At 47.2% G+C, this 72,089-nt stretch overlaps 1 protein-coding gene across 1 annotated transcript; it reads left to right on the forward strand.

Annotated features, from left to right (window-relative positions):
- The first annotated feature begins 5,102 nt into the window (after positions 1 to 5,102).
- On the forward strand, positions 5,103 to 12,143 carry LOC132827264 (glutathione S-transferase theta-1-like). Its single transcript, XM_060843886.1, has 4 exons — positions 5,103 to 5,311; positions 6,945 to 7,095; positions 8,472 to 8,648; positions 11,907 to 12,143. Exons 1-4 carry the CDS (start codon positions 5,103 to 5,105, stop codon positions 12,141 to 12,143), a joined length of 774 nt encoding a protein of 257 aa, XP_060699869.1.
- Positions 12,144 to 72,089: the final 59,946 nt, after the last annotated feature.

A 72,089-nucleotide genomic window follows, 5' to 3' on the forward strand; every position in this document is an offset into this window, starting at 1 on the left:
ATCTCCCGTTATTCCCCAGCGTGGAACTGGGATGAACCCCTTCCTTCCCAGCGTGGAACTGGGAAGGTCGCATCTCCCGTTATTCCCCAGCGTGGAACTGGGATGAACCCCTTCCCTCCCAGCGTGGATCTGGGAAAGTCGCATCCCCCGTTATTCCCCAGCGTGTGACTGGGATGAACCCCTTCCTTCCCAGCGTGGAACTGGGAACGTCGCATCTCCCGTTATTCCCCAGCATGGAACTGGGATGAACCCCTTCCTTCCCAGCGTGGATCTGGGAAAGTCGCATCCCCCATTATTCCCCAGCGTGTGTCTGGGATGAACCCCTTCCTTCCCAGCGTGGAACTGGGAATGTCATATCCCCGGTTTGTCCCCAGCGTGTGTCTGGGATGAGCCCCTTCCTTCCCAACTTGGAAATGGGAAGGTTGCATCCCCCGTTATTCCCCAGCGTGTGACTGGGATGAACCCCTTCCTTCCCAGCATGGAACTGGGAACGTCGCATCCCCCGTTATTCCCCAGTGTGTGACTGGGATGAACCCCTTCCTTCTTAACGTGGAACTGGGAAGGTCGCTTCCCCCGTTATTCCCCAGCGTGTGACTGGGCTGAATCCCTTCCTTCTTAGCGTGAAACTGGGAAGGTCGCATCCCCCGTTATTCCCCAGCATGTGACTGGGATGAACCCCTTCCTTCCCAGTGTGAAAATGGGAACGTCGCATCCCCCGTTACTCCCCAGCCTGTGTCTGGGATGAATCCCTTCCTTCCCAGCGTATAAATGGGAAGGTCGCATTCCCCATTTTTCCCCAGCGTGTGACTGGGATGAACCCCTTCCTTCCCAGCCTGGAACTGGGAATGTTGCATCCCCTGTTATTCCCCAACGTGTGTCTGGGATAAACCCCTTCCTTCCCAGCCTGGAACTGGGAAGGTCGCATCCCCCGTTATTCCCCAGCATGTGACTGGAATGAACCCCTTCCTTCCCAGTGTGGAACTGGGAACGTCGCATCCCCCATTATTCCCCAGCGTGTGCCTGGGATGAACCCCTTCCTCCCCAGCGTGGAACTGGGAACGTCACATCCCCTGTTATTCCCCAGCGTGTGACTGGGATGAATCCCTTCCTTCCCAGCTTGGAACTGGGAATGTCGCAACCTCGTTATTCCCCAGCATGTGTCTGGGATTAACCCCTTCCTTCCCAGCTTGGAACTGGGAACGTCGCATCCCCCGTTATTCCCCAGCGTGTGACTGGGATGAATCCCTTCCTTTCCAACCTGGAACTGGGAAGGTCGCATCTCCCATTATTCCCCCGCGTGTGACTGGGATGATTCCCTTCCTTCCCAGCGTATAAATGGGAAGATCGCATCCCCATTATTCCCCAGTATGTGACTGGGATGACCCCCTTCCTTCCCAGCCTGGAACTGGGAAGGTCGTATCCCCCGTTATTCCCCAGCGTGTGACTGGGATGAACACCTTCCTTCCCAGCGTGAAACTAGGAACGTCGCATCCCCCATTATTCCCCAGCGTGTGACTGGGATGAACCCCTTCCTTCCCAGCGTGGAACTGGGAATGTCACATCCTCCATTATTCCCCAGCATGTGACTGGGATGAACCCCTTCCTTCCCAGCGTGGAACTGGGAATGTCACATCTTCCATTATTCCCCAGCGTGTGACTGGGATGAACCCCTTCCCTTCCCAGCATGGAACTGGGAATGTCGCATCTCCCATTATTCCCCAGCGTGGAACTGGGATGAACCCCTTCCTTTCCAGCGTGGAACTGGGAATGTCGCATCCTCCATTATTCCCCAGCATGTGACTGGGATGAACCCCTTCCTTCCCAGCGTGAAAATGGGAATGTCGCATCCCCCGGTATTCCCCAGCGTGTGACTGAGATGAACCCCTTCCTTCCCAGCCTGGAAATGGGAATGTCGCATCCCCCGTTATTCCCTAGCGTGTGACTGGGATGACCCCCTTCCTTCCCAACGTGGAACTGGGAAGGTCGCATCTCCCGTTATTCCCCAGCGTGTGACTGGGATGACCCCCTTCCTTCCCAGCGTTGAACTGGGAAGGTCGCATCCCCCGTTATTCCCCAGCATGTGTCTGGGTTGAACCCCTTCCTTCCAGCATTGTTTTGGGTGTGTCCTCTCATTCCCCAGTGTGCTACTTGGAATGTCCCCTTCATTCTAGCCATGTGATTGGGAATGTCGTCCCAAATTGCCCGTCTGTGAGTAAGTCCCCTCCATTCTCCAGCGGGTAACTGGAAATGCTCCCATTTTTGCATTTGTGTCTGGGAATGTTCCCTCGTGTTCCGGCCTGTGACTGGAAAATGTCCATCTCAATCCCCAACGTGTGACTGGGAATAACCCCCCCATTCCCAGTGTTTGTCTGGGAATGTTGCCCTCAATTCCCAGTGTGGGACTGGGAGTGTCTGCTTCATTCCCCAGTGTGTTAGTGGGATATCCCCGGCATTCCCGGTGTGTGACTGGGAAAGTGCCCTTCAATGTCCAGTGTATTATGGGAATGTTCCTGGGATTCCCACCTGTGTGACTGGGATGATCCGCCTGAATCCAAGGCCAGTGAAGGCCGGAGGGCGGCAGGTTGACAGCACCCAGGAGCATTCTGGGAGAATTCGGCTCAGTCTCCACGAGCGAGCAGTAGATCGCTGAAGTACACAATGTCACGCCATGGGCTTTGGGGATAAAGGCAGCAAGCTGAATCCCAGGTAAGATGGTCTTCTATTCCTGTTTGTAAAGGGGCAGAGGTGGCTTTGAGGGCAGTGCTGTCTGCTCCTGCCAACTGTGGGAGATGAGGGAGCAGTCTCGTGTCCCTGATGACTATGTCTCCAGGAAGTGTGACCAGTTGCAGTTCCTCATAGACCACGTTGCTTGGTTGGAGCAGCAGTTGGACACACTGAGGAGCTTCCAGGGGACAGAGAGTGTGATGGACACTAGTTACAGGGAGGTGCTCCCTCAGGTAGATTGGTGACCACCAGGAAGGCAGTGCTGGAGTCCCTGTGACTATTCCTCTCTCTCTCTCTCTAACATGTACACCGGTTTGGGGATTGTCAGGAGGATAACCTCGTGGGGGGTATAACAGCAGCAGCCCAGGCCTGTGGCATCACAACTGGCTCTGCTGTAGAGCAGGGTCGGGTAAGATCCAATACAGTGGCAGTGGTAGGAGACTCACTGGTTCGGGGCACAGACAGGCATCTCTCTGGCTGGGTTCAGGGGTCCAGGGGGGTGTGCTGCCTTCCTGCTGCCAGGCTTGGAGCGGTTACACCAAATTCTTCAAGGTCAGAGGTCATTGTGCACATTGGTACCAACGCCATGAACAGAAAGAGGGGAGAGATCCTGCAGAGTGAATGCAGGGAGTTAGGAAAGAGGCTAGAACCAGTACCTCGAGGGTAGGGATCTCTGGGTTGCTCCCAGTGCCATGTGCTAGTGAAGCAAGGAATAGAAAGACAGGGCAGATGGATGTGTGGCTAAGGAGGTGGTGCAGTGGTCAGGGTTTCAGGGTCTTGGATCATTGGGACCTGGTCTGGGGCAACGGTGACCTGTACCAGAGGGATGGTTGTCCCTAAACTGGAGGGGAACCAATATCCTCACCGGGAGGTTTGCTGGTGGGACTCGGGCGGGTTTTACCGAGAGTGGGAGGGGCATGGGAACCAAAGCAGCAGATCAGCAAGGGGAGGGATTGAGGGGAAGGTAGCCGATCGGCCCAGTAACTCAGACCTGAAGGCCAGGCAGGAAGAGATCCTCGTGGGCTGATGTGGGTTTATTTCAGTTGAAGGAGGGTTCTCGGGAAGGCAGGTGAGCTTCGAGCCTGGATCAGTACATGGGGGTGATGATGTTGTGGCTGTCACAGAGACGGGGTTAGGACAGGGACAGCGGATATAGGGAAAGGAAAGGTTTGTTGGGATATGGGCCTGGAGCAGGCCGGGGGCTGGCTGGGGCTTACACAGGCTTGGGGTCCACCTGGGGTGGGTGGGGCCAATCTGGGGTGGGTGTGGCTAACCAGGGTGAGTGGGCCTAACCTGGGGGTGGGCGGGTCTCGGTGTGTGTGGGCGGTGCTAACCTGGGGGTGGGCAGGTCTCGGTGTGTGTGGGCGGTGCTAACCTGGGGGTGGGCGGGTCTCGGTGTGTGTGGGCAGTGCAGTGCTGAGCTGGTGCTGTGTGGGTTAGTCCCGGGTGGACAGGGTGAATGGACTGGGCTCCCTCGGTCAGAGTGAGAGCAGGCTGTGTTCCACATTCCCCACTGGCATGGCCCTCCAGCTTTACACTGACCTGGCCTCTCAGCCCTGTCACACTCACACTCACTCACAGGGACGGTGGGGGAGGGAGAAAGCACACACTCACACTCACACTCACTCACAGGGACAGTGGGGGAGGGAGAAAGCACACACTCACACTCACTCACAGGGACAGTGGGGGAGGGAGAAAGCACACACTCACACTCACACTCACTCACAGGGACAGTGGGGGAGGGAGAAAGCACACACTCACACTCACACTCACTCACAGGGACAGTGGGGGAGGGAGAGAGCACACACTCACACTCACAGGGACAGTGGGGGAGGGAGAGAGCACACACTCACACTCACACTCACTCACAGGGACAGTGGGGGAGGGAGAGAGACACACTCACACTCACACTCAGGGACAGTGGGGGAGGGAGAGAGCACACACTCACACTCACATTCACAGGGATAGTGGGGGAGGAAGCGAACAGAGAGAGGGACTGAGAAACAGAGAGAGAGAGAGAGAGGGAGGGCTGATCCACAGAGACAGAGAGATGGAGAGAGAGAGAGATGATGTGGAGGAGACGGTGTTGGACTGGGGTGGACAAAGTGAAAAATCACACAACACCAGGTTAGAGTCCAACAGGAAGCTGGTGTTTCCAGCGAAACCTGTTGGGCTATAACCTGAAGTGTGATTTTTAACAGAGAGAGAGTGAAACCAGGCAGCGAGAGAAATCAGAGAGAGACAGAAAGAGAGAGAGGGAGGGGGAGAGTGGGGGTTGGGGAGATGATCCAGGGAGGCAGTGTGTGTGAAACCAGAGTGATGGAAAACACAGTGAAAACCCGGAGTGAGAAATCGGAGAGAGATGATCCAGACAGTAAATGCAGAGAGAGAGAGTGACAGCAGGAGGGAGGGAACCTCAGGAAGGGGGTTCGGGCTGGGCAGGCAGTGGGAGCTGGGGATTTCAGCGGGCAGCTGACTCATGGGTCTCTCTCTGTGCAGGAGAACAACATTCGGAGGAGTTTCGGAAAGTGAATCCTCTGGGAAAGGTGCCGGTGATAAAGGATGGAGAGTTCACCCTGTGCGAGAGGTAAGGTAGTTAGTGTTGGCTTGACCCTGAGGGGGTCAGGATGCCTGGAGATGGGGAGTGATGTGTGTTCTTGCTGCTGACTCTGGTTAGGAACACACTGACTTCCCCTGGGGACAGTGAAAGCTGCTCCCAAACACTTGGACATGTCCCACTTTTCCCGAATCAAACGGACTCCGCAGCAACAACATTCCCTGGATGGTCCCTGTGCAATATCGGGCAGCAGGACTTGCATTTCTGTAGCACCTATCATTTCCCACAGTCCTACACTCCCACATCTCACTTCCTGAAGCATCATACACAGCCATTTATTAGGAAATACAGCACATCAAATACTCCTCTGTTCCTTCCACTGAGCTGGAAACACAGGTACGGTTTCAGACACAGCAGCTCCAACAGTGTGGGGCTCTCTCACTCCGGACCCTCTGACAGTGCGGCACTCCCTCAGTCCGGACCCTCTGATAGTGTGGCACTCCCTCAGCACTGACCCTCTGACAGTGTGGGGCTCCCTCAGCACTGACCCTCCAACAGTGCCCACTCCCTCAGCACTGACCCTCTGACAGTGTGGGGCTCCCTCAGCACTGACCCTCCAACAGTGCCCACTCCCTCAGCACTGACCCTCTGACAGTGCGGCACTCCCTCAGCACTGACCCTCTGACAGTGCGGCACTCCCTCAGCACTGACCCTCCGACAGTGTGGCACACCCTCAGCACTGACCCTCTGACAGTACGGCACTCCCTCAGCACTGACCCTCTGACAGTGCGGCACTCCCTCAGCACTGACCCTCCGACAGTGTGGCACACCCTCAGCACTGACCCTCTGACAGTGCGGCACTCCCTCAGCACTGACCCTCCGACAGTGTGGCACACCCTCAGCACTGACCCTCTGACAGTACGGCACTCCCTCAGCACTGACCCTCTGACAGTGCGGCACTCCCTCAGCACTGACCGACTGTGATTATTCCAATTCCATGAATTGTGCTGTGGAGCCGGGATTGGTGCTGCTTCATGCAGAGAGTGAGGTGGCGAGGGGAGAGAGTGTATTGGGAGAGAGAGAGAGACGGGGGGGGAGAGAGAGGGGGATAAAGGAGAGAGGGGGGCAAGGGAGAGAGGGGCAAGGGAGAGAGAGAGAAATGTGATTGGTAAGGCGAGGGTTATGAGGTGAAACTGTTGCATGTTGTTAAATCTGCACCGATGATTAAAATCTCCCCGTTAAAGACTCCAGCCTGGAAGGTGTATTTTCACAGCCCCTGGAGCTGTTTCCCTGTCATCAGGACAATTCCATTAACAAAGTGCTCCCACCAAAAGGACAAGTCTGACCTTCCTCAAACCAGTTTTGTTGGTTGATTGATTTGACAAAGAATCCTTTGGCACAATATGTCCCAAAATACCAGATGGGATCTTTCCCAAATTCCTGAGTGTGGTGGAAGACAGATTCGAGAACAATGACATCAGGATGTGACTGGGAGGCAGGGACGGGGTACAAACTGTGTGTGTGTGACCTGAGAGAAGCTGAACACAGGGACTCCGAGATCCTGGGAAATACATTGGGGATTTCAGCCCCAGGGAGTTAGTGTGAAGGACCAGAGGTGATGTTGGTGAAGGATGACTGTCTCCCTTCCTTCTGTCTCTCACAGTCTGGCGATTCTCAAATACCTGGCATGTAAATACAAGACCCCTGACCACTGGTACCCAGCGGAGCTCCAGAGGCATGCCCGAGTGGATGAGTATCTGGCCTGGCAGCACACAGCTCTGAGACCATTAGCTGGGAAAATCTTCATGATGAAGGTGAGAGATTCCCAATCTCTGAGTGCTGGGGCAGTGTCCCTTCACTGGGTTGTGTGTGTGACTGAGGGTTAGTATCCCTCGTCAGCCCTGGGATAATCCTTGGTGAGTGGTGAGTGATGACTGAGGTTCATCGGGTTGAGTAGTAAGAGATTACTCACACACCTTTGACTGAAGCATCACAATAACCGGTGCCACAGCTCTCTCTCACTCTCTCGTTTTCTCTTGGTCACTTTCCCACTCTCTCACTCTCTGCACCAAGAACGGTTCGAATATCTCATTGCTCCCAGAGCCCGGGGCGGTCTCCCTGGAGAAAATGTGCCTTGTTTCTTGTTGCTCAGGAGAAATGACAAAACCTGCTGGGAGTTGGTTCTGTTTACAAAGATCTTCAGTTACAGGAATAGTGCGACCACTCATTAACAGCAAAACATCCACACGCTCACACAAACACACTCGCACACACACACACACATGCTCTCACACGCTCACATACACACACTCGCTCACACACGCACACTTGCTCACACTCACACACATGCACACTCACACGCAAACACACACAGATGCTCACACAAACATACATTCACACGCATACATGATCACACACAAACACACATTCACATGCACACACACGCACAAACACACATTCACATGCACACATGCACACACACACGCTCACACACAAACACACTCTGTCTCTCTCTCTCTCTCTCTCTTTCTCACACACAACCTTCTCTCTCACACTCTCTCTCACTCTCTCTCTTTCTCACACACAATCTTCTCTCTCACACTCTCTCTCACTCTCTCATACAATCTCTCTCACACATAGACTCTCCCTCTCACATTCTCTCTCTCTCTCTCTCACACACACACACACACTCTCTTTCACACACATACACCATTCTCTCTATCTCTCTCTCTCTCACACACACACACACACACACACACTCTCTCTCACACACATACACCATTCTCTCTATCTCTCTCTCTCTCTCACACACACACACACTCTCTCTCTCTCTCTCTCTCTCTCACACATACTCCGTTCTCTCTGTCACACACACACACAATCTTCACAGCCCAGGGCCCTGTGAATGAGGCCTCCCCTGCTGTGCCTGTACTGGAGCAGGACTGGGTGCTGGCTGAGGGGGTGTCAGCAACAGGAGAACTCAGTTACAGGAATAGTGCTACCGTTCATGAACAGCAAAACATCCACACACACAAACGCACAAACACAGCCTGTGTGAATGAACAGTCAGTCATTGGCAGGCTGTGGCGCTGACTAGGCCCTCGGCCTACTCGTCAGGCCTGGTCTGAAGTGACAGTCTCCGATTCTGGGCCGTGATTTCTGATTTTCTGTCTGGTTCTTGGGTTTGCAGGGTTTATTCCCAGCCATGATGGGGGCACCATGTCCTGAAGACAAGATGACAGAGGCCCAGGATGAACTGGCCCAAGCCCTGAAGAGTTTCCAAGAGAAGTTCCTTCAGGAGAGGCCGTACATTGCTGGCTCGGAGATCTCCCTGGCTGACCTGGTGGCCATTGTTGATCTCACGCAGGTGAGTGTCCCTGACAGAGTTGGGGGGGTGGGGGGGAGGTAGTGACAAATATTCTGGCATGAGGAGGAGCAGGGAGGCCTTTTCACCCGTTTGTGCGAGCCCTTCAATGGGAGCTGTTTGATCCCTGGATCCTTCTCGGCTCTCCAGCGATCCAGTCGTTCTGAAATGGTTACAATCTCGAGCTCAATGACCCCCCCTTCCCCCCACTCCCACTTTGTGGTGAAGTGTCCATGTTATCCAGGTATCTCCTACTATCCCAAACTACAGCGTTCCCATGAAATGGAGTAAAGTGAAGTAGCATTATTTTATCAGGGAAAACTCTCACCTTTTCTGGTAAAAGCGAAATTCCTCTTTGGATTTGTTTCGGTGAGCAAAACCAGGTCCAAATGTGGGTCTTTGATTCAAGCAAAGTGACACAGAGTGAACGTTTGAAAAGTGGGCGATACCTGTACAACGCATCAGCACAAAGTGGGATTGGGGGGGGGGGGGGAGGGGGTGGTCACTGAGCTCGAGATTGTAACCATTTCAGAACGACTGGATCACTGGAGAGCCGAGAAGGATCCAGGGATCAAACAGCTCCCATTGAAGGGCCTCCTTGGGATCATTAGATATCGGAGCAGGAATGGGCCATTCAGCCCATCGTATCTGCTCCACCATTCAATGGGATCATGGGTAATCGGATAATCCTACCATTGCCAACTTTTCTGAGTTGCCCCATCACCATCGATTCCCATATTGATTAAAATCTGTCTCTCCCATCCCTGAATATACTCCGTGGCCCAGTCTCAGCAGCAGTCTACAGGAAAGCACTTCACAGATTCACTCCCCTCTGAGTGAAGACATTCCTCTTCATCTCTGTCTTCAATGGACAACTCCAAATTCTGAGGAGAAACTGAGGCCTGCAGATGCTGGAGATCCGAGTCGAGAGGGTGGTGCTGGAAAAGCACAGCAGGTCAGGCAGCATCCGAGGAGCAGGAGAGTCGAGGTTTCAGGCAAAACTCCTTCATCAGGAAGGCTTCCTGATTCCTGAAGAAGGGCTTATGCCCAAAACGTTGATTCTCCTGTTCCTCGAATGCTGATTCCTGATTCCTGCTGTGCTTTTCCAGCACCCCACTGTCAACCCCAAACTCTGAGATGATACCTTCTGGTCCTAGGCTCGGCCACAAGGGGAAACAATATTTCACAAACCAGCATGGCCCTGGGTATAAAATACCACCCTCCAGGAATGGTGCTCCTTGATATGATCACCACAGGAGATCTATGTTTGTTCCCCATTCCCCATTCCCATGGACAGGGTTTGGAAGATTAAACAAGGGAAATGTACCCTCCGGTGGGATAAAGGGGGATGGGGGGCATTTCCAGGATTGCAAGCTGTAACTAATGGAGTGCTGCAGGGACCAGTTCCAGGGCACCAGTTATTTAGAGTACAGACTCAATGATGAAAAAAACTGAATACCCTGCAGCCAAGTGAGTGGCCGGTGACTCAGTGGTGAGCACTGCTATCCCACAGCGCCAGGGACCCGGGTTCGATTCCAACCTCAGGCAACTGTCTGTGTGGAGTTTGCACATTCTCCCTGTGTCTGCGTGGGTTTCCTCCGGGTGCTCCGGTTTCCTCCCACAGTCCTAAGATGTGCAGCTCAGGTGAATTGGCCGTGTTAAAGTGTCCATTGCATCCAGTGATATCCAGGCTGGGTGGGTTACTGAGGGAGTCGGGGAATATGGGCAGTGGGAGATCAATATCAGCAGTTGGTGGGTCACGTGACCATGAGGTGGAGCACTGCGCACACATTCAAACTGACTTCAGACCTGAAACGTTCACTCGGATCTTTCTCCACAGATGCTGCCAGACTTGCTGAGCTTTTCCTGCAGTTTCTGGTTTAGTTTCTGACTTACAGCATCCACAATTCTTTCAGTTTTGATTCAAACTGTGTGTCTGTGTGTGAGTGTGTCTGTGTGTGTGAGTGTGTGTGTATCTGTGTGTGAGTGTGTGTGTGTGTGTGAGTGTCTGTGAGATTGTGTGTGTTTCTGTGTGTCTGGGTGTGTCTGTGTGTGTGTCTGTCTGTGTGTGAGTGTGTGTCTGTGTGTGTGTGTCTGTCTGTGAGATTGTGTGTTTCTGTTTGTCTGTGTGGGTGTGTCTGTGTCTGTGTGAGTGTGTGTGTCTGTGCGTCTATGTGAGTGTGTGTGAATGTCTGTGGGTATGTGCCTGTGTCTCTGGGTGTGTGTCTGTGTCTCTGTGTGTAAGTGTCTCTGTCTGCATGTGTGTCTGTGTCTGTGTGTGAGTGTCTCTGTGTGTGTGTCTCTGTCTCCGTCTCTGTCTTTCTGTCTGTCTCTCTATCTGTGTGTGTGTGTGTGTGTGTGTATGTGTCTCCATGTGTGTGAGTATCTCTGTGTATGTGTCTGTGTCAGTGTGTCTGTGTGTGTGAGTGTCTCTGTCTGTGTATGTGTGTGTGTCTGTTTGTGTGTCTGTGTCAGTGTGTGTGTGTGTGTGTATGAATGTCTGTGTGTGTATCTCTGTGTCAGTGTCTGTGTGTGTGTGTGTGTGTCTCTGTGTGAGTGTCTGTGTCAGTGTGTGTGAGTGTCTGTGTGTGTGTGTGTCTGTCTGTCTCGGTGTGTGCGAGTGTCTGTGTGTGTCTGTGTGTGTGAGTGTCTGTCTCGGTGTGTGTGTGTGTGTGTGTCTGTGTGTGAGTGTCTGTGTGTGCGTGTGTGTGTGTGTGCGTGTGTCTCTGTCTCTGGATAAACATGGATGTTGGGCTCTGTGTGTGTGTTTGTGTGTGTGTGTATATGTGTGTATGTGTGTGTCTGTGTGTGTGTGTCTCTCTCTGTCTCTGGATAAACATGGATGTTGGGCTCTGTGTGTGTGTGTGTGTGTGTATGTGTCTCTGTGTGTGAATGTCTATGTCAGTGTGTATGTATGTGTGTGTGTGTGTGTGTGTGTGTGTGTGTGTATGTGTCTGTGTGTGAGTGTCCCTGTCTCTGGATAAACGTGGATGTTGGGCTCTGTGTGTGTGTGTGTGTGTATGTGTATGTGTCTCTGTGTGTGAATGTCTGTGTCAGTGTGTATGTATGTGTGTGTGTGTGTGTGTATGTATGTGTCTGTGTGTGAGTGTCCCTGTCTCTGGATAAACATGGATGTTGGGCTCTGTGTGATCCGGTGCCCAGTGGGAAGTGGGTGAAAGATGGTCTGGTTTGTTTCGGTGTCTTACTGCCCCACGATGGTGTCTACCCCGTGCTCACTGACTCCTCTTCCTGTCCCTGCAGCCCCTCGGTGTTGGCTATGACCCATTGGAAGGTTTGTCCGCGCTCACCGCTTGGCGTGATCGGGTGAAGACGGCAGTCGACAGAGATTTATTCGACAAGACCCACGAAGGAGTCCTCACAGCTCAAGTATCCTCCCTGGATACGCTCAAGTCTCTGTCCCAGAGCCAGCCTGAAACCCTGGCAGCTTTAAAAACCAACTTCATGAAGTACTCAAGTAAAATGGCAAAGAGTTCATGACACAGACCCCAACTCCGACTTTATCTTGGACTCTAGGATCTAGAGTCTGGGGACTGTGTGTAGTCCCAGATCGTTGTTCATTGCTGGGATGATAGAGCTGTGATTGGCTGGATTGAGGTGGATCTTCCATCTGATCAAGGGACAGAATCCCCCTGTCTCCATCCAATTACAGCTTCCATCAAATGTGACTGGTGCAGAAAACGTGTTACCCCCCAGATCCTGCCCATGGGTCAGGAGTGAAACAACACCATGGGGGGAGGGATGGTTTCACTGAGCTTTGAACTTAGCTGGGTTTGAGAAGATTTGTAACTCAGGTTGAGGTTTTGGATGTAGGTTTGCTCGCTGAGCTGGAAGGTTCATTTCCGGATGTTTTGTCACCAAAATAGGTAACATCTTCAGTGGGCCTCAGGCGAAGCACTGCTGAAAATTCCTGCTTTCTATTTATATGTTTGGAAATGACATCACCAACCCAAAGAAACCCAAACATATAAACAGAAAGCATCGCTTCACCTGAGGCCCACTGAAGATGTTACCTCGTATGGTGATGAAACGTCTGGAAATGAACCTTCCAGCTCAGCGAGCTTTGGAATCTCAGATCGGGAAATGAATTTGGAAACTAGCAGTGAGATACTTTCCAAAAGTAAGAGCATTTCCATGCAATGTCCACATTCCCATGAGGGAAGAAGATCGCAATTTGAAGTTTGAGGTGACTGGGTGAGACTGAAATACTGGAACAGAATTACCGCTTCAGGATGATGCTGTGGAAACCAAGCTGCTGACAATAAAACAGGGACTGGATTGCGAATGGTGAGCCAAGGGGCGGGGTACCAGTGTGAGTGTGTTACAGGAGCTTTCACACTGGGCAGTGCCATTGACCAGTCTCACAGGCTGGTTCGATGCCAACATTTGCCCTTGTGTGTGAGAAACAATTTCAGTCCGAGTCAAATTCTGAAGCAGCGAATTTTATTGAAACGTTCTTGCAAGAAGGGGTGACTAGCAAGTAGCCACCCCCATGCAGGAATTAGAGTCAAAGAGTCATAGAGATGTACAGCATGGAAACTGACCCTTCGGTCCAATCTGTCCAACCCAACCCAATCTTGTCCCACCTGCCAGCACCCGGCCCATATCCCTCCAAACCCTTCCTATTCATATACCCATCCAAATGCCTCTTAAATGTTGCAATTGTACCAGCCTCCACCACTTCCTCTGGCAGCTCATTCCATACACATACCACCCTCTGTGTGAAACAGTTGTCCCTTAGGTCTCTTTTATGTTTTTCCCCTCTCACCCTAAACCTATGCCCTCTAGTTCTGGATTCCCCAACCCCAGGGGAAAGACTTTGTCTATTTATCCTATCCATGCCCCTCATAATTGTGTAAACCTCTATAAGGTCACCCCTCAGCCTCCGACACTCCAGGGAAAACAGCCCCAGCTTGTTCAGCCTCTCCCTGTAGCTCAGATCCTCCAACCCTGGCAACATCCTTGTTACTCTTTTCTGAACCTTTTCAAGTTTCACAACATCTTTCCAATAGGAAGGAGACCAGAATTGCACACAATATTCCAACAGTGGCTTAACCAATGTCCTGTACAACCACAACATGACCTCCCAACTCCTGTACTCAATACTCTGACCAATAAAGGAAAGCATACCAAACGTCTTCTTCACTATCCTATCTACCTACGACTCCACTTTCAAGGAGCTATGCACCTGCACTCCAAGGTCTCTTTGTTCAGCAACGCTCCCTAGGACCTTACCATTAAGTGTTTAAGATTTGCTTTCCCAAAATAGACAATAGACAATTTCCGCCACCTCCAAAAAGACCCCACCACCAGGGATATATTTCCCTCCCCACCCCTTTCCGCCTTCCGCAAAGACCGTTCCCTCCGTGACTACCTGGTCAGGTCCACGCCCCCCTACAATCCACCCTCCCATCCTGGCACTTTCCCCTGCCACCGCAGGAACTGTAAAACCTGTGCCCACACCTCCTCCCTCACCTCTATCCAAGGCCCTAAAGGAGCCTTCCACATCCATCAATGTTTTACCTGCACATCCACTAATATCATTTATTGTATCCGTTGCTCCCGATGCGGTCTCCTCTCCATTGGGGAGACTGGGCGCCTCCTAGCAGAGCGCTTTAGGGAACATCTCCGGGACACCCGCACCAATCAACCACACCGCCCCGTGGCCCAACATTTCAACTCCCCCTCCCACTCTGCCGAGGACATGGAGGTCCTGGGCCTCCTTCACCGTCGCTCCCTCACCATCAGACGCCTGGAGGAAGTAAGCCTCATCTTCCGCCTCGGAACTCTTCAACCCCAGGGCATCAATGTGGACTTCAACAGTTTCCTCATTTCCCCTTCCCCACCTCACCCTAGTTCCAAACTTCCAGCTCAGCACTGTCCCCATGACTTGTCCGGACTGGTCCAACCTGCCTATCTTCTTTTCCACTCCAACCCCCTCCTCCCTGACCTATCACCTTCATCCCCTCCCCCACTCACCCATTGTACTCTATGCTACTCTCTCCCCACCCCCACCCTCCTCTAGCTTATCTCTCCACGCTTCAGCCTCTCTGCCTTTATTCCTGATGAAGGGCTTTTGCCCGAAACGTCGATTTCGCTGCTCGTTGGATGCTGCCTGAACTGCTGTGCTCTTCCAGCACCACTAATCCAGAATCTGGTTCCCAGCATCTGCAGTCATTGTTTTTACCTAATAGACAATAGACAATAGGTGCAGGAGTAGGCCATTCAGCCCTTCGAGCCTGCTTCGCCATTCAATATGATCATGGCTGATCATTCCTAATTAGTATCCTCTTCCTGCCTTATCTCCATAACCCTTGATTCCACTATCTTTGAGAGCTCTATCCAGCTCTTTCTTAAATGAATCCAGAGACTGGGCCTCCACTGTCCTCTGGGGCAGAGCATTCCACACAGCCACCACTCTCTGGGTGAAGAAGTTTCTCCTCATCTCTGTCCTAAATGGTCCACCCCGTATTTTTAAGCTGTGTCCTCTGGTTCAGGACTGACCCATCAGCGGAAACATGTTTCCTGTTGCCAGAGTGTCCAATCCTTTCATAATCTTATATGTCTCAATCAGATCCCCTCTCAGTCTTCTAAACCCAAGGGTATATAAGCCCAGTCGCTTATCAGCACGGTGGCACAGTGGTTAACACTGCTGCCTCACAGCGCCAGAGACCTGGGTTCAATTCCTGACTCGGGCGACTGTCTGTGTGGAGTTTGCACATTCTCCCCATGCGGGTGTGCTCCGGTTTTCTCCCACAGTCCAAAGATGTGCGGGTCAGGTGAATTGGCCATGGGAAATTGCCCGTAGTGTTAGGTAAGGGGTAAATGTAGGGGTATGGGTGGGTTGCGCTTCGACGGGTCGGTGTGGACTTGTTGGGTGAAAGGGCCTGTTTCCACACTGTAAGTAATCTACTCTCCAGCCCTACTTTCCTCTTTCTGTAATATCTCCAGCCTTGTTTTCTTACTTCTCTAACACCTCCAGCCTTGCTTTCCTTTTTCTGTAATATCTCCAGCCTTGCTTTGTCTCTCGGTAACATCTCCACTTTTCTCACTCTGTCACATTTTCAGCCTTGCTTTCAACTCGCTAAAATATCTCCAATCTTGCCTCCCTTACTCTGTAACATCTCCAGCCTTGCTTTCCCATCGCTGTGACATCTACAACCTTACTTTGCAGTCTCTGTAACATCTCCGCCATAACTTGCTTTCATCTCTCTGTATCCACTCCAGCCTTGCATTGCTAACTCTGTAAACGCTCCAGCCTTGCTTTCCTATCTCTCTAACATCTCCAGACCTGTGTTCAGATCTCTGCAAAATCTTGAGCCTTGCTTCCTGTTCTCTGTAACATCTTCAGCATTGTGTTCCTAAACTGTAACCCCTCCAGCCTTGCTTTGCTATCTCTTTTACATCCTCACCCGTGCTTTCCTCTCTCTGTATCATCTCCTTCCTTGCATTCCCGTCTTGGCACGGTGGTTAGCACTGCTGCCTCACAGCGCCTGTAGACCTGGGTTCAATTCCCGACTCAGGCGACTGACTGTGTGGAGTTTGCACGTTCTCCCCGTGTCTGCGTGGGTTTCCTCCGGGTGCTCCGGTTTCCTCCCACAGTCACAAAGATGTGCGGGTCAGGTGAATTGGCCAAGCTAAAATTGCCCGTAGTGTTAGGTAAGGGGTAAATGTAGGGGTATGGGTGGGTTGCGCTTCGGCGGGTCGGTGTGGACTTGTTGGGCCGAAGGGCCTGTTTCCACACTGTAAGTCTAATCTAATCTAAATCTCCAGCCTTGCAACCCAATCTCAGGAACATGTCCAGCCTTGCATTCCTATCCCTGTAACAGCTCTAGCTTTGCTTTACGATCTCTGTAACACTTCCAGCCTTGCAGCCCTATCTGTATAGCATCTCCAGCATTGGGATTCCATCACTATAACATCTCCAGCCTTGCTTCCCTACCTCTGGAACATCTCGAGCATTGCGTTCCTATCACTATGACATCTCCAGGCTTGCTTTCCTATCTCTGAAAACTTTCAAGCCCTGATTTCTCATGTCTGTGACATCCCCAGCCTCCCATTCCGATCTCTGTAACATTTCCAGCCCTGCTTCCCACTGTCTGGGATCTATCCAGCAGTGCGGTCTTATCACAATAATATTCCCAGTCTTGCTTTCCTATCTCTGTGACATCTCCAGCCTTGCTTTACTCCCACTGCAACATTCGTCGCTGTGCTTGCCTGTCTCTACAACATTCCCAGCCATGCATACCTCTCTCTGTAACATCTCCAGCCTTTCTTTCCCATCTCTGTAAGATCTCCAGCCTCGCTCCATATCTCTGTATCATCTCCAGCATTGTGTTCCAATCACTATGACATCTCCAGCCTTGCTTTCCAATTTCTGTAAAATTTCAAGGCATGCATTCTCATCTCTGTAATATCCCCAGCCTTTCTTTTGTATCTCTGTAACATGTCCCGCCTTGCTTTCCTCCCTCTATAACCACTCCAGCCTTGCTTTTCTATATCTGCAAAGTCTCCAGCCTTACTTTCCTCTCTCTACAACATCTCCAAATTTGCTTTACCCTCACTATTCCATCTCCAGCCTTGTTTTCCTTCTCTTCAGCATCCCAGCCGTTCTTTCCTCTCTCTGTAACTTCCAAAGCCTTGTTTTCTTATTTCTCTAACATCTTAAGCCTGGCTTTGCTACTGCTGTAACCTCTCCCGCCTTGCTTACCTCTCTCTCTAACATCGTCAGTCTTGCTTGCGTATCTTTGCAACATCCACTAGCCATCCTGACCACACTCTGTAACAAATTCAGCCTTGCTTTCCTCTCTCTGTAATATCTCCAGCCTTGGTTTCTTAATTCTCTAACATCTCCAGCCTTACTTTCCATTCCATATACCCTCTCCAGTCTTGCTTTCCTCTCGCTGAAACATCTCCAGCTTCGCTTTCCTCTCTCTATTACTTCTTCAGCCTTATTTTCCTCTGTGCCACATCTTCAGCCACTCATTCCCTCCTGTGTAACATCTCCAGACTTGCATTACTTTCTCTATAACATCTCCAGCCTTGCTTCTCAATCGCTGTAACTGCTCCAGCTTTGCGTTTCCAGGGCTATAACATCTCCAGCCTTGCTTTCCTATGTCTGAAATACTTCAAGATGTCTTTCACATCTCTGTAATTTCGGCCGGCTTCGGATTTCTATCTCTGTAACATTTCCAGCCTTGTTTCCCTTCTCTGGAATATATCCAGCATTGTAACTCTTTAACATCTCCAGTCTTGCTTTCCGATCTCTGTAACATCTCTTGCCTTGCTTTCCTCTCACTGATATCTCCAGCCATGCTTTCCTAACTCTGCAAAGTGTCCAGCCTTGCTTCCCCTCACTGTAACATCTCCAGCCTTGCTTTCCTGTTGCTTCTACATTCCCAGCTGTGCTTCATCTGTCTGTAATATCTCCAGCCTCGTTTTCTTAATTCTCTGACATCTCCAGCCTGGCTTTGTTATCTCTGTAACTGCCCCAGCCTTGTGTCCCTTTCTCTGTAATATCTCCAGCCTTGCTTCCCACTGTCTGGGATCTATCCAGCATTGCGGTCTTATCACAATAATATTTCCAGTCTTGCTTTCCTATCTCTGTTACATCTCCAGCCTTGCTTTACTTCCACTGCAACATCTGTAGCTGTGCTTGCCTGTCTCTGAAACATTCCCAGCCGTGCATACCTCTCTCTGTAACATCTCCAGCCTTGCTCCATATCTCTGTAACATCTCCAGCATTGTGTTCCTATCACTATCTCCAGCCTTGCTTTCCAAGCCCTGCATACCTCTCTCTGTAACATCTCCAGCCTTGCTTTCCCATCTCTGTAACATCTTCAGCCTTTCTCCATTCTCTGTAACACCTCCAGTCTTACTTTCATATCTTTGCAACATCACCAGCCTTCCCATCCTCTCTCTGTAACATCTACAGCCTTGCTTTCCTCTCTCTACAACATGGCCAGCCGTGCGTTCCTCTCTCTGTTACATCTCCATCCTTGTTTACTTATTACAATAACATCTCCATCCTTGTTTTCCTATCTCTGTAACATCTCCAGCCTTGCATCCCTATCCCTCTAACCTGTCCAGTCTTGCATTCTTATCTCTGGAACATTTCTGGCCTTGCTTTCTGATCTCTGTAACATCTATAGCCTTGCATCCCTATCTCTGTAGCATCTCCAGCATTGCGCTTCTATCACTAAAACATCACCAACCTTGCTTTCCTATCTCTGACAACATTCAAGCATGGCTTTCTCATCTCTGTAACTGCGCCAGCCTCGCATTCCTATCTCTGTAACGTTTCCGGCCTTGCTTCCCTTTTTCTGGAATATATCCAGCGTTGCGTTCCTATCACTTTAATATTTCCAGCCTTGCTTTCCTCTCTCTGTAACGTCTCTGGCATCGTTGTCTTATTTCACTAATGTCTCCAGCCTTGCTTTCCTTTCACTGTGACATCTCCAAACTTGCCTCCCTATCTCTGTATAAAGTCAAACCTTGCTTCCCTAGCTCTGTAACATCTCCAGCATAGCGTTCCTATCATTATGACATCTCCAGCCTTGCCCTCCTATCTCTCAAAAAATTCAAGTCTTGCTCTCTCATCTCTGCACCATCTCCAGCCTTGCTCTCCTATCGCTATCACATTTCCAGCCTGGCATCCCTATCTCTGGAAATATCCAGCCTTGCTTTCCTGCTCTATAGCATTTCCAGCCTTGCGTTCATGTCTCTGTAACATCCCTAGCCTTGCTTTCGTATCTCTGTAACATCTCCATCCTTGCTTTCCTGTCTCTGTAAGATCTCCAGCCTCGCTTTCCTTTCTTTGTAACCACTCCAGCAATGCTTTCATATCTCTGCAAAATGTCCAGCCTTGCTTTCCTGTTGCTTCTACATCCCCAGCTGTGCTTCATCTGTCTGTAACATCTACAGCCTTGTTTTCTTAATTCTCTAACATCTCCAGCCTGGCTTTGCTATCTCTGTAACTTCTCCAGACTTGCGTACCTTCTCTGTAATATCTCCAACCTTGCATCCCTATCTCTGTGACATGTCCAGCCTTGTTTTCCGATCTCTGTAACATCTCAAGCCTTGCATATGTATCTCTTTAGCATCTCCAGCCTTGCGTTTCTATCACTATAACATCTCCAGCATTGGTTCATATTGCATTCTTACCTCTGTAACATTTCCAGTCTTGCTTCCCAATCTCTGGAATATAGGCTTTACGTTCCTATCACATCAAAATTTCCAGCTTTGCTTTCCCATTTCTGTAACATCTCCAGCCTTACTTTCTTCTCTCAACAACATCCCGGCCGTGTTGTCCTCTCTCTGTTACATCTCCTTCCTTGTTCACTTATTTCACTAACATCTCCAGCCTTGCTTTCCTGTCTCTGCAACACTCCCAGCCGTGCGTACCTCTGTCTGTAACATCTCCACTCTTGTTTTCTTATTTCCCTGACATCTCCAGACGTACTTTCCCATCTCTGTAACATTTGCAGCCTTGCTCCATATCTCGGTAACACCTCCCCGTATTGTGTTCCAATCAGAATGACATCTCCCGCCTTGCTCTCCTATCTCTGTAAAATTTCAAGCCTTGCTTTGCTATCTCTTTTACATCTCCATCCATGCTTTCCCCTCTTTTTTCATCTCCAACCTTTCTTTCCGGTCTCTGCAACATCTCCAGCCATGCTTCCCCATATGTGTAACATCTCCAGCACTGAGTTCCTATTGCTATAACATCTCCAGACTTGCTTTCCTATCTTTGTAAAATTTCGAGCATTGCTTTCCTCCCCCTGTATCCTCTCCAGACTTGCTTTCCTATGTATGGAACTAATCCAGCCTTGCCTTCCCAACTCCATATCATCTCCAGCCTTGCTTTCCTTCCTCTGTAACATCTCCAGCCTTGCTTTCCTGTTTGTAACATGTTCAGACTTGCTTTCCTCACTCTGCAACACCTCCTGTCTTAGTTTCCTAACTCTGCAACATCACCAGCCTTCCTTTCCTCTCTCTGTAGCTTCACCAGCCTTGCTTTCCCTTTTGTGTAACATGGTAAGCCTTGCTTTCATTTTTCTCCAACATTTCCAGGCTTTCTTTTCCACCTCTGTAACATCTCCCGCCTTGTTTTGCCCTCTCTGCATCATCACCAGCCTTGCTTTCCTCTCTGTTAGAACTGCAGCTTTGGATTCCTCTCTGTGCAATATTTCCTACTGTGCTTTCCGATCTATGTCACATCTCCAGCCTTGATGTCCTTATCTCTCTCTGTAAGATTTCTAGCCTTATTTTCTTAACTGTAACATCAACAACCTTCCCATCCTCTCTCTGTTACATCTCCAGCCTTGTTTACTTATCTCACTAACATCTCTAGCCTTGCTTTCCGATCTCTGTAACATCTCAATCCTTGCATTCGTATCTCTGTAGCATCTCCAGCCTTGCGTTTCTATCACCATAACATCTCCAGCATTGCTTCATATCGCATTCCTACCTTTGTATCATTTCCAGCCTTGCTTCACTATCTCTGGAATATATCCAGATTTGCGTTCCTATCACATTAAAATTTCCAGCCATGCTTTCCCATCTCTGTAACATCTCCAGCCTTGCTCCATACCTCGGTAACATCTCCCACATTGTGTTCCAATCAGAATGACATCTCCCGCCTTGATTTCCTATCTCTGTAAAATTTCAAGCCTTGCTTAACTATCTCTTTAACATCTCCAGCACTGCCTTCCCCTCTTTTTTTACATCTCCAGCCTTGCGTTCCAGTCTCTGCAACATCTCCATTCGTGTTTCCCCATCTGTGTAACATCTCCAGCACTGCGTTCCAATCGCTATAACATCTCCAACCTTGTTTTCCTGTCTTTGTAAAATTTTGAACATTGCTTTCTTAATTCTGTGACATCTCCAGCCTTGTTTCCTCTCCCTGTAACCTCTCCAGACTTGCTTTCATTGTATGCAACTAATCCAGCCTTGATTTCCCAACTCCATACCATCTCCAGCCTTGCTTTCCTGCCTCTGTAACGACTCCAGCCTGGCATTCCTATCTCTGTAACATCTCCAGCCTTTCATTCCCCTCTCTGCAACATCACCAGCCTTGCTTTCCTCTCTCTGCAACATCCCGGCCGTGCTGTCCTCTCTGTTACATCTCCTGCCTTGTTTACTTATTTCACTAACATCTCCAGCCTTGCTTCCCTATCTCTGTAACATCTCCAGCCTTGCTTCCCTATCTCTGTAACATCTCCAGCCTTGTGTTTTATCACTATGCCTTCCCAAGCATTACTTCATATTGCAGAAAAAAATTAAAGCCTGGTTTTCTCATCTTTATAAAATTGGCAGGCTTCGTATTATTTCCTCTGTATCATTTCCAGCCTTGTTTCCCTATCTCTGCAATATACCCGGCTTTGTATTCCTATCACATTAACATTTCCAGCTTTGCTTTCTCCTCTCTGTTACATCTCTAGCCTTGCCTTCCTCTCCATGCAACATCGCCAACTGTGCTTTCCTCTCTCTGTAACATCTCCGGCCTTGTTTTCTTACTTCCCTGACATCTTCAGATGTGCTTTCCCATCTCTGTAACATCTCCAGCCTTGCTCCATACCTCGGTAACATCTCCCGTATTGTGTTCCAATCAGAATGACATCTCCCGCCGTGATTTCCAATCTCTGTAAAATTTCAAGCCTTGCTTTGCTATCTCTTTTACATCTCCAGCCTCCGGTCTCTGCAACATCTCCAGCCTTTCATTCCCCATTTCTGTAACATCTCCAGCACTGCATTCCTATCTCTGTAAAATTTCGAGCATTGCTTTCTTATTTCTATAACATCTCCAGCCATGTGTTCCTCTCCTTGTAAACTCTCCAGACTTGTTTTCATTGTATGGAACTAATCCAGCCTTACTTTTCCAACTCCATGCCATCTCCACCCTTGCTTTCCTGCCTCTGTAGCATCGCCAGCCTTGCTTTCCCTTCTGTGTAACATGGTAAGCCTTGCTTTTGTTTTTCTCTAACATTTCCACGCTTTCTTTTCCATCTCTGTAACGTCTCCCGCCTTGCTTACCTCTCACTGTAACGTCTCCAGCCTGACTTCTTTATCTCTGAAACATCACCAGCACTCCTATCCTCTCTCTGTAACATCTGCAGCCTTGCTCTCTATCACTGTAATATTTCCAGCCTTGCTTTCCTATCTCTGTGACATCTCAGCCTCCCTTTGCAGTCTCTGTAACATCTCCAGCCTTGCTATTCTCTCTCTGTACCAACTCAAGCCTTGCTTTCCCATCTCTGTAACACCTCCAGCCTTGTTTTCCTATCTCTAGAATCTGTACAGTCTTGCTGTCCTACCTGTGTAACATGGGCAGTCTTGCTTTCCTAACTGTGTGTCATCTCTAGCCTAGCGTTCCGATCTCTGTAACAGCTCCAGCCTTGCTTCGCTAACTCTGTGATTACTCCAGCATTGCGTTCCTATCACTACAACATTTCCAGTCTTGCTTTCTTATCTCTGTAAAATTTCCAGCATTGCTTTCATATGTCTGTAACATCTCCAGCATTGCCTTCCTAACTCTGTAGCATCTCCAGCCTTGATTTCCTTTCTCTGCAACATCTCCAGACTCACTTTCCTGTCTTTGCAACATTTCCAGCCTTGCTTTCATCTCGCTGTAACATCGCCAGCCTTTCTTTCTTCGTTCAGTTTCATCTCCAGCCTGCTTTCCTTTCTCTGTAACGTCACCAGCCTTGCTCTCCTTTCTCTGTAAGGTCTCCAGCCTCACTTTTCTCTCTCCGTAACATCTCTAGCCTTGCTTTCTGACTTCTGCGGCATATCCATCCTTCCTTTCCTCACTCTGTTACAGCGCCAGCATTGTGTTCCTATCACTGAAACGCTTCCATCCTTGCTGTCCTACCACGTAAAATTTCCAGCCATGCTTTCCTGTCTCTGTAAAATCTCGAACCTTGAATTCCTATCTCAGTAACATCTCCAGCCTTGCTTCCCCATCTCTGTAACATCTCTGTAACATCTGAATTCCTATCTGTGTAACATGGCCCTCCGTGCTTCCCCAACTCTGTAACATCTCCAGCATTGCCTTCCCTATCACTATAAAATTTCCAGCCTTGCTTTCCTATCTCTTTAACATCTCCAGCCTTGATTTCTGGCTTCTGTGACATATCGTCACTCTGTCACATCACCAGCATTATGTTCCTATCACTGAAATGTTTTCATCCTTGCTTTCTCCCTGTGTAAAATTGCCAGTCTTACTTTCCTATCTCTTTCACCTCTCCAGCCTTGCTTCCCTATCTCTGTAATATCTCCAGCATTGCGTTCCTATCAATATAGCATATTCAGCCATGCTTTCCTGTTTCTATAAGACTTCCAGCCTTACATTCTTATCTCTGCAACATCTGCAACCTTGCTTCCCCATCTCTGTAACATCTCTATTAATGCTTACCTATCACTATGACATTTCAAGCCTTGCTTTCCTGTCTCTGTAAAATTTCCAGCATTGCTTTCTTACCTCTGTAACATCTCCAGCCTTACTTTACTGTCTCTCTAATATCTCCAGCCTTGCTTTCCGATCTCGGCAACATCTCTAGCCTTGCCTTCCCCATGCTGTTACATCTCCAGCCTTGCTTTACTCACTCTTTAACATCTCCAGGCTTGCTTTCTGATTTCTGTGACCTTCATCCCGCCTTCCTCACTCTGTAACATCGACAGAATTGCGTTCCTATCACTGAAACATTTCCATCCTTGCTTTCCTCTCTCTGTAAAATCTCCAGCCTCACTTCCCTATCTGTGTGACATCTCTAGCATTGCGTTCCTATCACTATATCATTTCCAGCCTTGCTTTCCTACTTCTGTAAGATTTCCAGCCTTACATTCTAATCTCTGCAACATCTCCAGCCCTGCTTTCCTTTCCTTGTAAAATTTCCAGCCTTGCTATTTTGTTTCTGTAACATCTCCAGCCTTACTTTTCTCTCTCTGTAACATCTCCTGGCCTTGCCTGCTTATCTCTGTGACACCTACAGTCATATTTTCCCATCTCAAGCTGCCTGATCTGCTGCGCTTTTCCAGCAATACCTTTTCAGCTCTGATCTCCAGCATCTGCAGTCCTCACCTTCTCCTATCTCAAGGACCTGTCCAGCCTTGCATTACTATCTGTGTAACATGGCCAGCCTTGCTTTCTTCTTTCTGTAATATTTCCAACCTTGCTTTCCTCTCTCTGAAACATCTCTAGACTTATTTTCTTATCTCTGCAACATCACCAGCCTTCCTTTCATCTCTTGGTAACATCGCCAGTCTTGCTTTCCGATCTGTGTAACATAGTCAGGCTTGCTTTCTTGTTTCTCTAACGTCTCCAGCCTTGCTTTCCTTTCACTGTAGCATCTGCAGCCTTACTTTCTTATCTCGGCAACATCACTAGCCTTTCTGTTCTCTCTCGGTAACCTCTACAGCCCTGATCCCTACCTCTGTAACATCTCCAAACTTGCTTTCCTACCTCTGTAACATCTCCAGACTTGCTTTTATCTCTCTATTTCCACTCCAGCCTTCCATTCCTAACTCTGTAAATGCTCCAGCCTTGCTTTCCTCTCTCTGTAACATCTCCAGCCTTGCTTTCCCATCTCTGTGATGCCTCCAGCCTTGCTTTCCTATCAGTGTAACATGGCCAGGTTTGCTTTCATATCTCTATAACATCTCCAGCCTTGCATTCTGATCTCTGTAAAATCTCCAGCCGTGCTTCCCCATCTCTGTAACATCTCCTGACGTTTTTTCTTCACTCTGCAACGTCGCCAGCCTTCCATTCATCTCTCTACAACATCGCCCGCCTTGCCTTTCTTTCTGTGTAACATTGTCAGGCTTGCTTCCTTGTTTCTCCATAACATCTCCAGCCTTGCTTTCCTCTTCCTGTAACATCTCCAGCCTTGTTTTCCTTTCTCTGTAACAGCTCCAGCCTTGCTTTCCTCTCAATGTAACATCGCCAGCCTTGATTTCATGCATCTGTAAAGTCCCAAACTTGATTTCCTAACTCTATAACACTATCAATCTTGCTTTGCAGTCTCTGTAACATCTCCAGCCTCGCTCTTCTCTCTCTGCATCTACTCCATCCTTGCACTCTTATATCTGTAAGTACTCCCTCTTGCGTTCCTCTCTCTGTAATTTCTCTGACCGTGCCAGCCTATCTCTGTGACACCTCCAGCCATGTTTTCCTCTCAGAACCTGTCCAACCTTGCTTTCCTATCTGTGTAACATGGCCAGCATTGTTTTCTTATCTCTGGAATATCTCCAGCCTTGCTTTCATATCTCTGTAACAACTCCTGCCTTGCTTTCCCATCTCTGTAGTATCTCCAACCTTGCTTTCCTGACTCTGTAACAAATCCAGTCTTGCTTTCCTGACTCTGTAACATGTATATCTTCTCTTTCCTGTCTCTGTAATATTTCCAGCCTTCCTTTCCCCTCTCTGTTACATCTCCAGCCTGGCTTTCCTGTCTCTGCAACATCCCCAGCCGTGCATTCCTCTATCTGAAACATCTCCAGCCTTGATTTCTTACTTCTCTAACATCTCCAGCCTTGCTTGTCTATCTCCGTAACATCTCCAGCCTATATTTCCTTTCTCTGTAACACCTCCAGCCTTGCTTACCTCACTCTGTAACATCTCCAGCCTTACTTTCATGTATATTCAACTTCACCAGCCTTCCTGTCGACTCACTGTATCATCTCGAGCATTGCATTCCTATCTCTGGAACAACTCCTGCCTAGCTTTCCCCTCTCTGTAACATCTACATGCTTGGTTTCATATGGGAAATCATGTCTCACAAACTTGATTGAGTTTTTCTAAGAAGTAATAATGGATATTGTTGAGGGAAGAGCATTTGATTGGATCTATATGGACCTCAGTAAGGTGTTTGATAAGGTTCCCCATGGGAGACCGATAAGCAAGGTTAGATCTCATGGAATACAGGGAGAACTAGCCATTCGGATACAGAACTGGCTCAACAGCAAAAGACAGAGGGTGGTGGTGGAGGGTAGTTTTTTCAGACTGGAGGCCTGTGACCAGTGGAGTGCCACAAGGATCGGTGCTGGGTCCTCGACGTTTTGTCATTTACATAAATGATTTGGACACGAGCAGAAGAGGTGCATTTAGTAAGTTTGCAGATGACACCAAAATTGGAGGTGTAGTGGACAGTGAAGAGGGTTATCTCCGATTACAACAGGATCTGGACCAGATGGGCTAATGGGCTGAGAAGTGGCGGATGGAGTTAAATTCAGATAAATGCGAGGTGCTGCATTTTGAGAAAGCAAATCTTAGCAGAACTTATTCACTTAATGGTAAGGTCCTAGGAAGTGTTTCTGAACAAAGAGACCTTCAAGTGTAGACTCATAGCTCCTTGAAAGTGGAGTCGCAGGTAGATAGGATAGTGAAGAAGGCATTTGCGATGCGTTCCTTAATTGGTCAGAGTTTTGAGTACAGGAGTTAGGAGGTCATGTTGTGGCTGTACAGGATATTGGTTGGGCCACTGTTGGAATACGCCGTGCAATTCTGGTCTCCTTCCTATCGGAAAGATGTTGTGAATCTTGAAAGGGTTCAGAAAAGATTTACAAGGATGTTGCCAGAGTTGGGAGGATTGAGTTGTAGGGAGAGGCTGAACAGGCAGGGGCTGTTTTCCCTGGAGTGTCGGAGGCTGAGGGGTGACCTTATAGAGGTTTATAAAATTATGAGGGGCTTAGATAGGATAAATAGACAAAGTCTTTTCCCTAGTGTCGGGGATTCCTGAACTAACGGGCATAGGTTTAGGATGAGAGAGGAAAGATATAAAAGAGACCTAAGGGGCAACTTTTTCACACAGAGGGTGGTACATGTATGGAATGAGCTGCCAGAGGATGTGGTGGAGGGTGGTACAATTGCAACATTTGGATGGGTTTATGAATAGGAAGGGTTTAGAGGAATATGGGCCAGGTGCTGGCAGGTGGGACTAGACTGGGTTGGGATATCAGGTTGTCATGGACAGGTTGAACCGAAGGGTCTGTTTCCATGTTGAACATCTCTATGACTCTGTGACTATCTCCATCCTTGCTTTCCTATCTCTGTAACATCTCCAGCCTTGCTTTCCGATCTCGGTAAAATTTCCAGTCTCTGTAACAACCCGGGCCTTGCTTTGTTATCTCTGTAACTTCTCCAGCGGTGGTTTCCTACCTCTGTACTATCTCCAGCCTTGCTTTTCTATCTGTGTAACATCTCCAGCCTTGCTTTCCTACCTGTGTACTATCTCCAGCCTTGCTTTTCTACCTGTGTACTATCTCCAGCCTTGCTTTCCTACCTCTGTACTATCTCCAGCCTTGCTTTCCTATCTGTGTAACATCTCCAGTCTTGCTGTCTTATCTCCGTAAAAACTCCACCATTGCATTCCTATCACTATAACATTTCCAGACTTGCTTTCCCATTTCTGTAAAACTTCCAGCCTTACTTTCTTATCTCTGCAACATCTCCAAGCTTGCTTTCCTGTCTCGGTATTGTCACCAGCCTTGCTTCCCCTTCTCTGTAATATCTCCAACATTGCATTCCTGTCACTATAATATTTCAAGCCTTGCTTTCCTATCTCTGTAAACTTTGCAGCATTGATTTCTTATCTCTATAACATTTCCAGCCATGCCTTTCTTTCTTTTTAATCTCCCCAGCCTCCCTTTCCTATGTCTGTAACATCTCCAGCCTTACTTTGTGGTCTCTGAGACATCTCCAGCCTTGCCTTCCAATCTCTGTACCATCTCCTGTCCTGTTTTTCTCTCTTTGTAACCTCTCCAGCCTTGCCCAACTCTCTCTGAAACATCTCCAGCTTTGCTTTCCTATATCAGTAACTTCTCCAGCCTGGCTTTCCTTTCTCTGTAACAGTTCCAGCCTTGCTCCCCCCTCTCTGTAACATCTGCAGCCATACTTTCCTATCTTTGCAACATCTCCCACTTTCATGTCCTCTCTCTGTAACATCTCCATCATTGCTCTTCTCTCTCTGTAACATTTTCATTCTTGCAAAGGCAACTGCACACTGACTTTTAGGTATAAAAATTCGCTTTCTTAAATAGATCTGGTCAGAGATACGTTTCCGCTGCAGAGACCTCACCCCCTTTAGACAGAAGAATTCAGGTGCTTGCCTTCTTATTGGAACCAGTACGATTTTCATGCTGGCTTATTATTGTAACATGGAGAGAACACAATCCCAGTATGACATTGTGCTGAGTGTTGTTTACCTGTCATTTTGAATATTGTTTCAAATTTGCAGCGCTTATCTTTAAATGCTTGTTCTTGAAGTTAGTATTGGATGGAATGTAAGAGTTTAAGGGGTGACATTATAAAAGTTTATAACATCATGAGAGGCAAGGATAGGATGAATAATCAATGTCTTTTCAACAGGATAGGGAAGTTCAAATATAGAAAACATAGCTTTGAGGTGAAAGGGGGAAGATTTAAAAGGAACCAAGGGGCAACGTTTACACAGATAGGGTGGCATGTGTCTGCAATGAGCTGCCAGAAGAACAACGGTAGATGCAAATAGAGCTATAATATTTCAAAGTCATTTGTACAAATATATGAATGGAAAACGTTCAGAGGAATATGGGCCAAGTTCAATTAGATGGGATTAGTTTACTTTGGAAACCTGGCCAGCATGGACAAGTTGAATCAAAGGGTCTGCTTGTGTGCAATATGTCTGCATGAATCTAGAAAGTGAGGTAAAAAGCAGAAATTATATGATGTAAGCAAATTGGCAAGAAATATAAAAACAAGCAGCATGAGCTTTTCCGAGAATATAAAAGAAGTTCAGGATGGGTGTGTGACCTTTAGAAGAAAGTCAGGAAAGTATATTGAGGATATTTGGACAGTGTGCAGTGTACAGGCACATAATCTACGTCAGTATTTTACATCATTCCTCACAAGGGAAGGCACTATAAGTATTTCAATGATACAAGCAAAATAGTAATAGGAGGGAAGTTCTTGAACGGTCTCGATCAAAAGGAATAAGGTTTTTAACAAACAGATAAGATTAAGGTAGGCAGGTCAGCAGTAAGTCATAGTTGGTTTTAATAGAAGTAGTGACAATGTGACTGGTTGCAGGTCTGAAATATTCCATAACTCTCTGAATTGCAGGAGTGATCCAGCGAAACTGGAGAACCTCCAATGTGGTGCCTGTCTTCAAGAAAGCAGCGAGACTGAAATCAGGAACCATTTAGTCTCACCATTAATGCTGGGAAGCTGTGAGATTCTCCAATTAAGGAAGAAATTCAGAAAAGGTTCACATGGAGTCAGCATGGTTTTGTGAAAGTGAAACTATAGTTTGCCTTTATAATCATGCGAAGCTTTCTGGAGATCCCTGAGAATGTAACAAGTGGATATGATAAAGGCGCTCTGGGAGACACGAGGTTTTCCAGAGATTTTCCACAAGGTATTACAAAATAAAGGTTCTTACGCAAGATAGAAGCTCACAGTATGTCACTAATATATATGAGCATGGGATGTCGGTTGGTTAATACATAGCAATTGGAGAATCAGAATTAATGGATCTTTATGATAAAATGCACATACTGGAGTACCACAAATACCGGTCTGATGGAATCAGAGATTTACAATCTATACTGACAACATGACAGCGGGATCTGAGTCTAATATACATCCGTGTTTTGTGTATAACACTGAGAACCAAAAGGCAGGCTGTTACGTAATAGAGGAGAGTCCCAAAAAGGAGCAGTGCAAAGGTATTGGAGTCTTCCTGTGCATGAAGCATAATGTCAGCATGCTGATGCAGCAAGTACATAGATTGGTGCATTAGTCGGGTCCCTGAAATGAAAGTGTTGGATTATTGAATCCATCAAAAATGGTGATGCGTTTGTTCATTGTGCTTGAAATGAATGAGTGTGATATTACTGAAGGGGACAAGATACTGGGGGGTGGGGGGTGACAAGATAGATGTTGAGAATGTGATTCCACACCTGGGCAGAGTTTAGACATTGGGGACATAGATATAGAATAACAGATATCGATTCAAACTGAGATGTCAATAAATGTCTTCTATCAGAAGGTAATGAATGTCTGGAATTCCCTAACCCAGAAAGTTATGGAGGCTGGGTTACTGGATGTATTTACAGACTGAGTGAATTTTTTTGCCATATCAGCGAGTTGAAGGATACAAGAGGTTAGCAGAAAAGTGGAGGTGAGCTGTGGAGTAGATCAGCCATGTTGTTATTGAATGACAGTGCAGGCTTGAGGGGCCGAATAGTCTACTCCTGTTCCTAATTCTGACGTTGTTCTGATATCCGTTTGGGAATTAACTGGTGTGAAATGATGCATTAAGAGAGAGCAGGGGATTTGTCTGAGTTAACCCTGGATCGGGTATGGGGGGCTGTATTCACTGCAAATCTGGGTCTGGGACATGACCCATACCTGGAGCAGAAGTTACAGAGAGAAGAAGCCTGGAAAGAGGGATTGTGGGTGGGGGTCAATTCCTGATCCAGCCTGGATTTTCCAACTATATTTCTGAAACTACACCTAACAATCAGAGACCCTGTACAGCGGATCCGAAGGGCTGAATGGAACATCAGAAGATAGGACTGCGGGATGTGAGTGGGCCATTTGTCCCTTTGGTACAACTCTGTCAATCAATAAGGCCATGGGTTATCTCATTGTGGTCTCATTATCTCAATGTATCTCATTCTCTCCATGCACCATCATCCCTCATTCACCTGTCTATGGAAAATCAGAGGGAGCCAGCTCAGTATTATATAAACATTCAGCCATCCCAAACTTCTCGGAAAGAGAATTCCCATTTGAATGAATTCCCACTTTGTGAATTTCTCCTCATTCTCGTTCCGGCTGAGTTTGGAGGGTGTCACCGTTTCCCTTTCTCGTCCCACTCCTCCATTGTTCACAACAAATTTTAAATGTAATCAATTTGGTGATATGGCCAATGATAAAGGTCTCAGACTGGGTCAGGTTCAGTGATAGGAACAAGTCAGTCAGATTTCTTTAATTAGCCACAAGTAACTAACAAAACTTAAGGAGGAACATGGTAGACATGTGGTCAGCACTGCTGCCTCACATCACCAAGGAGCTGAGTTCAATTCCCAACTTGGCGACCCTCGATGTCAAGTATGAACATTCTCCCCATGTCTATGCTCCACCTTCCTCCCACAGTCCAAAGATGTGCAGCTTAGAATGGATTGGTCATGCTAAATTGCACGCAGTGCCCAGGTAAGTTAGAGGATTAATCATGGGAAATGCAGGGTTACATGCATAGGTAGGGGGACATGGCGAGGTGTCGTGCTGTTCGGTGCATCGGTGTAGAATGGGCAGAATGTCCCGCTTCCATACTGTAGAGGTTCTATGACAATGATAAGTTTCAACTGTTCAAACACCCAGTGGGTATCTACCTGATCCACTCTCCCCAAGGTCTTGTATGATTCAGTAAGGTCACCTCACATTTCAAGAATAATCTGTTAAATCCAACATAATATCAATCCTTCATCCCTGTAATACGTGAAGTGAAACATCTCTGAACTGCGTCCAATGTAATTATATCCTTTCTCAGGTAAGGAGACAAAATATTGATCTCACAACGCAGATGTGGTTGATTTTTGTTTTCTTGGAATGCTGTGCGTCTTTGGAACTCTCTTCCCCGCAGACCATTTGAGGCAGAGATATTTAATATTTCTGAGGCACAGACAGAATGTTAATAAATAGCAACAAATCAAGGATTATTGGGGAATAGGCAGGAATGTGGAGTGTGGGGGAAATGCTGACAGTGATACAAAATGACACAGCTCCAGAACATCCAGGAATTTAACACAAAACCGAAGTAATAACATAGACAAAAAATGTAACAATGATAGAATACAGTTCCAAAGGACCATGGAGCCACTCTGAGAGAGACCACATGTGGTGGTTTAAACTGAGGGTCACCACACCTCGGTGATGGTGTGAGGTTGAGACAGCGTCCCCTTCGTGGTAATCTCTGTCAGTGTGGGGAATTGAACCTGCGCTGGCCTCCCTCTGCATCACAATCCAGCCGTCCAGTCAACTGAGTGAGAGACTGTGTAACTGTTACAGGCAGTAACAGGCACAGACTAAGGACAAGAGAAACTTTCATTACAAGGAAGAAGGGTACAATTCAGTTAACTTCAAGATAACGGCTCAGGATAAAAGCGCTCTCTGCCAGGACGAGACAAGTATTTTATAACGAGACAAGTATTTGGAAGCTGTCATTGGCTGAATAAGTGAAATAGCTAGAAATACTAACTGTGATTGGATATCGATAACCATAAATAAATGTAGATATTCAATTGGTCTGTGTAAAATGTGCTTACTATTACATAAAGGTATAAAGCTAATGGCACCCATTGTTATCAGAGTCCGTCTCCAGGGGAAATGCCCTCGAACAGGTGCTTGAAGAAAACCGGGGTAATAGTGCCCGAGTGTCATCTGGTCAGTGACGGGAACCAATGGGGTTGAAAGATTGAAAGTTCCTGTAACATGGAGCTGAGAAAGCTCAGATCAGCCGCGAACACATTAAATGCTAGAGCACGTTAGGAGGGCTGAATGATGGGTTTGAATTGTATGTGACTTGAATAAACGTATGCATTTACTCCTTTCCCTTAGAGGTTACATACGAGGGCATTGCCATTTTCCTGAAAATGGAAATTACTTAGAGTATTATCTGGAACATTCCATGAAAGGCATTCTCCAGAACATTCTATCAACTGTGGGAGTATTGAAACTGGAGAGAGGGGGCGGGGGAAGGGAGAGAGAAGGGGGTTGAAAGGTGCTGCATGCAGTAGTGTAAGTAGTGAAGCATGAGCCTTGTTCTGGGGTAGGGGTAAAAACAAATGTACAATGCGTGTGAGAGAGTAGAGAGAATACAGTGACCCTTATCCTGGCAGAGTGGGGAAGGTTGTTGATGTTTGTCCTGTATGCTGGACATTTCTTCAGACTGCAGATAATGCACTGAGCTGGGTGGGGAGCTCAGACCATGTTTGGCGGGTCTGGTGGTGTGGTATACTCTGGGAAGAGAATGGTCCCCCTCTGTACTAGCCCATCCACCAGGATCTCTGCGCCCCTGTGGACAAACCGTGGTGTAATTGCCCCTTATCGACCATGCTCGGGGTAAACTGTGCATGGCAGCTCCGAACTGAAAAAAACGCAACTGTGTGCCAATTGGTCTTTTAAAGATGACACCAGTGCCTGCAATTTCGGAATATCCCGGGGAATCCGGTTGTTGATGAGTACCTCCAGTCTTCATCAGTGGAAGAATCGGGCTGGTATTCAATGAGAGGGATATCAGGGCGTGGGGTAGGTATTTAATGAGGTGAGTTCAATAAGATAGCAGCACAAAACCAGCTCAGCCTCGTGCAGACAATCCCTCAGTCACATTCAATGAAAATGTTACTGTTCGATTCAGCCCAATCAGTCTTCGACTCTGCTAGCCCACAGTTACAGAGCTGCAGAACAAATGCTCATCCAAGCCTCCATCATCTGAATTCACACCAATATCCCATCCAATCATCATTCCTGGGAATACTGGCTCATGTTGCAGGATGCTGTCAAAGTATCTTCATTTCAGTATTTGGAAACCTGTGATCTTCCACAAAATCTCCCTTTCTCTTTTTCCCAAAATCCTTGTGCTTGTTGGTATTTAAACTGACTCCCCCGCCATCTCTCTCTGGCAGTGATGGAGATATGGAGCAGTAAATGGATAGGAGCTGCACATCCTGTCATTCCAGCATGGGCTGCTCATTTCCCCACACTGAGAGAGTGTTACTGAACAATGCGCTGTGTTGGTGTACACAGCTCTGCATACTGGGAAGGTAACAGGCATATAGATCAATTCGCTATTATTCACTGTACAGCTCCCCATAATGAACAGATGCATTTTTTTCACGTTTGTAGAACGAGCCACTGTTGTGGGCTACATATCACCCCATGCTAGACAGACAGCTTTGTCTGGATTTCTGAATCAATGCACTGGTGAGGTCTATACTGGTCCCCATGTTGGACAGATAGTTCGTGGACAGGTGAGATCTGAACAGCATTCCACCCTGGACAGGTTGCTGGGTTGTACTGATCCTGGTCTGCACAGTGGTCCATGCTTAGCAGATATTTCATCTGGACTTATACGTGTCTGGGCTGAGTCTGTGAGGTGGATTGAGAATGCGATATAATTCCTGATAGAATTATTGGTGCATTCCAATGTCAAACCCCGTATTTCTGCAGCATGTTGTCCATTATGTAAGTATCCAATTAAAACTTATATATCTCTCCTTCTTGCAATGAACTGAGCAGATGCCCAGTAGATTATATGACAAAGGTAGTCGCAACCAGAACATTTTCTTATTTTAAAGGTAAATGTGAGGTGCTGTGTTTCAGATGCAATTCAATGGGTCAAAATATTCGACTTTAAGCAAAACACAATCTATTCAAGCACATGCAGACAAAATACAACAAAAACACGAGGAACCTTGAATAACTTAATTCTACTGGAAGGTTTAACTGAATAATAGTTTATTTAACTAATAAACAATAACTGCTCCAATATGGTAATGTCCTATAAACACACGCATGTCAAAAAGCAAAAATTTAGCACACAGATCGTCTCCCATGCAGTTATCCAATCCAGGAGGAAAGAACATCAAAGGTCAATTCTGAGAGCAATCTCAGAGAGAGTGTAGCAGGCAGGAGAGATTTACTGTACTCCAACCCTGCTGAGTCTCCAGCAATAACTGGCAAAAGGAAAAATATGAAACCTGCTTCTGTGATAGTTTGAACATCACTTCACTTGTCCAGGCAGTGGCTGCAAGAGCCACAAAGAATGGACTGTAACTACACTGACTGTGGTACTGTAGGAGCCTCTCAAAAATACCAAACCCCACCAAAACCGTTAAATGATGGTAAGATAAATGTCAAAGTTCAACATAAATAAATAAAACAAAAAGATGCAATATGCCTAGTGATCAGACACAGACGGCCTTGGAAACCCAGTAATTCCGACCCTTCCAAACCACAGTATAATTGTTGAGTGAGTGAAGAGAAATCATCATCTCACTCTTTCACCAGTGGAGATGTGCCATTAGCCCAATTGTCACCGATGGCAACATCTCATCCAGACCAAGTATTATTGTGATATATAAAGAATGCATGAAATGGGATAACTGGAGCTGTTTGTTTAGTGTCTGTGATGTCAGCCTACGTGACCCTAACTGGAAGGTTTTCGTCTTCCATAATTAAGGGGCTTCTTTGAACCTGTTATCCCATAGTATCAAGGCAGTGTCATCCTCAACATGAGAGGAAGCAGCAGCATCAGAGAGAGGGAGAGGAAGAGAATCTGAGAACATTAGACTGGAATGTTCCACAAAGGATCAGAAGCTTTCTCATTCCTGGTCTTTCCTGGCTTTCTCAGGATTGGCCATGGTTAGAGTTGCGGATACAAGCCGTACTGATGATTATTCAAGTCGGTTACTATCCCATCCTCACTATTGTTGGTGTTCCTGGTAAATCTACCCCTGTCAATTCTATGAACTATGGTGAGGGTTATTGCTATTTCTGCTATATATATTTGGCAAAGACGTAAAATATTATCTTAATTTTCAGTCACAAATTCCTATTCCTTTCAATGTATATCAGACTCCTGACACATAAACATCAAAGAAGGAACAAGATATCTTCAGAACCTTGTGTCTGCGTTTTGCCCTGAACCGTTTTATGTCTCTGTATTCTATCTGCTATAAAACTTGCCTACAACCACTTCTAAAATATCTCCAGTCTCTAGCTCTGCCTCAGTGCTGTTGCTGAATTATCCATCATCTACCCTTTTGTTAAGGACAGAGTTTATGGCTCCTGTTCTTTTCTGACCACACTTCCAGTAACAAATGTTTTGACAGCAAATTTGTTCTCGTCACTACAGTTAGTGGGGACCTGCTCAAGGGATGGCTACAGTGTTCTGTAGCTGATGGTGTTAAAAAGCATAACCGTAAATAAAAACCCGGGACATGTTCAAATGTATCCCGGAATCATTGCAGGAAGCTGGGGAAGAAAATGTGTTCGCACGGGCTGAGATGTTTGTATCATTCCTTAGAGTTCTGGTGAACGGTTTCTGGATAATTAATTCCGATTTCTCTGCACAGATGTTGCCAGACCTGCTGAAATTTCCCAGCACCTTCTGTCCTTGTTATTGATTTACAGAATCTGCAGTACTTTCTTTTTTTTTGTTTGTACATTGACAGCCACGAGTGAGGTGCTGAAGGATTTGAAGACAGCTGATGTTGCAACGTTATCTTTAAAAAGGCTGCCATGAACTACAGGCCAGTGACTCTGATGTCAGAGGTGGGTAAATGTTTCTTGGAGCTTCTGGGAGACAGGATTTACATGCATTGGGAAAGATAAGGATGATTAGAGATAGTCAGCATGGCTTTTTGTGTGGGAGAACTGGTCTAAAAAAGTAGTTTGCATTTTTTGAAGAGGTGACCAAGAAGATAGATGAAGGGCAATCAGCATACACTGTCAACGTGGACCTTAGCAAGCCCCAACATTTGGGAGAGCTAGCCAATTAGATACAACATTGTCTTCACAGTAGGAGGCAGAGGGTGCTGGGAGAGATTTGTTGTTTCTACTGGTCGCCTTTGACAAGCGGTCTGGCTCAAGGAGCAGGATGCTTTATTTCATTGTTTTTGTAAATGATTTCGATGGGAATGTACAAACCTTGGAAAGTAAGTTTGTCGGTGAACCCACCAAAATTATTTGTTATAGTGGGCAGAGAGGAAGGTTGCGGAAAAGAATGGTGGCTCAGTTGTTAGTACAGTTGCCTCACAGCACCAGACCCCCAGGCTCGATGCCAGCCTTGGGCAACTGTCGGTGGGGAGGTTACACGTTCTCCCTGTGTCTGCGTGGCTTTCCTCCAGCTGCTCCGGTTTCCTCTCACAATCCAAAGATGTGCAGGTCAGATGAATTGGCCATGCTAAATTGCCCGTAGGTTAGGTGCATTAGTCAGATGGAAATGGGTCTGGGTGGATTACTCTTCGGAGTGTCGGTGTGGACTTGTTGGGCTGAAGGGCCTCTTTCCACACTGTAGGTAATCAAATCTCGATCTACTGGGCCAGCGGGCCGAGGAATGGCAGATTGTGCTTCTTTCAGTTAAATGTGAAATGTTGTGCTTTGTTAGGCAAACCAGGGCAGGATTTACACAATTAACTGTTGGGCCCTGGGCAGTGTTGTTCAACAGAGAAACACAGGTTGCAGGTACATAGTTCTTTGAAAGTGGAGTCGCAGGTAGACAGGTAGGGAAGAGGGTATTATACACGCTTACCTTCAACTGATACACCATTGAGTATAGGAATTGGGACGTTGTGTTGTGGCTGTGCAAGAGAATGGTAAGGACACATTTGGTGTACTGAGTACAATTCTTGTCACCCTTCTATAGGAAGAAGTGAGGACTGCAGATGCTGGAGATCAGAGCTGAAAATGTGTTGCTGGAAAAGCGCAGCAGGTCAGGCCCTTCTTCAAGCATGCCCGAAACGTCAATTCTCCTGCTCTTTGGATGCTGCCTGACCTGCTGTGCTTTTCCAGCAACACATTTTCAGCCCTTCTACAGGAAGTATGTTATAAACTGGAAAGGGGACAAAATATTTTAAATGATATGGCGGAGACGGGAGGTTTTGAGATATAAGGCAAGTCTGTGATTTTGTTCCCTTTCCCTAGGAGGATGTGTAGAGAATTGGAGGATGATGTGCCAAAAGCAGAAACATAGAACTATTTCAGTTTAGGAAACATGGTATAGAGAATTTCTGATGCTGATGTGGGACTGCAGAACACAGCAGCAGCAGAAGCATAATTACATTCCACCACAAGCTGCAACTTTTTCTTCTGGGGATAATCCCTCAGTCTGCCATTACTACCAAGTCGATCTATGGTTCGGTGATGAGTGTGGGTCCACATTCGAGTCAGAACCATGTGTACCTAAACCTGATGGCAAACCATTAAACTACCGCACTTACTGCTTATATTCCAAGCAGTTGGACTAACATCTGACAGAGAGGGTGAAATAACCCCAAGACAACAGACCAACAGTCCAGCCACATTCAGTCAAAAGTGGTGATGGACGGTTAACCAACTCACTGCAGAAGATGGCTCACAATATCCCCATCCTAAAAGGAACAGCGCTGTAGCTCAGTGTAACAGACAAGGATGTAGTATCTGCACCATCCCCAGCCAGAAGCATTGAATCTTTGATCTACCTAACCCCCACATGATGCTCACAGCATCACAGATGCCAGTATTCAATCAATTCAATTTTCTGCACGTGACGTGAAGAAACAACAGAAGACAGTAAACTGACAAAGTCAATGGGCCCTGACATCATTCCTGCAATAGGACTGAAGACTTGTGCTGCACAACAAACCGTGTCCCTGGGGAAGCTGTTTCATTCCAGCTCCAACTCTGATATCTCCCTGGCAATGTGGAAAATTACTCAACAATGTCCCATTCCCCATGAGGGGAATAATTTCAATCAGAACATGCACCACTCCCTCAGACTCATCATGACAGTTAAATTCATGGAAGTTCTTCTTGACAGCTGCTCCTTCATCGGGTTGTGTACATTTGGAGGTTTGGTTCTAAACCCCGGATACAGGACCAATCTTTAGCCTTCATATCGGAAAAGGGAACGGGAAGTATAGTCCTACTGACCCTGTAGAGGCCTCCTTCCTAACATCTGACAGCTTGTGACAACCTTTACAGAGCTTTCTCACAGACTGCACAGAAGGATCGGGAAACGAGTGAGCCATTCAACACATTAAGCATCCCCCATTCCGGTTCATGGCCGAACATCTCCCTCATGCACTCCTCCCAAAATGTATGCATCCCCTAATGTTATCAACCATTGGAAAAATATTAAATATCAACTTCAGCAGTCCCTTCGATCCATCGTTTTGTACCCCCATTCAATGTAATGTTGTCTGATCCTTTATCTTCAAACCATGGTCCTGCGCTGTCTCTACCCCTTTAGTGTCTATGTATATTCAATGCATTTGCTCTCACAGGCTTGAGTCGGAGAGAATTCCCCAGGTTCACCAGTCTCTGGGTGCAGACATTTATTCTCGTCTCAATGCAGAGTGGCCTATCTGCACCTCATAATGTGGCCTCTTGTTTCTGACGTCCCAGCCAGGGGAATTATCATCCTTGTTTCCAATCTGCCTCACCGTCACAGGTTTATATTATTTACTCAGATCGCCACTCATTTTCCTTAACCCCTTGGAATACAGGCTCAGTCCACACAAATTATGTTCCCACAACCGACCTGATATCCCAGAGATCCTTCACTGCACTCCCTGAAGGTCAGTGTTGTCGCTTATTAGGTACAGAAATCAAAACTGCACATAATGTTGCACAATGTTAGATATGTGTTATCACCAAATTGCAGCTGCAGTAAGACACCTTACTCCTGTATTCAAATTCCCATGAAATGATGGTCAACACACCTAAATGTTGCTTTCAGTGACTAGTGTGCAAGAAGATCCAGATGATTCCCAATCTTACAGCGAACCACGTAGTGAGTATATGTACACTAGTCACTGCATCAATGCCATTCCCAGTACTGATCTCTGGCGCCAGAACTCACAGCTGGGCATGGAGCTCGAAGGTCTGTGCAGATGAAAACAAGAAAATCAGCATAAGTCCCTTGAAAACAATATTTTTTAACCAACCCTTTTTCAAATGGCAGGCTACTGTTCTATTTTCAGATGTATTGGGAATACCTGGAGACCAAGGCCCAATTCCTGTCACACACCACGATGCGTCCACCCCAAAAATAGTGTTCTCACACACAGGGATCAGTGCAGAAACCCCCTCTTGACTTCCTAGTTTACTGACCTTCATTGAATACTCCCTGTCCGTGTTCTTACTTCTGAAGTGCATCACCTCATACTTATCAGTGTTGCATTGCATCTGTCATTGATCTGGCCATTCCATCTGCATGTTCCTGTTACATAAGACCTTCCTCCTCACTGTCAAACAAACAATTATTTACCATATTCCCTCACCACCCTCAACATTCACACAGCACTGATTCCTGTGCTACACGTCTTCAAGTCACATAAACAGCCTTCTGCCACCTCCCTCCTTCTCCTTCTACTGAGTTGGTTTTGGATATAAATTGCCAAGTTAACCTTGATACCAGAAGATTTTAATTAATTGATCAGTTTCCCATGCGGGGCTTTGTCAATATACTTGCTGAGAAAACCATTAAAATAACCTTGAAAAATTCCAATAAAGTTCATTAGGGATGACTTCCCTCCGATAAAGCCATGGTGATTTCCTTGATGAAACATTGCCTCTGAAATGGAGATCAATTTATCCTTCTTTATATTCTCCAATAGATTCCCTAAAAGTGAACTGATGCTCACTCATCTATAGTGCCCTGGTCTTTCTGCACCACTCTTCCAGTACAGTGTAGGGACCAGTGCTGGGACAGCAACTTTTTACAAGATATATTAATGATACAGAAGATGGTATTAATAGTAACATTAGCAAATTTGCTGATGATACAAAGCTGGATGGCAGGGTTAAATGTGATGAGGATGTTAGGAGATTACAGGGTGACCTGGACAAGTTAGGTGAGTTGACAGATGCATGGCAGATGCAGTTTAATGGATATAAATGTATGGTTATCCACTTTGGTGGCAAGAACAGGAAGGCAGATTACTATCTAAATGGAGTCAAGTTAGGTAAAGGGGCAGTACAAAGAGATCTGAGTGTTCTTGTACACCAGTCAATGAAGGTAAGCATGCAGGTATAGCAGGTATAGCAAAGAAGGCTAATAGCATGCTGGCCTTCATAACAAGAGGGATTGAGTATAGAAGCAAAGAGGTTCTTCTGCAGCTGTACAGGGCGCTGGTGAGACTGCTCCTGGAATATTCTGTGCAGTTCTGGTCTCCAAATTTGAGGAAAGATATCCTGGCTATTGAGGGAGTACAGTGTAGGTTCACGAGGTCAATTCCTGGAATGGTGGGATTATCTTATGTGGAAAGATTGGAGCGGCTGAGCCTTTACACCCTTGAGTTTAGAAGACTGAGAGGTGATCTGATTGAGTCATATAAGGTTATTAAATGATTGGACACTCTGGAGGCAGGAAACATATTTCCGCTGATGGGTGAGTCCCGAACCAGAGGACGCAGCTTAAAAATACGGGGTAGGCCATTTAGGACAGAGATGAGGAGAAGCTTCTTCAACCAGAGAGTGGTGGCTGTGTGGAATGCTCTGCCCCAGAGGGCAGTGGAGGCTCAGTGTCTGGATTAGTTTAAGAAAGAGTTGGATAGAGCTCTCAAGGATAGTGGAATCAAGGGTTATGGAGATAAGGCAGGAACAGGAAACTGTTTGAGGATGATCAGCCATGATCATAATGAATAATGGTGCAGGCTCGAAGGGCCGAATGGCCTACTCCTGAACCTATTGTCTATAACCGCATCCGTCCTCTAGCTTCTCTTCCTGTCACCAGATTCAACAAAAAAAATGGTCAGGTTCTTTTCTCCCTTGTCTCCAACAGCAGCCTGGGATAAAACGCGTCTGGATCATTTGTCCAATTGTTAGACCAGTCAAAACCATCAGTCCCTGATCACATCTTATATCAATTTGCTCAATAACTTCCCAGTTCATCTTCTCAAATTCTGTCCATGCCTCCTCCTTCACACACAGATTGTTCTCTTGGTTTCTAATGAGTTCTAACTGTTCGCTTGTAATATTTTTCTGCTTGATGTCCTTGTGGAAAATCTTAGGACTCTCCCCAATCTTGCCTGCTCCCAGATCTCCAAGTCCCTGTTTTATTCAGCCCTTTCTGTGTGAACTTCCTCGTTTTCATTAAGATTGCTTTTCAATCATGGAAACTCTTGGTAACACAGGCCGCGTTCCCTCACCAAGCAATCTTGCCATCTGTGGGATTAATCAGGTGAATGTCCATTCAGTATGTGTTGCCAGTATATTCTTCCCTAGATCAGGACACCGAAACTTTACACAGTATGAAAGACACAGTCTCACCAATAGTCTGCGAGACAGGACATATTTACCTTTAATAAGAGTAAATTACTGCAGATGCTGGAATCTGTACTGAATGCAAGAAACACTGAAGCTCACAGCGGTTCAGGCACCACAAATGGAGTGAGAGCAAGCTAATGCTTCCAGCCTGGATGACTGTTCGTCATCTACATTCTGATTCCCATTAAATAAAGGTACACCTAAACTTTATCTTCCTGATGACACATGTTACTCCAATACCCATTTCTTCAGTTTCTTTCTAATAGTGTGTTGTGACAGTTCTTTAAAAATAAGCCTCCTGAATATACAATTATATCATATCTGTTGGTTCTGCATTGTTTATATCGACAAGAAATAAAAGTCTGAAAATTATAACTTCTCTTTCATGTATGCATTCTCTTGAAGTTTGCTATTATTTTCTAAGTGACCAACACCACATTTGTTATAATAGAGTTAAACATATTCCCTCCTGTGCATGCCAAGTTACTTGCTCTATACTTCCCCACTTATCCTTTTCTTCCCTTTTTGGATAGTGGAATATATTTATAACTTTCCAAATTGCACAGGAGAAGTACTGTGATGCCAGTGCACTCAATTTGTGTATTGCTTCTTTCCCTGAAATTTCATTATGAAGTACATTTGGTCTGTCAGACTTATCAATCACTAACCCGGTTATGTTTTCAAACACACCTCGTTACTAATATGAATGAGTTGAATCTTTAGTTACGCAAGTCTCATCGTCATTTTGTATTTCTGGGAGATGTTATGTATTCCTCCACGAAGCCAGACACAATATAACGACTTAGTTTCCCTGCAATTTCTCTTTTATCAGCAATAAATTATCCTATCCACATTTGTTCCACACTGCTTAACATTTCACGTGGCTTTAATTTTCCTTTCAAATATTGTTAGAAGCTTTGCATCAGTCTTTATGTTTCTTTTTAGTTTGCATTCTTGATGTCTTTTTAATGCCCTGATCAATTTCTTAGTCCTCCTTTGTTCCAATGAATCCATAATATCTGCCATTTTTCAGAACGACTTTCCTTGATATAATACAATTTTTAACTTGGTCTGTTAATCACGGTTGAGTCACCTTGCCCTTTTTCTATATGCGCCTTGTATACCATGCAACTTATAGTGTTTCAATAAATGAAGGGCTGCACGTTGACATAGTGGTTATCACTGCTGCCTCATAGCACCAGGGACCCGGGTACGATTCACGCCTCGAGCACCTGCCTGTGTGGAGTTTGCACATTCTCCCCGTGTCTGCGTGGGTTTCCTCCAGGTGCTCCGATTTCCTCCCACAGTCTAAAAATGTGCAGGTTAAATGATTTGGTCATTCGAAATTGCCCATAGTGTCAGGCGAAGAGGAATGGGTCTGGGTGGGTTGGTGTGGACTTGTTGGGCCGAAGAGCCTGTTTCCATACTGCAGGGAATCTAATCAACAGAAAGTTCCCGTCTTCCTGACCCACTTTTAAAATTGCCGCCTTGCTCCTCATGCATTCATGACCCCAGTCAGATACATGTAACTTAATTTTAAAAAACTAGTTTGCATTCAAACGTCATGTGCATTCCATACATTAAGATGTTTATTCCCAAAAGCTCCTTTTCCGCAAGGCTGTCAAATACCTTTTCTGATCACACAACATCAACTTCAAAACACCCTGATCTCAAGTTCACTGTTCAGCATATTGTTCAAGGAAAGCAGCTCATACACACTCATGAAACCCATTTTCCCAGCATTAACATTAACTTTGATTCACATTGTTTCGATGCGATTTTAATTTCTACATAATTACTGCAGTACCCAAAATTTTGCATGTTTATTTTCCTATTTTATAACAGACGCAGCATTTGTGTCACAATATTGACCTTGATAAATACCTCCCATCAATATTTGCTTATCCTTGCTGTTTCTCAGCTCTATTTTAACAGATTCTGTGGAATCTGAGCGATGTGGGATCGAGGAAAATCAGTGGCGATTCAGGAGAAATGTTTGGTGAAGGCATATTTGAACATTGAAATTATCTCGCCTCATCCTACCCGTTCTTCACAAGTGTCATTCTGACATTTTCACCAGTTCTCCCGTTATGCTCGTGGAGTTGAGAAGAGCAAAATATTTCAACAATACTGTGCATTCCCTCAGACAACTGAGACCGCTCTAACCTGGGGGGGAAACCTCACACCAGGCAGGTAAAGTGTTGTTGGTGCTGAACAGGACCTCAGTACAGTCACACCTGGAGGAGCATGTACAGATTTAATCTCCTCACTGAGGAAAGGATATATGAATTAACCCAGAGATTGTTCCCTGCACTTATTTCCACCGTGAAGACTTTAATTGTTGAATCTCTACAGTGTGGAAGCTGGCCATTTGACCCATCGACCCCACATTGAGCCTCAGGAGAACATCACATCCCAACCCGAAACACGGTCCTCGACCAAGCAATCTCTGTAACACTGCATTTTCCATGATTAGTGGATCTAGCCTGCACATTCCCGGACACCTTGGGTAATTGTGCACAGCAAATCCACCTATTCTGCAAATTTTGGGACAATGGGTCAAAACTTGAATATCAAGTGGAAACCTTGGCAGACACGGGGAGAATGTGCAAACTCCACACAGTCAGTTAACTGGCGGGAATTGAACGCGGGTCTCTAGCGTTGCGAGGCAGCAGAGCTACATTATGTTGATCTTAGAACGTGCCTACATAATAAAGGAGCAGCACACACTTGTTTCTACCGAGGGTCCTTTCCCGCGTGAGGTGAATGTGACAAATACCAAATTACAGAACCACAGTGTGGCCGCTGACTTTCTGAAGCCTCTGCGTTGTCCCTCATCATAGATCACATTGCAAGAAACAGATTACATTTTTGTCATGTTCAATTTAAACATAGCTCACTCACACGAAGATTCAGCATAACACGCAATTAGCACAAATGGAGTGATGGGATTCAAGCCCACAGCTACTTTCACAGTGAAGCTTACAAACAGCGCCTTATCTTGCTCGGCCACGCAAAACTGAACCCATGAACAGAATTTGAATCGAGCTCCTGAGGACATTACTCCATTTCTGGCTGCATAGGGAAGTGCACACATACCAGTGCACAATCACCTCAACTGAACACAACATTGTCTGATAGGGAGACAAGCCCAGCTTATAGGAGTGGGAGCGTTGTTACCTCCAAACACAGGAAGCATGTATAATGGATAATTAACAAAATTAACATTTGCTGTGTAATCCGAAAGAGATTACTTTGCTAAATCTGACACTTTGCTAAAATGTTAAATAGTCAGGGAAAACGCCGAATGTTCCCAGTTCTTGTCCTTGATAAGGATAAGCGAAATGCAGCATTAAAAGAACATGTGAAAGTTGTGCAGCCCCTCACATACATCATCTTGCCAAGTGTTTTGAGCCCCCTGCAGAAGTTACAATAAACCTTTCTCTTTGCTCTTGCTAGCATTTGAGTTGAGTCGATTTAATTTCCAAACTGCAAACTTGGGGGCTTGTCCGGGATCCCACGACTGGGTAAGAATCTGAGTATTCCCAGGAGGTGTAGGCGCCAGCGCGTTGAAGGGCGTTCACTTCTTCTCGAGCACTGAATTGGCCCCTTTGTGTGAGAGGACTGGGAATCTGTGGATCGCCCACCACCGGGGTTTCAATCGAATAGGGCCAGGGTAAGAGTTGTGGCTTAATTAATCCTACATAGAGACTCATTCTCAGAGAATAAATAAAGCAGGAAGAGGTTCCAGTGAACTTTCGCATGGTATTCGAGTAAAACCCAAGGGAAGGGATTGCCGTCTCTACAGTGCTTTAGAGACAGCAAGTTTAAGGATAGTTTTAGACTTTGAACCATCACTGCCTGAGTTAGACTCGCCAAAGCTGTACCGGACATGTGGTATCTTGGTTTGCGAAACCCAAGGCATTGAGGCTGACGCGCCCAATGTGAGAAGGAACCTCTGGAGGTGAAGGCGAGTCAGAAAGGAAAAGATAACAGTACAGAGAGAGAAAGAGAGAGAGAGAGAGAGAGAGAGAGAGAGTACAAAAAGAGGGAGAGAGACAGCTGAACACTTTTCCAGTAAGGTTGAAAATTGGCTCCAGCAAGAGCAAACAAAAAGAAGGGTCAGAGAGGACTTGGAATGGTCAACCAAAAGTACAGTACGTGTTAAATAATTACACCCCAGAGTCTGTAAAGCAGTTAGAATTGTGGAGTAAGGAATGTGGTTTTTCGGAGGGTGGGTGTTTTAGTTGAAGGCAGTTGGAAACATTGAAGTCACGGTTGGAGATGAGAGAGAAGGAGAAATGGAAGGGGAGAATAAAACCTGTGACCTGGAGTGCTTATTACATGTGGAAGGCTGAGGCTGATATCAGGGAAAGGAAATCTCAAGTAAAAGATAGATCAGATACGCGTATAAACACTAGCACACATGCAGATGTGCGCGGGAAACAACCTTATGAAGTTGTACAAGTGTAGGTTTGCTCGCTGAGCTGTAGGTTTGATATCCAGGCGTTTCATTACCTAGCTAGGTAACATCATCAGTGGTGACCTCCAAGTGAAGCGAAGCTGTTGTCTCCTGCTTTCTATTGATATGTTTGTCCTGGATGGGGGTCACAAACCTTACAAAAACCTTAAGTCTGTTCCAGATCCTGACCATGATGACTGCCCTCCGAGACCGACAGTCCCCCCTACAAGATCGACCTGCCGAAGGTCCCAAGTCAGCGGCCGCCGCCTTAGGGTCTGCTGGATCACCAACAGCCTATCGTACCTGCAACCAATTGAAGCAAGAAGCCCAAAATGAGAATGGCCACTCCAAGACTGAAAGACATCCAGGACCTGCTCGTGATCAGTCCACGACGGACGATAAGTCAGACAGTGAGAATACTGACGTGCGATCATCTCAGCAGGTCGTTCTGCAAACACCATGGGTTGAGGTTGCAGGTCCAGAAGGGCACCCAGTGCTGGTCCACAGATCATGGGCAAAGAAGGATTTGGAAAGTGCCTATGGGCAGTTGCCTGACCCATGCGTGGTTGGAGGTAATAGGTTTGCTGAAAAAATAAAAAAGATGTGTGTCGAGTTTCGTCCCACGTCACATGAGATGAGACACCTCCTGGCACAAAGACTGGTGCCGATGTCACCAATATCATGTATAAATGACCAGCCATAAACGTCCATGCCAGATCAACCGACCCACAAGCGTCAGAGAACAGAGACTTAAATGCTTTTGTTGCAGTGCTGACAACTGCCTGTCAGGAGGCATTCCCAACGCGAATGGATATGACCAAAATTGCAATGTTTAAACAACAAGAAGGTGAGACAGTGTCCCAGTACCTTACCTGCCTCAATGACGTCCATAACGCCCATGGTAGATGGAGACCACCCGAGGACATGACGGCAGCAGAAATCACACCGTATGAAGCACACCTGAGGAACAGCTTCATCAATGGAATGAACGACGAAATAGCCAAAACGGTAAAAGACACATGTATTACCTGGGAGACTGGAAAGCTGAATTTGATAGAACAACATGCGATCCATGCTGAAAGAAATGCTGGTGCAAGGGAAGGATAAGCAGAAACTAAAGAAGGAGCAGCAAGCACATAAACATCAGCTAACTGTGATGCAAATGGTCAGCTGTTGGAGGGAGGGGCTGCAGGGAGCGACACAGGTGTGGAGGTCGTGGAAGAGAAAGGCGAAGGGGTCTTGGAAGAGGCGCTGGCAGAGGTAGATCTGGCGGGTATTTTGTTTGTGGAGCAATGGACCCCTGGGCAAGACAGTGTCCGTACAGACAATCCCAATCGGCCCTGGAGGCTGGACAGCAGGGTTACTGACAGGGGAATGCTGAGGTGGAGGAGGGCAGGCCACAAGGTACAGGTATGCTTCTCTCCCTTATGCTTGGCAACGAAGGCTCGCTTATGCTAATCTCTTCCACTAAACGTACGGGCACTGAAACAAGTTCCAAGGCCATATTGAGCACTGAGATTGCGAAGTGTGGACTATATGTTCAATATAACAATGATACGTATAAGTCGATGCCTACCTCCATGTTATATGTGGAACGTACATCAGTTACCTTTTTGATAGATACAGGGGCAACATATTCCGTCCTTAAATTAAGCCAGTTCAGAGAAACGACCTAAATAGAGATGAGTGGAAGGCTCCTGAACACAATGGGTGCATCAGAAATCATGATCTGAGAGAGATTTTCGTCAGCCCAAATTTGTGAACCTCATACTGGGGAAGCATTCCAATGCTCATTGTTGTTATCTGATGTCTGTCCTTTAAATCTGATGGCTCGGGATCTCATAGTCAGTCTGAGGTTGGATTTGATCAGTACCCCGAGTGTTTGCACGTAATCCAAATGGAATATTTACCCGTGCAGGCTGTAAAATATGACCCACGACCCCTGATGTATGTCTATGAGTGGCGATTAATCCAAAGAACAATAAGTTCAGTGAGTGATTCACTTGCCCTGGAAATAAGTAACCATATTAATCCTACTAACACCGATTTTCTTGCTCGGGACATGCTGCACTGCACATCACATATATACCACGATGGCCCTGACGAATCATATGGAAAGGATTGGTTCAGGAGATTCGTTAAACCAGATCATTTGTTATTGTGTTTATTTTATTGGAATGATGACAGATGTGCAGTCAGTGTGAACATATCTAAAATATCTATCACAGCAAGCAGACACTTCCTTTTTGATGTGGAACACTTTTTCCTCACGTGTCACTGGCGAAGGTGTCCAGCGACAGGTGGCACGAATTGGGACCATGGGTGATAAAGGTACAAAGGTTGGGTCTTCAGGGACGATGTGGGTATCTGGTTCAATGCAGATATGCGGACTAAGGAAGAAACTAAGTTGGCTAACCCAGGCAGATTGGACAGTCCAGATAACCCCCGCTAGTCCTGAACAGCGTAGGAGGGTAGACTGGCGTTTCCCTCAGATAGAAGTCTCAGACCCAAGATTAAAAACGGCTTCTACGGAGTTGTGGGCAAAAGGCAAACATGGTGTAGGGCTCAGACGAGGCTGTGAATCCCTGGGAATAACCCTGAAGTCCGGGTATCGTCCTTGCAGAGCACAATAACCGTTACAACCCGAGAAAGAATCACTCCAGTCTTTGAATCCCTCCTAAAGGCTGGAGTGATAATCCCCTGTGAAAACTCACCGGTGAGAACCCCCTTTTTTGGTCAAAAGGCAAACATTCCCGGTGAACTGGAGGAATGGAGGTTTGTTCAAGACCTGCAGGCTGTCAATAACGCTGTTGTCCCGCGTGCCCCCAATGTTCCCAACCCCTATACCAGAGTAACTCAAGGTACACAGGACAGTAAATGGGTCTCTGTCGTGGATTTAGCAATGCCTTATTTAGTGTACCGGTACACCCAGATAGTCAATTCTGGATCGCTTTTTCATTCAAAGGGAAATCATATAGCTTCACGCGACTTTGTCAAGGTTACTGTGAGGCCCCCATCACTAGGGGTCCCCCAATTAAACCCCGAGGCCATAGAAAAACTTACTTCAGTCCTTGAATCCCTCCTAAAGTCTGGAGTGATAATCCCCTGTGAAAACTATGAGTCCCCCATCATATACAATGAGGTTTTATGCAGGAGTCTGGAGACTCTAGTTTTAACCCTGGGGTCAGCGCTTCAGTGTAATAGCAGCACTGACAGAGGAACAATGTGAGAAGGATACACTTGCATTGCTCTGCAATCTAGCGAGGGAAGGGCATAAAGTTAGTCTCCCAAATTCCAATTTGTGCAAAACAGGCGAAGTTTTTAGGTCACTTAATATCTGAACAAAGGGAAGGCCATTGATCAAGACACAGTTCAAGCAATCCAGCAAATTCCAAAATCTCACATGAAGAAACAAGTGCTATCCTTTTTGGGCATGTGCTCCTACTGTAGAATGTTTATTCCACATTACGCACTCCCTGAGCCGCCCCCAAGTGACATAGCCGATGAGAAAAGTTTTCAGAGCCTGAGTCCGTTGCAATGGACCCCAGATACTGAGTGCATTTGCTGAATTGAAAAAGGCGCTCCAAACTACACTGACATTGGGGATTCCGTATCCAAACCAGCCTTATGTACAAACTGCAGATGAGAAGCGTGGCTGCATGACATCTGTGCTGTTGCACGATCATGGGGGATAATTGAGGCTGGTGGAAACTGAACCCCGTAGCAGCAGGATTGCCTAAATCCCTGCGAACCATAGCTGCAGCTGAAAAGCCTGTTGTAGCGTCCAGGGACACAGTCGGCTCTGGTGAATTAACTCTACTTGCCCCACGTGCAGTATCTTTACTGCTTTTCGAGCAAACGACAGCACATATGTCAGAAGCACATTGGCTGCGATACAATACTGTGTTATTGGAGATGCCTAACATTACAATAGAGCGCTGTAACGTCCTTAACCCTGCTAGCCTTCTCCACACAGAAGGAGGAGCAGACCCACATGATTCTGTTCTGTGACTAATGAATATGCAGCCCGAGACCAGACTTGCAGGATTCACCACTTCAGAATCTGCATATGGAGGTTTTGGTGGATTAACCAGCACTCAGCAGTAAGGAGACAAGCCCGAATTGTAGTCGGTTTGCTGGAGTGACGACCGACGAGGTAGTCAAAGCGGGATCCTCCCTTGTCATCTGTCAGCTCAAGCAGCAGTGCTGATTGTCTTGACAGAGGCATTTACGTTGGCGAAAGGAAGACAGTGCTGAAAAATGTGTTGCTGGAAAAGTGCAGCAGGTCAGGCAGCATCCAAGGAGCAATGAATGGACGTTTCGGGCATAAGCCCTTCTTCAGGAATTATGCCCGAAACGTCGATTCTCCTGCTCCTTGGATGCTGCCTGACCTGCTGCGCTTTTCCAGCAACACATTTTTCAGCTCTGATCTCCAGCATCTGTAGATCTCACTTTCTTCTAAAGGAAGACAGTGAATATTTACACAGACTGCGGATACGCATTCAGGGTGGTACATGATTTTGGAATCCTCTGGAAACACAGGGGCTTCTTGACCTTCACCCGAAAGCCCGTCACATACCGTGGCCTGATTTCTGACCTCGTGGAATCGATCGTATTGCCTTAATCAATTGCTATATGTAATTGTGAAGCCCATATGAAAGTTAATGATTTGATTTCTCATCGCAATGCAAGGGCAGGGTCAGCGGCAAGGACGGCAGGGCAGCAGCCGCCAAGTGATCAGTCTGACATGTGTATGACAAAAATTTGTACCCCAACAGCAGACGTACGGGAGTTACAGTCACGGGCCTCGCTGGAAGAAAAGCGTGAGTGGACAAAAGCAGGGCCCAGGGTGAGGGAAGAGGGATGGTGTGGCCACCATGGTAAACCTTGCCTACCACGATCATTACACCCATTCTATCCCAAACTGACACACGGTAAGGACCATGTGTCAAAAGGGGGAGGCATGACAGTATTTCGGCACAATGGTACACTCAGGGATTTAATTATTACTGCCAGAAATATTGTGAACGATGTGTTATCTGTGCCACTAATAATGTGTGGAGGGGAATGCAGATAAGTCAGGCAGCATACCCCAACTCCAAACTTCAGACATTTACAGATGGATTTTATTGAACTCTCAGCGAAGGGAAAGGGTATTATCTGGTAAAAGTCGGTATGTTTTCCACATGGGTGGAAGCGTTCCCCACACCTAAACATGATGCCAATGCAGCAGGAAAGGTTTTGCAAACTTAAATAATTCCGGGATGGGGAAACCCTGAAAGGCTTAGTATTGAGAATGGGACACCATTTGTCAATAATGTCCGACAGCAAATCAGTGATTATTTGGGAATAAACATGAAACAACACTGTGCCTATCACCCAGCGAGCAGTGGGGCAGTGGGAAGAGAAAATGCTACCCTAAAAGATAAATTGATAAAATGCTGTGAGGAACTAGGTGTGACATGGACAAAGACACTTCCAATTATGTTAATGTATATGAGATCTAGGAGGAGAGGGAGAGCTCATTTCAGCTCATTTGAGATTTTGTTTAGTAGGCCTCCCAATACAGATATTAGACTAAGACCCATGGTAAGACAGAAAACAGACCACTGTGAGGGTGAAATGTTGTGTTACTGTATGAAACTCTCTACACTTTTGTTTCAAATGCGGAATAAAGTGAAAGCAGCATCACCCCAACCAGCAGAAGGGAAGCTGCATGATCTAGAACCTGGAGCCTGGATAGTGGTGAATGACTTGAGGAAGAAAAGCTGAAGGCGAAGGGATGCCTCACCTTCATTCCTCTACGCTCTCAGATTAACGAGTTCAACACGCGGCGAGATATCGAACAATTCTTCTGCCGCCTTCGCCTCCGCGCCTACTTCTTCAACCAGGATTCTCGCCCACCCTCTGACCACCCCTTCTCCCCCCTCCAACACAGCCCACCCACCTGGACGCCCCGTGCTGGCCTCCTACCCGCCCTCGATCTCTTCATAGCCAACTGCCGCGACATTAACCGCCTCAATCTCTCTACCTCTCTCACGCACTCTAACCTCTCACCCTCGGAACGTGCAGCCCTCCAATCCCTCGCTCCATCCCAACCTCACCATCAAATCGGCAGACAAGGGAGGTGCGGTAGTAGTTTGGCGCACCGACCTTTACACCGCTGAGGCTAAACGCCAGCTCGCGGACACCTCCTCCTACTGCCCCTTTGACCATGACCCCACCTCCCACCACCAAACCATCATCTCCCTGACCACCCATAACCTCATCACCTCAGGGGATCTCCCATCCACCACCTCCAACCTCATAGTCCCACAACTCCGCACCGCCCGTTTCTACCTCCTGCCTAAAATCCACAAACCTGACTGCCCCGGCCGACCCATTGTCTCAGCCTGCTCCTGCCCCACCGAACTCATCTCTGCATACCTCGACACGGCCCTGTCCCCCTTAGTCCAAGAACTCCCCATCTACGTTCGGGACACCACCCACGCCCTCCACCTCCTCCATGATTTTCGCTTCCCCGGTCCCCAACACCTTATCTTCACCATGGACATCCAGTCCCTGTACACCTCCATTCCCCATCACGAAGGACTCAAAGCCCTCCACTTCTTCCTTTCCCGCCGTACCAGCCAGTACCCTTCCACTGACACCCTCTTTCGACTGACTGAACTGGTCCTCACCCTGAACAACTTCTCTTTCCAATCCTCCCACTTCCTCCAAATCAAAGGAGTAGCCATGGGCACCCGCATGGGCCCCAGCTATGCCTGCCACTTCGTAGGATATGTGGAACAGTCCATCTTCCGCAACTACACTGGCACCACCTCCCACCTTTTCCTCCGCTACATCGATGACTGTATCGGCGCTGCCTCGTGCTCCCATGGGGAGGTTGAACAGTTCATCCACTTTACTAACACCTTCCATCCCGACCTCATATTTACCTGGACCGTCTCAGACTCCTCCCTCCCCTTCCTAGACCTCTCCATTTCTATTTCAGGCGACCGAATCAACACGGACATTTACTACAAACCAACCGACTCCCACAGCTACCTAGACTACACCTCCTCCAACCCTGCCCCCCTGTAAAAACACCATTCCATATTCCCAATTCCTTCGTCTCCGCCGCATCTGCTCCCAGAAAGACCAGTTCCAATACCGTACAACCTAAATGGCCTCCTTCTTCATAGATGGCAATTTCCTCCCAGACGTGATCGACGATGCTCTCCACCGCATCTCCTCCACTTCCCAATCCTCCGCCCTTGAGCCCCACCCCTCCATTCGCCACCAAGACAGAACCCCACTCGCCGTCACCTAACACCCCACCAACCTCCATATACATCGTATCATCCGTCGTCATTTCCGTCGTCTCCAAACGGACCCCACCACCAGGGATATATTTCCCTCCCCTCCCCTATCAGCGTTCCGAAAAGACCACTCCTTCGGTGACTCCCTCGTCAGGTCCAGACACCCCACCAACCCAACCTCCACTCCCAGCACCTTCCCCTGCAACTGCAAGAAATGCAAAATTTGCGCCCATATCTCCCCCCTTACTTCCCTCCAAGGCCCCAAGGGATCCTTCCATATCCGCCACAAATTCACCTGCACCTCCATACACATCATTTACTGCATCCGCTGCACCCGATGTGCCTCCTCTATATTGGGGAGACAGGCCACCTACTTGCAGAACATTTCAGAGAACACCTCTGGGACACCTGGACCAAACAACCCAACCACCCCGTGGTTCAACACTTCAACTCCCCCTCCCACTCCACCAAGGACATGCAGGTCCTTGAACTCCTCTATCGCCAGACCATAACAACACGACGGCTGGAGGAAGAGCGTCTCATCTTCCGCCTCGGAACCCTCCAACCACAAGGGATGTACTCAGATTTCTCCAGTTTCCTCATTTCCCCTCCCCCCTCCTTGTCTCAGTCGATTCCCTTGAACTCAGCACCACCTTCCTAACCTGCAATCTTATTCCTGACCTATCTGCCCCCACCTCCACTCTGGCCTATCACACTCACCTTGACCTCCTTCCACCTATTGCATTTCCAACGCCCCTCCCCCAAGTCCCTCCTTCCTACCTTTTATCTTAGCCTGCTGACACACTTTCCTCATTCCTGAAGAAGGGTACATGCCCGAAACGTCGGTTCTCCTGTTCCTTGGATGCTGCCTGACCTGCTGCGCTTTTCCAGCAACACATTTTCAGCTAAAATTTTAAGTAGACAGCCTGACTTTGCTGGATTCTGAAAGCAGACAGCTTGGCCTTGCAAGTTTTGCAAAACAGTCAGATTCAACAGAAGTCAGGGAAAACATTCGCAATCATACCAACATCCCGAATGTTCCCAGTTCATGTCCTTGAGCATGTGATTAGAATAAGTGAAATGTAGTATAATAAGAATATGCACAAGTTGTTCAGCTCCTTACATGCAGCATCTTGCAAAATGTATTGGGCCCCCTGCAGAGATGACAGTAAAGCTTTTGTTTTCCTCTTGCTAGCATTTGAGTAATGTCAATTTAATTTCAACGACACATGTTCAACAAATAACCATCTCCTTCTACACCACGAAATTGGATCAACAACCTGATGGAACAGCAACACAGCATTTGAGTGAGTTTAACAAGGAATGGTTCATGTGAGGTGCAGACACTGCTTGGTTCTTAACCCTAGATTTACCTGTTTATTAAGAAGGAACTTCAATAAACTAAGCCACAGCGTCACGTTAACCTCGGAGAGAGGGATGAGCAGGTAGCTCCAATACCTCCTAAAGTTTGCAAGAATGACAATGGTCTTGTTTTAGGACTCAGCTAGGGAAAACAATTACACATCAAATTCAGGAATCCGTTTCACTTCTCGAATCTGGTACACAGGAACACTAAACGTAGATTATTCGAAACTGTTCCAGCAGATGTAGGAGGAGGATGTTTCATGTCTGGATCCTGATATAGAGTTTCAGAGGCAGGCCAATCAGCTCCTCCACACTCCAACATAATAGACCATGCAGCACCTAAATCGTGTTATACAACAACAGGATGAGGCCATTCAGCCTTCTAAATGCTGCACCACCAGAACTGGAAGAGGTCACAAAGTTACTGGAACTTTTCTCACGAGGTTATGGCTATTCAGCTGATTGCGTCAATTGCACAAGAATAGCAGACGGACATGAAACCGTTTGAGATGGTTTCTTATGTGAACAGGAGGGGGAAATTCAACCACATTTATGTTCTATGGGAACAGGAGAAGACCCTCGTTCCGATTTCAGGGATATAGGAGGTAACTGTTCTGTTTCTCCAGCCTGTTATGAAGAAACATGAGGGGACACTTCAGTCACTTGAAATGGTGCACTGCCGCAGCAAGTTCCCATATGTCCCCAATCCTCTCATGAAGACACAGCAGAAGGCATTCACGTCTTGAGTGGCTTGGTCAGGAACAGGAGCAGGAAATTCAGCCTTTGAGACATAATGTAGGAACATCAGGACGACATGCAGCGTATCAAGACGATAATGTAGGAACACCAAGCAGGCCATTCAGCACGCAAGTGTGAAAAGTAGGAACAGAATGAGTCCAATCAACCACTCCTGCCTCTTTCACGGCAATTGGAGCTGAACGTTTGCCGCCTTGTGCCTGTTCCACAGGAATTGAAAGGGAATGTGGAGATTATGGAAAGGGAAGAACTTCGAAAAACCAATTTCAAAAGGGAATGAAAAGTAGTGAGCAAATTATTGGAACCGAAGTCAAATTGTTAGATTCTGTTAGTAAGGGTGATTATCAACGTTAGCCCTCAATCCATTCCAATCAACATGATTTTATGATGGATAAATTGTTCCTGAATTATTTAGCTGAGTTTCTTTAAATGTGTTAAACAAGATGGATAAAAGGGATCCAATAGATGTATTATATCTGCCCTTCCAGAAGGCATTACATTACGTGCATCATAAAAGATTCAAATGCAAGGTAAGAGCACAGAAGGTTAAGAAAATTTAATTTATTGGAGAGAGGACTGGCTAACCAATAAAAAAAATCATGATATGGAGGTGCTGGTATTGGACTGGGTTGGACAAGGTCAAAAATCACACACACAAGTATATTGCTGGATAGGTTTATTAGAAAATGCTGGCTTTCAGAGCCTTGCTCCTTCATCAGGTGTTAGTAAGAGAGGAAGGCCTTAACACAGAATTTATAAGGAAAAGAGCTCATGCAAATCATAAACATGACTTGAACAGATCGAATATAGCTCTTAAACCTTTAATTGTTTAGAATGCAGGGGCAGATTTTTCTTTGCTGAAGAGAATCCAACAATGTTCTTCAAGTCAATGCCTGGAGATAGCTTCAAGTATTATCGATGCAAAGTGCGTGACACCTCCGTTCAGACAATGCATTTTAAGCGTGAGGTCTTGTTTGGTGTCTGTCTGTGTCTTAACCTGGCGTCAGACTGGCTTTATTTCCTACATAGGAGTTTATAAAGTCCAACATTGACTGTTGACAAATTGCGTGCTTTTTGAACAAAATAGAATGTAGCTGCAAAAGCAAACCTGCAAATCCAAATTCACACTGCAGGTTTACATGTATATGCGTGCGAGTGTGGCGGGGGTGGAGTGTGTCTGTGGGAGGGGTTGTAGGGATGTGTGTGTGAGAGAGAGAGAGCCTGTGAGTGTCAGAGTGTGTAAGGGGGAGAGTGAGATTGTGTATGGCTACATTAAAACACAGACAGATATAGCAGATACCTTCCCCATACTCACTCTGTCATTTCAGAGCTTCCATTCTCTGCAGCCTCTGCTCCATTTGATGTTCAAGTTACACATCCAGATGCTGTAATTACCGTCTTCATGCTTAATCCAGAATTGGATCACCAAGTCCTCAGGGCTCCCTGAATGTCTGAGACAGCTTACAGCACAACCTCCAGCAAACCATCCCCACATCTACTAACTTTTCAATAACAGGAATCAGACTAAAGCCCATCAGTTATAAGGTAAATGCCTGTTTATTTAAAATACTACTCCAGGAGCTTCCTCACGTGTCTGACCACATAGTCAGCTGAGAGGACAAGCTCAGGCCTAAGTGGACAGGTACTGACCAACCTTCAAAGACCTGAGTTAAGCTGCTGAATACCCCGTCCAACATGGAGCACCATACGACCAACACCAGGAAGTGAACAACAGCCTGACACACATCATGTCCTTGTTTCTGAGTCTCACGATGCCAGCACTCAATACATTCAGAAGCTAAACACCCAAGCTCAGGGAACAATATAGAGGGACAGAAAGATTCGTGTTAAAGATAGAAAGAGGCAATTAAGATAGAAAGAGAACATGTTGAATTTTGGAGGAAAACACAGGGGAGTACGTCTAATTGGAGGAGTGAGACCTTGATAGATCCAATCATAAGAATGAGAACATTGAATAAAGGCAATGTCAGATAAGCTGAAACAATTTGTTACATAACATTCTGATTCTGCCTCACAGACCAAACACAGATGGTCTTACCTGAGATAGGTTGACAGCTCAGCATGGAGGGCGGTGCAGACTATGCTCCAAATGCAAGGTCTTGCACTTTGGCAAAAAGAATAAAAGCATAGACTACTTTCTAAATGGTGAGAAAATTAGCAAAGCCAAAGTACAAAGGGATCTGGGTGTGCTAGTCGAAGATTCTCTAAAGGTAAACATGCAGGTTGAGTCCGTGATTAAGAAAGCGAATGCAATGTTGTCACTTATCTCAAGAGGGTTGGAATATAAAAGCAGAGATGTGCTACTGAGACTTTAAAAAGCTCTGGTTAGGCCCCATTTGGAGTACTGTGTCCAGTTTTGGTCCCCACACCTCAGGAAGGACATACTGGCACTGGAACGTGTCCAGCGGAGATTCACACGGATGATCCCTGGAATGGTAGGTCTAACATATGAGGAACGGCTGAGGATCCTGGGATTGTAGTCATTGGAGTTTAGAAGATTAAAGGGAGACTTAATAGAGACGTACAAAATAATACATGGCTTGGAAAGGGTGGATGTTAGGAAATTGTTTCCATTAGGCGAGGAGACTAGGGCCCATGGACCCAGCCTTAGAATTAGAGGGGGTAAATTCAGAACAGAAATGCGGAGACATTTCTTCAGCCAGAGGGTGGTGGGCCTGTGGAATTCATTGCCACGGAGTGCAGTGAAGGCCGGGACGCTAAATGTCTTCAAGGCAGAGATTGATGGATTCTTGTTGTCTCGAGGAATTAAGGGCTACGGGGAGACCGCTGGTTAGTGGAGTTGAAATGCCCATCAACCATGATTGAATGGCGGAGTGGACTCGATGGGCCGAATGGCCTTACTTCCACTCCTATGTCTTATGGTCTTATGGTCTTATGGTAATTCTCAGCAAGCTAGACTATCTGCCCAGCATGGGGAATGTTGAAAACCTTGGACAGTATATTGCTGCTATATGTGCAATAGATACCTGTTAAGCATGGGAAGATTTGTAGTCCATACTGCAAATGACGGTAAATGGGGCTCCCAAAAAATTACGTTTCTGTATCTCCATGCATCAGCTCGATGCAAGGGTTTTTATATGTGCATGCGTGTGTGCATGACTGAGACGATGATAGATGTGAAAATCATTGTCTGAGAGAGAACACATATGGAGAAAATCAGTTTAAATATAAACAACTGGAAGGGGTTGGGATGATGGACAGAGAAACAGTTCATGGACAGATGTGAGGATACGTTTGAGAATATTAAAGTAAAGGCATTTCCGGACCCAAGAACAACATAGATCAGTGCGCAAAGGAATGACAGAACGATGGGGAGTTTTTGAGAGCTCAGATAAGAGCTGTTTGGAATCGACACAGATTAGCTTCTGCAGGTTTGAAGCTGGGAGTGTTAGCAGCTGATCACTGGCTTTATTAAGACTGTCTATCATAGCGCAAAGTTCAAATAGCAGATGGGATGAGCAGTGAATTATATCCTACAGGTGTCAGTAATTATAATTTGGAATGGGTAGGAATCAAATCAGTGCCAAAGGGATCACTGCTGCTGTTAATTGTCTGTTTCAGCCACAGGTATTGGTCAGGGATGGGATGGAGTCAAAGGAAGGGAATTGAGTTTGTAGTCAGAATAGAAAACAGTGCTCTATGCTCCCAATATTTCAATATCAAGTGATACAATGAAACATGGTTCACAGCTGAAATTGAGTAGGTCAACAATAGAGACCCATGAGTAACACTGCACAAAGCAATGAAGGAGATACTGAATTATCAAGTTCACGGATGCAGTTAGTAGTGGTTTGTAAAATGAATAGCTGGATTCAGGGTCTCAGCAGGAGCAATAAGAGCGACAAGGATGGTAGTGTCAATGAAAAGAACAGTGTTACAGTCAAACATGATTTATAGAGTCAATGATTGAACTGTGAGACTGACCAGAGACACCAAAGAAAGTTCGGACTGCATAAGCAAAATATTGAATAATATTCGATCCAACTTGATAATGACTTTTGATCATAACATGTAGAAGGAAGCCTAATATCCCAGTATAAACTTCTGTCCATTGTTGGAACATTCCGTCTAATGTTCTCAGATTCTGATCAATTGTTGGAACATCCGAGTCGAATGTTCTCAGATTCTGATCTCTCCACCTCCTCTCTGTGGAGCTGCTGATCCCTGTTAGTACTGTTGGTGATGCTACCGCTCATCCGATGGATTAACACGTAGAATGGAGCCGACATATGATTAAAAGATGGAAACCTTCCACTGGAATGCTTAGATTATTTGGAGATTGACATTAATCACAGTCACCAAAGGAATAGGTGAAATTAACGTCTTCCTTACATCACTTTACGTATCACAATAAAAGGAACATTTACTTGATCTGGATGGAGTGGATGAGGTTGGCTGATCATAAACTTTCAATATTATAAATCTCTCCTCCCTGTATGTAGGAGCAGTGTCAGAACACTGCAGGATTGTATATGACAGAGATAAAATGACAGACCACCTGCACAAAATATCTGGTGGGCATTTTCTCGAGACCATAAAGTAGGGTAACAAGATTTATTGCCCATTGCCTTTTGTAATTTCACTCTTATTGTTAAGTGCCCTTTAAAAAATCCTTCCAAAACTCAAGGAATCATCCAAAGCATTGAAACTGCTGCTCAGGAACAGGAGGAACCCATTCTGTCCCCATGTGCTGTTTGCAGAAGGATCAGAGAAGACCATCAGCCTCTCTTGCCTGTTATAGCAGGGTAATTCAGCCTCCCGAGTCTGTTACCGAGGGACAGGAAGAGGCCATTCAAACCCTCGACCCTGTCACAGAGGAACAGGAGGAAGCCATTCTCCTTCTTTAGTCTGTTATGCAGTAACTATTAGTTTTAAAATACTTATGGAGAAATGGAGTCCTGACATAAACATTAAAGTTTGAGAAAGGATAACTTTGTATGTTTTAGGCTGGCTCTTTGAAAAGCTGCTTGAGAGAAGCTATTGCATGCAAGTGGGAGGCCTTCACAGATGAGATTAAAGAGTCTAGCGACAGTATATTTCTCTTCATGAGGAGGGTAAGGCTGGCAGCTGTGGACAATGCTGGATGGCTAAATGGATGGTGGTTCTGGTCAACAAAAAGAAAGACGCATATGATAGGTGTAGGTATCAAAGATCCACTGAATCCATCGAGGAGTACAAGGGCAGTAGGATAATACTCAAGAGGGAAATCAGGAGGGAAACATGGCGACATTATATAATTTTGGAAAATAGGGTAAGGAATGATTCAAAGAGTTTCTGCAAACATATTAAGGTCAAACGAGTAACTGGGAGAGAATAGGCCCTCTTAAGTTCAGCAAGGCGACCAACATGTGGACCAGGATTTGGGGAGATAGTAAATAAATAATTCTCGTTCGTATGCCCTGTGGAGAAGGATACGTGATGCAGATAACTTGAGGAAATGAACAATGATATGTTAACAAGTGTTCCAATGACAAAAGATGAGGAGCTGTCCATCTTAAAATGCATTAAGGTGAATGACTCCCTGTCTTTTATTTTCTTTTTTTGTGGGGGTTTTCCCCCGTGTTGGAGAAGAGTCAAGTTTTAGGAATGTGCTTTACTCTTGATGCTACTAAAATAACTCCACAGAGGCCAGCATCCCGTCACCAGAGAGAGGACTTGACACTGACCCAGCTCCCTCAGAGGCAGCTCTCAGGGTGACAGAACCACTGACACTCCTGTTTATTTTTCGACACACCTGTTATTTTTGTGTGTGTGTGCAGGTGTGAGACAGTAAAAGACACAAGGTGTACAAATCTTTATTTCATTTCTACGACCATAAAGAAAAGAAACCTCTAAGTGGCCAGTGACCAACAGTGCCCTTCACACCAAAGGGCAATGCTGCGCGATCTAACGGTGAAGGGGAGGGCAAGGATTAAATCAAAATAGAGTGGAACTCCCTGTCTTTAAAGTGACTCCTGGATAACACGCGGGACTTAGTACAATGAAAGGCATGCAGGTTAGTTTGGTTTTAGAGAAGCATGAAAGATCTGCACAATGTCGAGGGCTAAATGACCTGTACTGTTCGATGTTCGCTGACCTGATCAGGTGTTTCACAGAACCCATTGGGAAGTTCAGAAAGTAATTGTTCAGCCTCTCGCTGAGATACTTGCATCATGGACAGTCACAGGTAAGCTGCCAGAAGACAGCAGGACGGCTTATATTGTGCGAGTTTTAAAGAACAACAGGGAAGGAAAAACCAGGAACTTTAGACCGGCTGCCTGATGTCATTGGTGGGTAACTTGCTCCAGGGGATTCTGAGAGACTGGTTTTGGAAAGGCAAGGACTGAACAGGATAGTCAATATGGCTTTTTGTGTGGGAAATCATATTTCACTAATTTGTTTTGGTGTTTTGAAGATGTGACGAAGTAGATTGATGAAGGGGCAGAAGTATGGTTTGTCCATATGGTTATCGGTAAGGCGTTGAAAAAGGTTCCTCATGGTAAACTGGATAGCACTTGTTAAATCACATGAAATACGTGGAGAGTTGGAGGTAATTGACCCGAAGGTAAGAGATGAAGGAAATTGTTGTGGAGAGTTTTTGTTTTGCACTGGAGGCCTGTTTCCCGTTGAGTGCCATAAGAATCTAATGGATTTTGTAATGAACATAAATGATTTGGATGTGAATAAGGTAGGAATGCTTCGTGGGTTTTCAGGTAGCACCAACATTGGTGATTTAGTGAACGGTGAAGATGGTTAACTCAGAGTCCAATGGGACCCTGATCAGACGGGCCGAAAGGTCGAGGACTTGCCAGTGGAATTTATATTCGGCAAACTTAAGGTGTAACAGTTTGATGAGGCAACTGGGGGCAGAAGCTATAGGTAGGGTCTTGGGATATGTTGCCAGCCACAGACACTGAAATATACATCATAGAATCTCTGTAGTGTGGAAACAGGCCATTCAGCACAGTGAGTCTACACTGACCCACCAAACTGCATCCTGACTAATACAGCTATGTATTACCCCGCTAACCTTAAATTTCCAACAGACAATCCACCACAACCCAGGATACTGCGCGGCAGTTTAGCAAGGACACTGCACATGTTGTACTGGGTGACGAAAGCCAAAAACAGTGTTGAAACCCACACAGACCCAGGGAGAATGTGCAAACACCACGCGTGCAGTCACCGAAGGTTGGAATCAAAGCTGGGCCCTTGGTGCCATGAGCCAGCAGTGCTAACCACTGAGTCACATTCTACCCCCGTGATCAGCGCAGAGTGACTGCGTTCTCCTACTTTGTATGGAACCTTCACACATGTTCAGACGATATCAAGTTCCAGTGGGGTACCTCCGGCATGTCCACCTTTTCTCTCACATGAGGATTTACAAAACCCCCTCCCAAACTCTGATGGCCAGGGCCTTCAGCTGCAACTGACCCATGTCTTGCATTTCTGCCCTCACTCCCTCCCTCCTTCCTAGATCAAGTCAACCATTACTACTGTGGTATACACATTAATTGATGATTGAAAAATTAAACAAAGTGTGCATATGCTGGAGATCTGAAACAAAAGTTCTAATCCAAAGTCCCCAGATTTGAAATATTCACTCTGTTTTCTTCCTACAGATGTTACGAGTCCTGCTGAGTTTTGCCAGCAATTTCTTGCATATCTAATGCCCTGCTTACAACATGGACAAAATTTGCAGGTTTGACTTTGAGAGATAAATCCCACCAGTACTTGATTCTTCTTGCTATTTCTAAGCTCCAGACAAATTGTGTCTGTATATTCTGCACGCTGTGGGTTGTGGTGTGATTTTTTATAGATTCAGCGAGATGTTCCCTGAGGCCTTCCCAGATGTTTAGATAAGTTCGCTGCATCATGTTTGTCGTTCTCAAGGGGAATGGTGAGATTCTTCCCGGGGCTCCCCCTGCGCTGGCTGAGTGGAGAAGCACAATGATCTCCCTGCAATTATGTACATTGCTCCCGATACCTGCTCTAATCTTGGAAGCAAATTCAGAGCAGGCAGGCATGGTCTGCTCTCATGGCCCTCACTCGTGGACCTGGGGGAAGGGGAAGTCCTGCCTGTGACCCTTCTCACCCGAGAGGAGCTCATGCCATGCCCAAAGCTTTGGGGAGGGCAGTAATGTCACCCTGCCTGCCACGTACAGGCTCAATATCAGGGGTTGTGCAGGTTATGCCCAGATGACTAAGCTTGTCCCAGTGCACTATGGGGTTTCAATTTGACACAGATTCCTCGGAATGCTGAGTAATCCAGATTCTCCCGTGGTGGGAATGGTGTGCAGTAAGAAGTGGGGGAAGACCTATGTGATTCTCATGGTGAGGACCCAAACAACAATTAATGTGGGCTGTTTGGTGAGATCCCCTCAGCCTCATGTTAGAAATCTCTCCCCAAACCCAAATCAACTGGCACTTTACATAAAAAAACAGAGTCGGGAAAGGAGTTACACTGGAATTCCCAAACATTGATTCCAGAACCCGGGAAATCTCATGGTAACAGGTCAGAGATGGTCAAGGAAAGCTCCTGATGATAGACACCTCCTGCCCTCCACACTATGCCTCGGTGATAACACAGTTCCCCTTGATGTTGAAAACAAATCGGAGGAAGCACTGAGGGTGCCAAGGACTTAAAACTTAGTCTGGGTGTGGGACTTCAAAGTCTATCACCAAGAGTGTCGCCATAGGCCCCCACTGACTGAGCAGGGAGAGGCCTCAAATACACAGCAAGTAAAAAATGAGGTCTGCAGATGCTGGAGATCACAGCTGCAAATGTGTTGCTGGTCAAAGCACAGCAGGCCAGGCAGCATCTCAGGAATAGAGAATTCGACGTTTCGAGCATAAGCCCTTCATCAGGAATAAGAGAGAGAGCCAAGCAGGCTAAGATAAAAGGTAGGGAGGAGGGACTAGGGGGAGGGGCGATGGAGGTGGGATAGGTGGAAGGAGGTCAAGGTGAGGGTGATAGGCCGGAGTGGGGTGGGGGCGGAGAGGTCAGGAAGAGGATTGCAGGTTAGGAGGGCGGTGCTGAGTTGAGGAACCGACTGAGACAAGGTGGGGGGAGGGGAAATGAGGAAACTGGAGAAATCTGAATTCATACCTTGTGGTTGGAGGGTTCCCAGGCGGAAGATGAGGCGCTCCTCCTCCAGCCGTCGTGTTGTTATGTTCTGCCGGTGGAGGAGTCCAAGGACCTGCATGTCCTTGGTGGAGTGGGAGGGAGAGTTAAAGTGTTGAGCCACGGGGTGATTGGGTTGGTTGGTTCGGGCGGCCCGGAGGTGTTCTCTGAAGCGTTCTGCAAGTAAGTGGCCTGTCTCACCAATATAGAGGAGGCCACATCGGGTGCAGCGGATGCAATAGATGATGTGTGTGGAGGTACAGGTGAACTTGTGGCGGATATGGAAGGATCCCTTGGGGCCTTGGAGGGAAGTGAGTGTGGAGGTGTGGGCGCAAGTTTTACATTTCCTGCGGTTGCAGGGGAAGGTGCCGGGGGTGGAGGTTGGGTTGGTGGGGGGTGTGGATCTGACGAGGGAGTCACGAAGGGAGTGGTCCTTGCGGAACGCTGATAGGGGAGGGGAGGGAAATATATCCTTGGTGGTGGGGTCTGTTTGGAGGTGGCGGAAATGGCGGCGGATGATACATTGTATGCGGAGGTTGGTGGGGTGGTAGGTGAGAACCAGTGGGGTTCTGTCTTGGTGGCAGTTGGAGGGGCGGGGCTCAAGGGCGGAGGAGCGGGAAGTGGAGGAGATGCGGTGGAGGGCATCGTCGATCACGTCTGGGGGGAATCTGCGGTCCTTGAACAAGGAGGCCATCTGGGCTGTGCGGTGTTGGAATTGGTCCTCCTGGGAGCAGATGCGGCGGAGACGAAGGAATTGGGAATAGGAGGTTGAACAGTTCATCAACTTTACTAACACCTTCCATCCCGACCTGAAATTCACCTGGACTGTCTCAGACTCCTCCCTCCCCTTCCTAGACCTTTCCATTTCTATCTCGGGCGACCGACTCAACACAGACATCTATTATAAACCGACTGACTCCCACAGCTACCTGGACTACACCTCCTCCCACCCTGCCCCCTGTAAAAACGCCATCCCATATTCCCAATTCCTTCGTCTCCGCCGCATCTGCTCCCAGGAGGACCAATTCCAACACCGCACAGCCCAGATGGCCTCCTTGTTCAAGGACCGCACATTCCCCCCAGACGTGATCGACGATGCCCTCCACCGCATCTCCTCCACTTCCCGCTCCTCCGCCCTTGAGCCCCGCCCCTCCAACTGCCACCAAGACAGAACCCCACTGGTTCTCACCTACCACCCCACCAACCTCCGCATACAATGTATCATCCGCCGCCATTTCCGCCACCTCCAAACGGACCCCACCACCAAGGATATATTTCCCTCCCCTCCCCTATCAGCGTTCCGCAAGGACCACTCCCTTCGTGACACCCTCGTCAGATCCACACCCCCCACCAACCCAACCTCCACCCCCGGCACCTTCCCCTGCAACCGCAGGAAATGTAAAACTTGCGCCCACACCTCCACACTCACTTCCCTCCAAGGCCCCAAGGGATCCTTCTATATCCGCCACAAGTTCACCTGTACCTCCACACACATCATCTATTGCATCCGCTGCACCCGATGTGGCCTCCTCTATATTGGTGAGACAGGCCACTTACTTGCAGAACGCTTCAGAGAACACCTCCGGGCCGCCCGAACCAACCAACCCAATCACCCCGTGGCTCAACACTTTAACTCTCCCTCCCACTCCACTGAGGACATGCAGGTCCTTGGACTCCTCCACCGGCAGAACATAACAACACGACGGCTGGAGGAGGAGCGCCTCATCTTCCGCCTGGGAACCCTCCAACCACAAGGTATGAATTCAGATTTCTCCAGCTTCCTCATTTCCCCTCCCCCCACCTTGTCTCAGTCGGTTCCTCAACTCAGCACCGCCCTCCTAACCTGCAATCCTCTTCCTGACCTCTCCGCCCCCACCCCACTCCGGCCTATCACCCTCACCTTGACCTCCTTCCACCTATCCCACCTCCATCGCCCCTCCCCCTAGTCCCTCCTCCCTACCTTTTATCTTAGCCTGCTTGGCTCTCTCTCTTATTCCTGATGAAGGGCTTATGCTTGAAACGTCGAATTCTCTATTCCTGAGATGCTGCCTGGCCTGCTGTGCTTTGACCAGCAACACATTTGCAGCTCAAATACACAGCAGCCAAACTGGGGGAAGTGATGGGGGAACCAACAAGAGGAAAACATTGTCACCAAAACAATTGTTACAGATGGATCTGTAGGAGCAGCCAACACATAGTCCCGGTGGAGGGAAAATCTCAGTCTCATATTGAAGGTACCGCCCACTGTGTTATGTGGCCATCCCTCCTGTGCAGTAGGACATACTTCTAAAGGACCGAGCAAATGGAAACTGCGCCTCCATGAGGCACTGTGGGCTAACAGCAGCTGCAGTATTAATGGCCTTCCCTCCATAATAAAGTCAGAAGTGAGCTGTTCACTGATGGTTCCAAAATGGTCAGCACCATTCACAACTACGCCGATACTAAAACAGACTATTCAGACCGTCAGAAACTTTAAACAGGAACAGAATAATGCCATTCAGCTGTTCGAGTCTTTTACTCAGCAATTGGACCAGATCTTCTAATCTCTTATGTCTGTTACATGGGAAATGGAAGGGAATATTCAGCCTGTCAAAGCTGCTGCTCAGGAATACTGGAAGGATTGGTTACTGAGCTGGGAGCTGGGCTAAATTAGGGATAAATCAGTCTCTATCAGTTTAATAGAAATTAACGACTGCGGTGACGCAGTGACCCGTGCTGGGGCCTCAGTTATTGTCACTAATGTCAACGTTTTGAAAGACTGAACAAATGTATTCTAACTAAATTGCCAGGAGGCACTGCAGTATCTCTAATTGGATAAACAATGGATGACAATTTGGCACCTGGAATATAACGTGGGTAACTGTGAACCTGTTACTTTTACAGGAAGAATAACGAGCTACATATTAATAAATGTGAAGAGATTACAGGACTTCGTGCTAAGTGTGTACTGGAGGATTCATGCTGTCGTTCACAAATGGGAAGTGTTGCTCCATCTCCTTGAAGGTCTGCTCCCTGATGTTCCCAGTGGCCCAGTTGACCTCAATACACACAGGATATTTTTATGTGCTTAGATGGCGGTGGGGAGAGCAGGGAGTGTGTATTTGTGCTGTGCATCAACGGGACGGCCTTTATCCGATAGGCAATCCTTTCTTTTGACGTGGATACTCAAGGACAATGCGAATAGCTGACTGATTCTGAATGAAGAGGCCAGCATAGTGGGTTTTCACGAACATGATGTATTGTGCATGGTCACACTGCAACATGAATTGAGGGAGGGACGGAGGATCCAATCACAAGAATGAGAATGAACTGCATTGACAGAACAGCTGAATAGTTAGACCTTATTCTCAATCCAACACAGAGAACCATAAACTCAGAGGAGATGTCTGTTCAGCACAGTGTGGAATTCAAACTCTGCTCAGTCTAACCGAGCAATCTGCCAAGTGCAGAAAAATGTGCAGACCATGCCAGTGCATTAATGTATAAATTCGGACTAGATTGTGCGTCTTACTCTGGGAGCAATCCCCACCACAGCAGTGTATTCATCCATACACACCAGATATCTGTCCAGCACTGGCAGCTACGCAGAACACAACAGTACAATTGTATTTAGGCTACTCTCAGTGAAGGACACTGGAAAAGGTTGAGATGGATTTTCAGCCATTTTCGCTAACTTACAATATTTCTTGATATATTCTTCCAATTTTTAGTGAGAATGGATGGTAAAGTCCTGAAACAAACCCAACATCATCATGTGGACCAGCAATGGACATGCCCATCTCCTTTTACTAAGAGACAGCATTGCAAAGAATTGGACAAAACTGCGTTGAGTCTCCAAAGTCATTATTTGAAGAAGGAAACAAACATCCTGGAGATGTTGGCAGAGTCAGAATGTTCCATCCGGGGCTTCTCTGCCCTGCCCGCTCTTCATATCTACCTTAATTATTCTGTTTTCTGGAGAGACTTCTTCTTCGCAAACTTTTAAAATTTTAAATTTCCTCCGATGGGAATGGAGGAGGTGAGTCCCAAACGGGGGATGTCGCGGGGATGGGAGACCTAGAGACAGCACAGTGGGGCCTGGACGCTGGGCCAACTACAATCTAGATACTGGACTTGGTGCGGCCTGGAGAATGGGCCTGATGCAGTCTGGAGACTGAGCCTGGTATGGTCTGGAGACTGAGCCTGGTATGGTGTGGAGACTGGGCCTGGTATGGTCTGGAGACTGGGCCTGGTATGGTCTGGAGACTGAGCCTGGTATGGTGTGGAGACTGGGCCTGGTATGGTGTGGAGACTGGGCCTGGTATAGTATGGAGACTGGGCCTGGTATGGTCTGGAGACTGGGCCTGGTATAGTATGGAGACTGGGCCTGGTATGGTGTGGAGACTGGGCCTGGTATGGTCTGGAGACTGGACCTGGTATGGTGTGGAGACTGGGCCTGGTATGGTCTGGAGACTGGGCCTGGTATAGTATGGAGACTGGGCCTGGTATGGTCTGGAGACTGGGCCTGGTATAGTATGGAGACTGGGCCTGGTGCGGTATGGAGACTGGGCCTGGTATGGTCTGGAGACTGGGCCTGGTATGGTCTGGAGACTGGGCCTGGTATAGTATGGAGACTGGGCCTGGTGCGGTATGGAGACTGGGCCTGGTATGGTGTGGAGACTGGGCCTTGTATGGTGTGGAGACTGGGCCTGGTATGGTCTGGAGACTGGGCCTGGTATGGTCTGGAGTCTGGGCATGGTATGGTGTGGAGACTGGGCCTGGTATGGTCTGGAGACTGGGCCTGGTATGGTGTGGAGACTGGGCCTGGTATGGTCTGGAGACTGGGCCTGGTATGGTCTGGAGTCTGGGCCTGGTATGGTGTGGAGACTGGGCCTTGTATGGTCTGGAGACTGGGCCTGGTATGGTGTGGAGACTGGGCCTGGTAAAGTCTGGAGTCTGGGCCTGGTATGGTGTGGAGACTGGGCCTGGTATGGTCTGGAGACTGGGCCTGGTATGGTGTGGAGACTGGGCCTGGTATAGTATGGAGGTTGGGCCTGGTATGGTGTGGATACTGGGCCTGATATGGTCTGGAGACTGGACCTGGTATGGTGTGGAGACTGGGCCTGGTATGGTCTGGAGACTGGGCCTGGTATAGTATGGAGACTGGGCCTGGTGCGGTATGGAGACTGGGCCTGGTATGGTCTGGAGACTGGGCCTGGTATGGTCTGGAGACTGGGCCTGGTATAGTATGGAGACTGGGCCTGGTATGGTGTGGAGACTGGGCCTGGTATGGTCTGGAGACTGGACCTGGTATGGTGTGGAGACTGGGCCTGGTATGGTCTGGAGACTGGGCCTGGTATAGTATGGAGACTGGGCCTGGTATGGTCTGGAGACTGGGCCTGGTATAGTATGGAGACTGGGCCTGGTGCGGTATGGAGACTGGGCCTGGTATGGTCTGGAGACTGGGCCTGGTATGGTCTGGAGACTGGGCCTGGTATAGTATGGAGACTGGGCCTGGTATGGTGTGGAGACTGGGCCTGGTATGGTCTGGAGACTGGACCTGGTATGGTGTGGAGACTGGGCCTGGTATGGTGTGGAGACTGGGCCTGGTATGGTCTGGAGACTGGACCTGGTATGGTGTGGAGACTGGGCCTGGTATGGTCTGGAGATTGGGCCTGGGCCTGGAGAGACTTCTTCTTCACAAACTTTTAAAATTTTAAATTTCCTCCGATGGGAATGGAGGAGGTGAGTCCCAAACGGGGGATGTCGCGGGGATGGGAGACCTAGAGACAGCACAGTGGGGCCTGGACGCTGGGCCAACTACAATCTAGATACTGGACTTGGTGCGGCCTGGAGAATGGGCCTGATGCAGTCTGGAGACTGAGCCTGGTATGGTCTGGAGACTGAGCCTGGTATGGTGTGGAGACTGGGCCTGGTATGGTCTGGAGACTGGGCCTGGTATGGTCTGGAGACTGAGCCTGGTATGGTGTGGAGACTGGGCCTGGTATGGTGTGGAGACTGGGCCTGGTATAGTATGGAGACTGGGCCTGGTATGGTCTGGAGACTGGGCCTGGTATAGTATGGAGACTGGGCCTGGTATGGTGTGGAGACTGGGCCTGGTATGGTCTGGAGACTGGACCTGGTATGGTGTGGAGACTGGGCCTGGTATGGTCTGGAGACTGGGCCTGGTATAGTATGGAGACTGGGCCTGGTATGGTCTGGAGACTGGGCCTGGTATAGTATGGAGACTGGGCCTGGTGCGGTATGGAGACTGGGCCTGGTATGGTCTGGAGACTGGGCCTGGTATGGTCTGGAGTCTGGGCCTGGTATGGTGTGGAGACTGGGCCTTGTATGGTGTGGAGACTGGGCCTGGTATGGTCTGGAGACTGGGCCTGGTATGGTCTGG

The sequence above is a fragment of the Hemiscyllium ocellatum genome, chromosome 24, assembly GCF_020745735.1.
Source record: "Hemiscyllium ocellatum isolate sHemOce1 chromosome 24, sHemOce1.pat.X.cur, whole genome shotgun sequence".
In the NCBI taxonomy this organism is placed as follows: Eukaryota; Metazoa; Chordata; class Chondrichthyes; order Orectolobiformes; family Hemiscylliidae; genus Hemiscyllium; species Hemiscyllium ocellatum.

Excerpts from the sequence above, each read along its gene's own strand:
- LOC132827264 (XM_060843886.1), top strand. The coding sequence starts at position 5,103 with ATGCAGAGAGAGAGAGTGACAGCAGGAGGGAGGGAACCTCAGGAAGGG. Across the intron at positions 5,312-6,944 it reads GAGTTCACCCTGTGCGAGAG|TCTGGCGATTCTCAAATACC; the intron begins GTAAGGTAGTTA and ends TGTCTCTCACAG. Across the intron at positions 8,649-11,906 it reads CCATTGTTGATCTCACGCAG|CCCCTCGGTGTTGGCTATGA; the intron begins GTGAGTGTCCCT and ends CTGTCCCTGCAG.